Raw genomic sequence first — 70,246 nt, 5'->3', positions numbered from 1 at the left:
GACACATTAATTGCTTATCCAAACTCCAAACAGTTAATGAGTCACTCTGAAGATGAAATAAATATTAATATGAGCCAATTTGAATGGAATTCATGTTCTCTGCCTCTTAAAGCTGAAGGTCTGTATTTATTCCATGTCAGAATTAAGTCTTGATACCTAATAAATGGGAAAACATGAAATATGCCGACTAGGGCACCATGTTTCAAAGGATGATTGCATTTTAGTCTTGTTGGACCAAATCGGTGATCAAAGAGAGAAAGGACTGGTCAATTAGAACCGAGAAAGCAGGTGAAAGAGCTGTCTAGGTCTGGTGCAGCTGGAGTTAAAAATGGAGTGTGTGGGTTTTGAAGTTGGGCAGGGATTCCAGAGCAGATGATTTTAACATAACATTACTAAATGCGTGATCTTCAAACAAACACCTTGGCAGCAAATATCATGACATAAGAAATGTGATATTCCTTGCATTGAGCAAAGGAAGGGGAGAAGGAAGGCATGGAGTTTTCAGGGGTATCCAAATAAATCCACTTTATTCTGGATCAATATGGAATTTTCATGAAGCCAAACCATGAAGTGGAGGGTTCTTCAGCCATTCAATTTTTTAGTAAAATTCAGTGAAAGATACTATTTTGGAGTGTAAAAACTTTCATGTTGAAAACAGGAGTGTGCTGAGAGATCCTGAAGCCTGGGCCAATGGCAATTCACTGTTGAAAATCCAAGTCGAAAACTTTTCAAATGAAATGACCCAGGATGAAGTAGAAAACAGAAGTCCTTACCTTGAATCTTTTATGTGCCTCTTCTAAGTCATTCCTGAAAGTGGTAGGCAAAGAGGATCCCACAGAATTCAAAGGAGCATCAGGGTATATCCCCGAAAGGCAACTGTAGGTGTGAAACGACTTGGGAGTTAGAGAGACATCAGTGAGCCACTTGCGAGTCAAACTGTTAGTGAAGAGCCCTTCTCCAAAGAAATGAGAGCTTCTCTCTGTAGCCATGATATTTTATGAAAAATCCTTTGCTAGGATTTTTCTCCTCTTCTAGCTGAGAAGCCTCAGAAAAGAAATGTAAACAATTAACTATCTGATGTCTGTGGAATGTGGTCTGGACATTGTTTACCAACAGGTGCATCTGTGATTGGTGCATGTTGGTTGTTTCTAATTAATGGCCAGTCACAGGTGCAGCTGGCTCGTACTCTCTGAGAGTCGTGAGCTTTTGTTATTCATTCCATTGCTGTCCGTTCTAGCCTTCTGATGAATCCTTTTCTCTCTATTCTTTTCGTATAGTTTTAGTATATCATTTTAATGTAATATATATCATAACATAGTAAATCAACCTTCTGAAACATGGAGTCAAGATTCGCAGCTCCTCACACAAAGCAGCAACCATGTCTCTGGAGGAAGCTGAGCAGCAGGATATTACGGCTCATGTAGCTGGCAGGTATAAAGCAGATAAAGCAGGGAATTTGTGGAAATGAACCCTGGTATTCACTGGTCTCAGAAGGATGAAGAACCCATTTTATCAGACTCTGGGTCTTAGTAAGAAAGGAAGAGACCTCTATTTATTATATCAGGCCCAGCTGTTCATGGTCAGAGGTCGTATCAGCTGCTCAGCAGAAGGCACAGCTTTAACTCCAGCTCATCACACCTGGAGGCAGCCCTGGAAGTGCTCCTGCACCTCAGCTGGTGCCAGAGCACAGGGACACCCGCACACCCTCCTTAGACCCCTGTGTGCCATAAAACTAAAGGCATCTCCCCGAACCAACCAGCCAAAGCAGCACTGAGCACAGAACATGTCACTGCCAGTGACGCCTGCATGAAAGGATACAGAGAAAAGTACAATTACAAAACATATTGGGGGCTGAGTATAATACAGGAAAAATTCAGATTTTGGTACTTATCTTCATAAATGAGCATATATACTAGCTCTTTTCCCTAACGTGTGCTTAAAGAGCCTGCACTTTCCATAGCAGTGTCTTAAATGCTTCCCTTCACACATTCCCAGCTAGCAGAGCTCTCACACAACCTGTTTTTTCTCTTAAGTGTAAGGAAGGACTTAGTTCAGATGAACTGTGCTGCTTCCTCTGAAAGATACAAAATTATGGAAACAATATCTGCAAAGTCATAGGTTCTTTGAGGCAGGCCACTGGTATGTAAAATAAGGACTGTGTAAATGTAGCATCATGTCCACATCAGATAACACCCAAACTATTTTCTTAGGTTCATGTAAAATACTTTTTGTATCTCCCAGAAATGGCGCAGCCAAATGAGGTTGCGCTTAGAAACAAATGCGTTCCTCACGGTCCAAGCGGCCAAACAAATGACAGCTGCCAGTGACACTTTTCCTACGGTCCCGTTTGCCCCAAGCGCGGATAAAAGCGGCGTCCCAGCTGCTGCGCTCATTCCGGCCCGCGGATCCCAGCCTGGCCCGGAGCGTCAGGAGCAGGGATGGAAGCTCAGCAGCTCGGGCTCGATGCCGTGTGCTGCGCTCGGCGCTCCTGAGAGCTGCTGCAGGGCCGGAGCAGGCCCGGCCCGCGGGGAGCGGCTCCTGCTGCGGCAGCCGGGCGGCCTCAGGGCTGCAGGGGCAGCGGCCGGGCAGGGCTCGGCTCAGCCCCGGGCAGCGCCGCCTTCTCAGCAAAGCTCCGTGCCGGCTGCGGAGAAGGGCGGGGGACCTGCTGGAGAGATCCTGCAATGCCCAAATTCAGAGCCCGCGGCAAAGGCCGCCCGGGGCACAGCGACCTTCCCGTTGTCCTGCGGCCTTTTTGGGAACGATGCCAAAGGGGCCCGGGTCTCTCCTGCCGCCTGCGGGCACCAGCACGTTGCAGGGACCTGTCCGTCACAGCAGGGTTAATCCGGGCTGGAGACTGCTGCAAACAGGCATCACAACATCCCTTCCCAAATTCCTCTGTGCTCAGGGCTGTGCCGGGCAGGAGGAGCCCAACACCTGGGAAAAACTCCTGCACATTCACAGCAGCCTCAGCAGCCGTGGTTGTGCACACATTGCAGAGCGGTGTGCTTGTGAATTCTCAGCCAGCCTGGTAAGCATTTCAAAGGTTTCTGCAACCAGTCAATAGATTGATCGATCAATCAATATTTTTCGAGGATTACAAAAATAAGAAATTAGAGTACGAAGTCAAAACAATTGCGTTACAACAACCTGCCTATATCCCAATTGAATTCTTGCATTATAATTTTTGGGAGACAAACCTCTCCCAATCTAGTACAAAAGTCTTTTCTCTATAGGGAAACACTTTACAAGTAATATTACCACATTTAATAATCCGTGGGTTTTTTGCAGGTTCCACTAAACACAGCCTAAAAATATATATAACAGAAAATAGTTGTAAGCTGAGTTATGAAGTTACAAAATGTAGCAACGGCCTGTTGTGTGTGTACGTAAACATTTGCTCTCCCATCTGACGGCTCATTCTGCAAGTTGCAATAAACAGCTGAATGCTCTCAGCAGCTCCAAATCCTTCCCCTTACCATCCTGAACGGATGGACAAAATTAGCAATAACCAACATGAACAGCTCTTCACTTCTATTAAATCTTAACTCTTGAAAGATCCGTTTTTATTTTGTGTCTTCCAGGGGAAGCAGACGTACCAAACACACGGGAGAACATAATTTTCCACGGTGCTGTTTGGTCTGAAAATTGGCGTGGTCAAGAGCTGCTTTCCTCAGGAACTGGTGGATAATCCCTCTAAGCCTCAAGAGCTGCATAATGAGTAAAGCCTGGACGGACCAACTTGCATTTCACGTGTTAGATGGCAATCCTTAAATACTCTGAGCGGTGTTTAATAAAGCAGTTAGAGGATACTGGAAAAACATCCTCTCCTGACTTGATCTGTGATTTGCAGGTAAGGAAAAATGTCCGTTTTCTAAAGAGAAAAAGAGTGTTTACATTGAGGAATTCCCTAGACCTGCCTGAGAAGGTTGCACTTCAGAGAAGACAAGGAAGCAATCTAGGGATCAAAAGGAAACTTAGTGTAGAGTTGAGAATAAAAACACAGAAACGCATACTGCAAACATTAACCCTTTTGATACACTGAATGGCTACGACTCTGTAACTTTTATTCCAAGTTGTACAAATTTTCATGTATTTTTTTTCACATTTATTTTTAAATAAGGCTGTACAAATAAAGTAGGGAAAAGCACGAAGTACAGTTAATATTGTCCACAGAGTGCTGTTAAATACAGGCAGAATCAAATAGTGTCAAACTATGTCAAGCAATCTCTGAAGTCTGCTAATAAGTTGCTGACCAAAAGGAATGGTAGGAAAACCAGAACAAATGTAAGAAAGACAAGTCTGGCTATCACATCTTTAATAAAAATCCATGCATAAGTGCCTTCTATTATGATAAAAACATTTGTCCTGTTCAGGTCCGTGAAAGGATTCTCACTGATTGCAGTGGGTTGGAAATTGCATGCTTTGTGAAAAGATGACAGAGAGAACATTAAAGTGATCTGGATATCCTTTGTAATCAGTCTCTGTTTCCTCCAGTAAAAATGAGATACATGCTTATAAATCACAATCATTCCTCTGCTCTCTGGAAGTCTTATTTTGGTATTTCACACCACTCTTCAGATTGAATTTGCTGTTCTCCTTTCTATTCTTCTAGCAGTCACATGAGTAGGGACAAAAGTGCTGACAGTTCACCGGAAAGAGTCAGAAAGTGCATTCCACTTGTGTGGTTGTTTTGTTTTTATTGCTACATCACATCCATGTGTGACCCTCTCCTTAAGTGAGTGTCACTATAACCATTCATACCTGCCAAATATCACAGTGATTCAGGAAAGGGATTCATTTGTTTCAGAAGTCAGACTCCCAAAGTCAGTGCCCTTCATGAAGCTGTGTTCCCACCAATGGAGACCTCCTCAACAAAGCCTCTTGGGTTTATCCTGGGAGTCAAGAGCAGAAGTGCCAGCTGAGCAGATCTGCAGCTGCCAACATCTCCTGCAGCCCCTCATGCCTCTGAGCTGAGCTGAATTTTCATATATCTATCTATATCTTTATATATCTTTGTCATCTATCTATCTATCTATCTATCTATCTATCTATCTATCTATTTCAATATATCTATATTTATATCTATCTATCTATATCTATATCTATCTATCTATCTATCTATCTATCTATCTATCTATATCTATATCTATATCTAATCAATATTTATCTGTTTAAAGAAGATGAGTGTACCTTGAGCCTCAGCAGCTCATCTCCTGTACGTTAGACCCCTGCCCTGAACCCCATGTCTGTAGAGGTGTGCATGGGTGTGTGTGTGTGTGGGAGACCTTTTTCCTTCTGGAGCAGCAAATGAGGCACAACATATCCCACAGGGTAGATTAAATTGAACAAGATGCCCACTTGAAGGCACCTGAACCGAGGATGAGATCTCCACCAGCTCTACAGGCAGTTTGGACACCCAGCTCCTATGGAGGAACAGGCACATGGAAACTAAAGTACAGCCCAAAATTATTAAATACCAACAATAATACACCTCCTTTTTAGTGGAGGAAATAAGGACCACAAAGAACATGCAGTCCCACTACAGAAACTTTATGGAGCTGCCTAAGAGTGTTAGAGAGCAATTTTAAGGGGAGATGCCATTTTTTATTTGTCTGTCCAAAAGGACATGTGTGCTCTGCAGGTCTTGGGTGGTATCTGTAGGCTCTTTATGGACATGTTGCATTTAAAACAGTATTAGATGGCTGTGCTGAGACCACAAGAGTAAATTCTAGATACCTGGTTATCAGAGGCTTGGCAAGCCTTCATGTGCAAATCTTGGGGCTACCCAGAAGAGCAAAGACAAAAACTTAGGCAAAAGTGATTCTTGGTTTAGATGGCTTGAAAGAATGAAATGTGAAGAATGTTAAAGCGTTTTTAGTATTACTTTTCCTAGATGGAAACCATAAAATCAGTGATCTAAAATGCCTCTTCCGATCCATGGCTGCACTATCCTATTACCAAGAGCACAAATATTAGCTGAAAGAATAAGTCATGCTGCACGTGGATAATCAAGAGATTTTAGAATGTGGTCTGAACAATAACAAATCTTTGATATGGAACAGCATTGCTGCTGCTGCCTCAGCAACCCCCAGATGAATGAGGAGAATAATTAACTATGCAACGATTAACTATGACTTTTGCTGCCTTTCTAAACAGGATATGATGATACTGGCCACTTGTGTTTACAATTCTGCAATAGCGTTGCTTAATTGTCATTTTATGATTTCTTACCGAATCTGTTATCCAGCTTTTTTCTACTGGCACATTTTCTCCTTTATAGCCATGGCAATTTCAGAGATTTGGTTTGCTCTCAGCAAATTTGCTGCCAGACTGCAAATCAGACCTAGGTTTACTTGCAGTGCTGACCGGATCCTGGGAATACCTCGCCATGGCAGTCTGTGTCATTTACAACACTTCCTGATACTTCAGTGACAAAATCAAGTGATACCGGTTCCATACTGCAAGCTGGAGCAATGTGTTTATCTTTGAAGTCTGTGGGCTGAGACTAAAATAATCAGCATTAATTATTCAGCAACATACAAGAAGTGATGAGTTTTCAATCAGTATAAATCAAATTCCTATAAAATACATTTTAAGTATAACTAAGATGGGCAAGATAAGCTCTTCTTATTGTTATCAAATGCTTCTTTGAATCCTCAAGGGTCAGTGTCTCTTATCTCCATCATTGATGAGATCTTCACGTTAACTGCTGTACAACATCATACAGATAGTTTGTTCAACCCTACTGGCAACAATGTCTGGTGTTTACCACAGATGATGTGTCCCTTTTGTTCTTCTTTGGTGACAATTAAAATTATTGCTTGTAGACTCCTACATCAAACATCAGGGTTGTCAATATTTTAACAGATTAATTTTTCAAAGAACAGCAGTGTTTCTCTTCCTGATTTTACTAAATAAGAAGAGAACATGAGGCTAGCAAAAAATAATTAGATGAGAACTTGTTTATTCAGTTGATACTTCTTACCAAGTACATATATACATGATTTTTAGGTAACGGTGTATTTAACCAAGTGATGTAAAATAACTCCAAATGGATGTAAAATAACTCTCAGGTCATAGCTTTAAAAGATTTGCTCTCTTCCCTTCCTTTAATCTTTCTGTTCCTGAAAGCCATGGGTAGTTGTAAATGATAAAGAAGTTCCAAGGTAGCAATTAGTCCAGTGGATTACTCTATTTAAATTAAAAATCAAAACTATACCTATGCCCTGTTTGCTATGGAAAAGAAAAAGAAAAGAAAAAAAGAAAGAAGAAAAAAAGAAAAAAAAAGAAAAAAAAGAAAATAGAATTCTAGTATTTTAGTCCTGGGCATTATTCAGATTTAATGGAAATATTGCACAGAATGAAATCAAATTTGGATTTGATTTTAAACCAGCCCTGCAACTCTCATCCTTACTAGTTTTAGCAAAGTGTCTTTATAATATGGGTACCTCAGAAAAAAAATTCAAATAAATTTCTATGGAACTGTGCTGCTGTGAAACAAGTACACTTTCTTAAGTTTACCCTTTCTTCACACAGATGTTACAAACATAGAAAATTACAAACATATATGTGTGTATAAATATATATATGTGTGTGTGTGTGTGTGTGTGTGTATCAGCTGAAGGAGAGAATGCACGGTTCTAAATTTGGAGCACCACCTTTGGAAACACAGATGGTACTTAATGCAGTCTAAAAAATTAAACATCCAGGATTAGCAGTGGGCCAACAAGTTTTGATCTGGTATAATTGCTATCATTTGTAATCAGGTTTGCTTCCTGCAGTGGGTTGTGTAGGAATTAGTAAAGCTAAGAAGATTTTTAGAAAGCTGGGAAAGCAGGCCTTAGAAACAGAAAGAGCCAAGACACTTAGAGCTATCTGCAGCTGCAAAGTCTGAAAGTAGCAAATGTTACAATAGTAGAGCAAGTGAGGATATTAAACAAGAGCTTGAGTCTTAGGCTTGGCTAAGATAGACTTTTAGATGGCAGGAAAATATGCTTAGCAAAATACTAGAAAGTTTTAAGCTTACTAATGGAACATTGTGTATTGTTAATAAAAAGAAGACACGCAAGCACTGTGTGAAGCAGGTGTACGTGTACTTTTAGTAATCGGTTAAAACAACTGTCTGTAAGCTTTAGCAACATGCTATTGGCTAAAAAGTTTTTAAGATGCTCTGTAAGAAAGAAATCTCTGGCTGCTGCTGGCTGTACGTGAGCTTTGCCCTCTGCCTATTGTCTCAACCATGTAATGAGGCTGATCCCGCCAATAAGGCTCAAGTCTTGTACCCGAGCAGCCCCGGCCCGTTCATGAAAAGGAAAAACACCGACACAGCTTGAGGCTTAGGAAGGCAAAGAGAGCCTGCAGGGCAGGTGGCTGTGCTGTGACTGCAGCAGCAGGAGGGGTCACCTCGGGGCTCAGGAGGGGCTCCGCTGTCCATCCGCGATGTGCCCGCTCCTCCTGCGTCCTGCGAGTCCTTCCCTGGCAGTGACAGCGGGAGCTGCTCCCTGCCGCCGGCCGGCTCCTCTGCCTGGAGTCCCTCCGAGCTGTGCAGTACAAGCTCCCTCTTGCCTGGAGCCAAATGCGTGCCTGCGCCTTGGGCTGGCTTTGCCAGCTCTCTTTTTCCAAGCGTGTGACTCCCAGGCTTCTGCCCCAGCCCAGGGATGTTTGTTATTTCCATCCCCAGCTACTTTGACACGGTGAACCACTGTGGTTTTACCTAAGAGGTGAATCAGTAAGGTTGTGGTGCTTTCTTGTACACAATGTCCTGTTAGGACCAAAAAGAAGCTGCTCCTGCAGTTTGGCTTGTGGCTGTTCCTGCACCATTTGCTCCACACGGCACGACCAAACAAAGTCTATCCTTTGCTTTACTAAGTTTAGGCTACAGCTTCATGCAAATACATGATAAAAGAGAAGAAATGCCATAAATCCCCTTACATTTTTCCCCTCCCTAGCCAGGGTGCTGCCTGAGGGGGTTCTGGAGATGGACCACAACTCTCAGACAAATACCCTCAGACGGATGTTTCACAGACAAGACAGGTCTCTTACCCACAGCTGGACACACCTGTGAGGAATTGGGTGCCACGGCCAGTCACACACTCGTCAAAGCTTCAGGATCAGTGAAGAAATAGGGACAAACATTGATGTGGTCGCTCATCACGGAAATGAGAAGTGCCCCAAAGCCAATGTCAGTTGAAAAGGGAAATTCATTACAGACTGCTGCAACTGCACTGCTTAGACAGAGCGACCACTGCCTGATACAAGATGGCTGCAGAATGGCACCACTCTGCTGCCCCTATCTCTAAACAGAGAAATATCCATTTCAGTTCCCACAATCGAGTATGTCACGGGTTACTGAGCACTGCCTACAGCTCTCTGTGTGTGTATGTCTGTAAAGAACCAAACATGGACTGAATTATCTGCATATCCACAGAGCAGGAGCTCTGCTCCCAGTGGAGTCCCGGAGTTTTCTCAGCAGGCCTTGGCAGCCAGTGCTGAGCCAACGTGTGGCTCTGCTGCCATCCCAAATCTGCGCTTCCCGTGCCCAGCCTGAGTGCAGGTGGGGCATGTGCTGGCCATGGCCGGAGATTTCCATGGCCCAAATCCTGCAGCATTTCCATCTGCTCATGGCTTGGGGTAGCACAAATCACAAAACCCCCATCGCAGCTGACAAATGGCATTTCTTGCAGATTGCTACAGCTGCACTGCTGATGGACAAATACATGAAAATAAGTTTCAGTGGAAAAATGTCATTTCTTACAAATTGCTACACCCGTGCTGAAAACACAGAAGTATACAAATCTAAATTTAGGTAAAAACCAGGAATTTATGAGATTATTACAACCAGTCTGTGTAAAAATATACAATACCAGCTTCAGATAAGAAACACTTATTTATTGCCACTCTCTGCAACAACTCACTATACACAAAGATTAATTAGGTGTTTAAGGACTTAACTTAATTTATTACATATTACTACAAGCAATACAGACAGCCCATACAGAAATACAAAAATGTGCATTTGCTCTCTAAACAGCCCTACACTAAGAATACAATAGATAGAATTATACAACTACATCACTTCATACATGTTGAAATGCAATTAAATACACAGATATATAACATCTATATAAATACATATAAAAGTATAAAAATCTACAGATGTAAATATAAACATTACATATTACATACAATATATATATATATCAGTAGATATATAAAACAAACTTATCTATAAGTATAAAAATATCATCAATCCAAACATACACCCAACTGTATCAATACAAACATACGGCTATACATCTAGACACATATGTAAATATCATTAAATAGAAAGAAATAGATCAATATACATTAAAAATATAAAAATAGACATATCGACCAATACAAATTCCAATACAACATTTAAAGATACATATACCTATAACTGCATAAACACAAATAGATACCTACACAGCTGTAAACCTAGGAAATTAAACAGATACAACAACATACATGTATACTGAGACACATATATGTACACATAGATGTAATTATAAACATATATGTAAATATATGCATACATATACATGTAATACATCCATAAAAACATAAATATAATAACATACATATAGGAATATTCCCATACAAATAGAAGCCTACATATGTACATATCCCTCTCTATGTGCAAGCCCAGACTCTTTAAATGGAACTCGAAGCAGAGGAATCTCAGCTGCCCCATCTTTGAAGCCGCTCCCTCGGTCTCCTCCTCCAGGCAGAGCAGCTCTCCTGGACAGGGACAGCAGATGGGACATCTGGGAAGCAAAGGGAACACTGAGTCAGTAGGGGCACGTTTCCCTTGGCAGCAGCTGCACTTCCATCAGGGAAGAGGAAATGTCAGAGCCTCCCCAGGAGGGTCAGAAAGAGAAAGCAGCCGAGCGGGCCGGGCTGTGGTGAGCGCAGCCGCGGCGGGACCGTCCCGCAGCCCCGGCAGCCCGGCAGAGCCGGCACAGCTCCCGGGCCCTGCCGGCACAGCTGCCTTGCCCAAGGACAGCCCCTGTGCCAGCCGGGGCAGCTGCGCTGAGCAGCCCCAGCACGGGCAGGGCCCACGGCCACAGCCCACGCCAGCCTCAGCCCCACCCTGCCTCCCCGGCCCTGGGGCCTCACCCGGGCTCTCTCCAGGCTGGCAGCAGCAGGGCCTCGCTCCCTGCTCCTGCTGCTGGCCCTCGGCTTCTCCCTGCTGGCTCCCGGCAGTCTCCGGCGGTCCTCGTGGTCTTCATTGCAGCTGTGGCAAAAGTGGAGGCTCTGGAATTGGTTCCAAGGCCTGGCAGAGCTGCAGTCCCGGAGCCCTCTGTGCTCCCTGCTGGCCCCTCCATCCCCTCAGCCCCGCCATGCTCTCGCCAAACCCCCAGCCCCCTTCAGCTTCTCCAGCCCCTCACAGTCCTCTCACCTCCCTCAGTCCCTTCTGACCCATCCCGTCCCCTTAGACCCGCCACCCCCTCAGCCTGTGCCACTTGCCTGTCACCTCAGTGCCACCATGGCCCTGGGCTGCCCCACAGCCCTCAGCCCCAGCAGCAGCTCAGGGTCACCGTCCCTTCAGCGCCACCGCCCCCTCAGCCCCCTCAGCCCCCTCAGTCTCACCGTCCTTCAGCAGCTCCTCAGGGGACAGTGCCTGGGGCCACCGGCAGCTCCCAGCACTCCAGGGACATCCGGGGCTGGAACTGCTGCTGCGCCCGGCCCGGCCGCCAGCTCGGACCCAGCCCAGGGAGAGGGGACACAGGGGGCACAGGGGGAAAAGCCAGAGGTGAGCGAGGAAGCAGACCAGGGTAAGAGCTTAAAAAGAGGCTCACACACATATCAATCTATGTAGCTAAAACCCCATATAAAATAGAAATATGCATTTAGAAATGTATATATGTACATGTAATTATACACACGTATAAATGAAAACGTGCACACCTACAAAAACACATCTAAAGCTATAACGATAAACATCTAAAATGAAAAAGAAATTAACTGTGCAGATCTCTATCTGTGTAGATACATAAATATAATTACATAAATCTATAAATACAACTACCTAGATAAACAAAGATAACTATATACATCTATAAATATAACTAGAGACAGAGGAATTCAACTTGCCCGATGTTCCAGGCTCTCCCTCTGTCTCTTCCTGCTACACAGGCCAGCCCTCCTGGAGAGGTCGATCACATGGGATCTGGGAAGCAAAGGGAACACTGAGTCAATATTGGCCCTTGTGCACGTGTTCCTTGAGCACCAATTGTCCTTCTAGCAGGCACTGTCAAAGATGGCCTGAAAGGCAAACTCTCACTTGGCAATTTGAAGCCTGCTCTTTAAAGAAAAGGGATTCTTCCAAGGGTTTCAAAACTGAACTGTGTAAAGTATTTAAGTATCCTGATAAAGCCTCAGCAAAGTCTTGAGCTTGAAACACAGACAGTCTCAGTGACAGAGAGACCTCAGTGCCCACTGAAATGGCTGAAGCTGAAGGCTGCTGGGAGCTGAGTCATGAACCAAACTGGGACACCCAGCTTGGTGACACAACTCCACAAGGCCAGCTTTATTCCCTGCTCCCTTGCCACAGCAGAGGACTCAGTGTCAGAGCCTCTGGAGAAGTGTGGAGGGCAGGGCTCGGGGAGGTTGTGCCCGTGCAGGATTTGAGCTAAAGGCACCAGGAAGCACCAGCCCTGCAGACAGGAGCTCAACTCTGCTCATCTCCCTTGCTGCCAGAGGCAGGCTCCGAGCAGCCATCTCACACCTCTCTAAACCAAGGGGGGCTCTGTCCTTACCAGGCTCCTCGGGCTCTGGGGAACTGTTCCTGCAGCTCTCCGTGCCAGATGAGGCTTCCTCTGCTGCAGCTCTGTCTACAGGCTCACCTCCTGAAGACTCAGGGGCAACACTAACATCATCCTGAGCACAAACACAGAAAGAAAGGAACCCAAAGATCACTCACTATTTGGCTGCAATCACATCAGGGATACAAGAACTCTCATTCTCCACTCCCAAAGGACATGGAGCACGGGGGGGGACACTGCCTACATGGTTCACATGACAAGCCTTTTAAACTCGGGATTTGGGTGACCAAGGTGAAACTGAAGCTCTTACAAAATGATCTTTGAGACAAAACATGAACACGGAAAACCACAAGGCACCAAGTGAGGGGATGTGGGGGAGGTGCCCTCACGCTCTGACCCTGGCTTATCTCAGGAGCTGTGAGAAATCAGCCAGCAGAAAGCCAGGGGCTCTCCTGGCTGCCAGCACGGCTGTCAGCAAGGGCAGAGCTCGCTCCCAGCCCTGCCCTGTGCTGCATACCCACACGCAAGGCACACATTTCTGCTGGGACTCTCACACCCCCACACACTGCTCAGACAACCCATCACACCGTGGTGCTTTTCGGAGCCCTCTGCTGCTGCCCCATGTGGAGGATCCAGGCAAGCATTTATGCACCTAGGCTCCTTCCAGGATCACATTTGTGACCAGTGGCAAAAATCTGTAAATCAGGATGGAAGGAAAAAAAACCAGCCCAAAAGAAAGGAAAAGCCAGACAATCAAATACTGTGTCAATTCCACTGAGGAAGTCAATGTCCACAATGCAGCACCTGCAAATGCCCTTTGGGTAGACAGATATTCTCACTAGGACCAGTTCCAGAACATTCATCTCTTCTGCAATAGCCCGTCCATCACAATCCTAAAGATTCTCAAGATGGTTCCAAACCTGCAATGTTTCCTTTTGTTATGGAATAAAATGCTTCTGAAAGCTGCTATGTGTGAGTTTACAGAAGACAAAAGACGTCCCACTTGAGAATATGATAGTGGGAAATCCAAAAAATCCCACTCCCCTCCTTGAGTCTGCCCTGCCTTGATCATAAATGTACTGCAGGCACTGGGTCAGCACATGAACAGACAGAGAGACATTCTTTGGCCAACACGTAGAATAATCTGCACAAGGACAGAGAGCTGCAGCTCCAGCCCAGCCCCACACACGGCTCTGGGAGCGCCCACACGCCCGGCAGGGCTCACACAGCAGCAGCAGCAGCTGCAGCCCAGCCCTGCTTTGCCTTGGCCTTCCCACCCAAAAGAGGCACAGCCCACATCTGCTGCTGGAACAGGCACCTCTGGCATGTCCCTCCCTGCACGGGACACTTGGCCTTCAGTGGCAATTCTCCAAACACTCTTCTCTTCCTTCCCAGCAAACAAAAATCCTGCAAACCATCACCGCAAATGCCCCGGTAGGAAGGATTCTTCCCAGGAAAAGGAGCACTCAAACTTGGCCAACACAGGCTCACAACGCTCATCCTCACTAAGGGGGGGGAGACTGTTTCATTTCCTCTTCTTTTACAAATCTTTCTTTACCAAGAACTATTAAATAACTAAGTAATAACAAAGTAAGTTCAATTAAAGAAGCCTTTGCTTCTCAGCTATGTAACAATGATCAAAAGCTCACAGTCCAGCCCCTTTGCTACCCATCCAATGGAGTTACCTGAGCAGAGGGAGACCTTTCGGGCAGGGATCTCCTGATCTCCCGGATCATTTTCTCTATGGCAAGGCCGAGATCTGCTGGTGGCCATCCCTCTGCCCCAGGTGCGTTGTGTCCTGAGCTGGAGGCCGTCGATGCTGCACAAGCAGCACTGCCAGCTGGAGCGCTGGGTGCAGAAGTGCCCGGGGTGGCTGCAAGAATCCAAACACGTTGGTCAGGCTCCACAATGTGGCTCTGGGACACAGATCTCTACTGCTGCCTTGGATTAACCATCACAGGAAGCATGCAGGAAAAGCAGGCAGAGAATTTTTTGGCAGCCTTCGAGGTGCCGCTTCCTAATAGGCTTGACAATTTCTGACCGAGAATGACAGAGCCTCGTGGAAAAACACTTAAGCGGTCACTTTTCCTGACCTTTTGCAAAAGCAAGGTTTCCTACCTCGTGGGTCGAAGGCCGGGGGCTGCTGCTCCCTGTGCAGCTGCTGGAAGCTGCAGGGCTGGAGCCGGAGCACCTCCCGGTCGAGAGGAGGCAGCTGCCCCCCGTACAGCTCCTGCAAGCGGCTGGGGGGTCCCTCCCGCCCGAGCGGCAGCAGCGGCTCCCCGTGGAGCCCGAACAGTTCGCAGGGCGGGATCCCCAGCACCTCCCGCTGGGCGGGCGGCGGCCGCTCCCCGTACAGCTCCTGGAAGCGGCTCGGCCCCTCCCGCCGGGCCGGCACCGGCCGGTCGCGGTGCAGCAGGTGGAAGCTGCAGGGCGGGCGCCGGGCGAGCAGCGGCCGCTCCCCGGGGCGCTGCTGGAGGCGGCCGGGCCGGGGGCTGCGCAGCTCCCGCCCGTCCGGCAGCGTCCGCTCCCGCTGCAGCAGCAGGAAGCCGCTGGGCGGGCGCCCGGGCGGCAGCGGCGGCCGCTCCCGGGGCAGCGGCTGGAAGCGGCCGCGCCCGTGCCGCCCGTCCGGCAGCGGCCGCGCCCCGGGGAGCTGCCGGGAGCCGCAGGGCGGGCGCCTGCGGCCCTCCCGGCCCGCCGCCGGCCGCCGCCTGTCGGCCGCGCTCCGGCGCCGGAGGCGGAGCAGAAGGTCGGGGCGGTCGCGGCGGAAGCAGGGGCTGCTGAAGTGCAGCCAGCCCCCGGCATCGCCCGGCGCAGCCGCGCCGAGCCAGCCCGGCACCCTGCGGAAGCCGTAGCGGTACAGCTGCCGGACAAAGCTGCTGAACTGCGTGGCCCTGAAGGGGCGCGGCACCGGCCCCGCCCCAGCGCCACCGCCCCCGGGGGCGGGGCCCGGGCTGAGCAGCTCCCGCTCGAAGAGCGAGCGGTCGACGAGCAGTCCCCGGGCGCGGCTGTCCCAGCGCACGGAGCGGACGCGGGGGCTGTTCACCAGGCGCCACAGCTTGGCGGGGAAGGCGCTGGCGCTGAGCCCGGCGGGCAGCGGCAGCTCCGCCATGGCTCCGATCGCCGCCTGTGGCCGCAACGCCCGCGGCGCAACGGCCGCGGCTGCGCCGGCGGCGCGCGGCCGGAGGGGGGCGCTGCGCTCGCGCCCAGCGCGGCCCCGGCGCGGGCCGGACTTGGCGGGGACGAGCGCGGCAGAGCCGGGGCCGCGGGCACAGCGCGGGCGGGGCGGCTCCCGGCGCTGGCCGGGCTCCGCACGGCACGGCACGGCACGGAAGGGCAGCGCCCGGCACGGCATTTCAGGGCAATGGAAGCCCGTGGCAAAGGCACTGGGAGCAGTTGCGGGCTCTGTCCCCACTGTGCATCCCGTGCCTGGGTCACCATCGGTGACAGAGAGGAAGGACATTGCTCTGGCTTGGCTGGGGAAAGGATGAAAAGGGGGCATTAGAAAACATTCATTTGGTCTCCTTTTCAGCAGACTGGCTCTTTTTATCTCACCATGTCTGCCTGTCTTTGGCAGAGTTGGCACATTTCTCGTGATTTAGAGTCAGCTACAGCAGCAGGAAGGGGCAGCAGGTTTGTCAGATTGATTTCAAAGCTAAAGTGCTGCCCCATGGATGGATGCTGCTTTATTCAAGGGATTTCTGGCCTGGAGTTGTAGTGAACTCATGCTGGTGTTTTCCCAAACAGTGTTGCCTTTTTCTTTCCTCAGGAATCACCTCTTCTTCCCCCCATCTGGGGAGAGTTCCAATGCAAATGCCTCCTGCAGCCAGCTCTTGTCACTGTAGACTGACAAAGGAGATTTCACAATGGAGAGAGACTCCCTAGAGCTGCTGTGGAGAGCTGAAGGGGGAAGCTTTGTCCCTCAGCCTTGAAGTCTTGTTGGAGAACTGCTTGTGCTCTGGGGGACGCACAGCTTTTCCAAGCCCTGCAGGTTCATTCCTGAGCTTCCTGACACGCCACAGACTTTGGGGCTGTCATGTTGGAGCACAAATTTCAGTCTGGGAACTTTTGTGACACAGGGAACAGGATTAGCCCTGCAAGGCCAGGCTAGGGCCAAGAGCAGAAGGCCAGCAGCCTGCATTTGCCCCCAGGGAGCCCTCCAGAGCAAGAAGCCACTCCTGGCCAGGGGCTGAGGTGCCCGAAGCTGCCTCCCCGCTGTGCAGCTCTGCAGAGCTCACTCAGCGCCGGGTCCTGGGCAGCTGGGACAGCCCGGCTGCCCTGGAGCACAAGGAGTGTCCCAGAGAGAAGCTGCTGCCCTTTGCTTTGCAACTGTTTCACAGAGTCCTGTCATGAATCCACAGAGTCTGACATGTTTTTCTTTCTTCTCAAAAATGTTACACAGCTTTTTGAGAAAATTGAGTGATGTAGCTTCTGCTGGTGGTGGTGCTTTTGTCTGCAGGTGAGGGCAGGTGATTTGAACCAAGGACGGAGTCCACTGTTGACATCCTAGCTTTGCCAAGTCAAGAAAATCATTCACAATTGAGCTACTGGTGCTGAGCAGTAGGATTTTTTCCTAGTTTTTGGAAAACTACAACCTTAAGAAACCCAACAGATTTTCCTCCGTGAGGATACCAGCAGTAGCATGATACCAGTTTTTTCACCTCTTTTCTGTGTCTTTGGTGCTTTTGAGAGTTCCTCAGTGCCCAGCAGGAATGAAAGGACATGTGATAATGTGATTTAAGAGCTCTGTGTTGTTCCTTGCCACATGAGTGTTCATGACAAGCTGGACAGCCCACTTGTGGCTCTGTCGAGTTAAATTCATCCCAGTTCTGTGCAAACAGCAGCCCTGAAGTGCTGAGGAGAGCAAGGACAGTGGGTGGGTGTGCATGCACACAGCCGGGGCTGACTGCTGTGTGGGCAGAAGGTTTTGGACTGCTGTACATCTTCACTCTCCAGGCTGGAGGAATATATCAAAACTGTATGAAATAAAAATATTTATCAAAACATATCAAAATGTATCACACAACACATATGAATTTATGATAAATGTAATTCATCATCTATATACTACATATTATATATTTTAATATAGATACTATAATAAACAGAAGATATAAAATATAGACTTGGTCTTTTTCTAAGCCATTGCCTGTGGGTCATACAGACCATCTCCTGGTGTTAGTGCATTTGTGTCTTCTGGTACTACTCATTATAGCATCCGTGTCCTTGGGAGTTCCTTCAGGGAACTTCACACAAGGGGTTTCCATCGTTTCAGTGCCTTCAGAACTTGTTCCTTCCCAGTTCTCCAGCCTCCTTCTGGATTTTGGAGCATCTCAGCACTTGTGTCCGTGGCCCTTCCTTCATCCCCAGCCTGCAGCAGTCACAGTCACTGCTGCCTCCCCCTTGCTGCAGCTCATTTGCCCAAGTGCTGCCAAAGGCAGCGGAGCTGGCTCAGGATCCCTGTTGGCTTCTGGGCTCTGGGATGAGCTTCAGGGGGACACTTGGAGCTCTTCCTAAAGAGCTGCCCGTGGGATGGGGGGTGGATTTGTCCTCTCCAGGTGGCTCCTGCTTGGAGTTCTTCTCTCAGTGGAGTCCCGGAGTTTTCTCAGCAGGCCTTGGCAGCCAGTGCTGAGCCAACGTGTGGCTCTGCTGCCATCCCAAACCTGCGCTGCCCGTGCCCAGCCTGAGTGCAGGTGGGGCATGTGCTGGCCATGGCCCAATCCTGCAGCATTTCCATCTGCTCATGGCTTTGGGCAGCACAAATCTACACTTCTTTCAATAGAAACACTGCATGTCTTGCAAATAGTTACACCTGCACTAGTAATGTACAAATATGCAAAAAACCTTAAGTTTAAAAATGAAATTTGTTTTAAATTGCTACACTTGTGCTGCCAATGTATAAACATGCAAATATCAATTTAAGTTTAAAATGTAATTTTTTTGCGAGAATTGTGCTTTGTAAATATATACAAATACCAACTTCAGTTAAAAAAAATATTTTATTGCAACTCTGTACAACTCACTGTACACAAATATGAATTGAAGTATAACAATTAAATTTTTTACCTATTACTACAATTGTACAACCCATATACAAATACAGAAACATCAATATCCCTCTCTAAAGAATTTCAGATCCAGAACTAAATAAATACAATTTTAGAACTATGCAACTCCATATATATTTAAGTAGAAGTAATTACATATATATCCATAAGAATATATAGATGTAGATATGTATTACATATTTCATTACATATATGACATATATAATATACACATATCAAACCTATCTATAAATATACAAATATCAGTGGACCAATAAAAAAATCCATACAACCCCAGCAATAAAACTACACAGCCACACAACTGTACAAGTATGTAAATATAACTTCAGATGTAAACAGATCAACTTACATGCATCAATAGAACAATACACATAGACAGATGTCTATACAAATATCAGTCAATGTATGTAAATATCCCTACACTTGTAACTATCCAAGTCTAATTGTACCCATCCACAAACAGAACTAGATCAGGAGGGATTGCAGCCCCCCATGTTCCCAGGCTCTCCCTCGGTCTCTTCCTCCTGGGCAGAGCAGCTCTCCTGGACAGGGACAGCAGATGGGACATTGGGAAGCAAAGGGAACACTGAGTCAGTATGGGGACGTTTCCCTTGGCAGCAGCTGCACTTCCATCAGGGAAGAGGAAATGTCAGAGCCTCCCCAGGAGGGTCAGAAGGAAAAGCAGCCGAGGGGCCGGGCTGTGGTGAGCTGTTCACTTCTTTCAGGCATCCCAGTTGCTCTGGGGGAACTCCCTCATGTCACGTTATTGAACCACTTCTGCACTTCCCAAGACTGTGGCCCCCAAATCAAGCAGTATTTCTGTCTCCAGCTGCTTGCACCAATGACAGGGAACGTCCTCTGACAGAGCTGGGGCACAAAGTTACCTTCCACAGCTCATCTGACAGGGCCTTGTTCTTCCTGTGCTTCCTGTCTTTCTCCTTATCTTCCACTTGGAAATTTTACAGCATTTCTTTTTCTTTCCCCTTGATCAGTGCTAAAATGCATGTTTCTCTTCCGAGTTTCAGTTTGTTCAGTGATCCTGTCAAGCGTTTTCTCAGAAGCTTTTATAATGGAATTGAGTGTTAATTTCAAAAGTTTTGGTGATTTTCTGTGTGATTTACACAAATCTCCTGCTAGTTAAGACACCACTTGGGAAGGTACAAAGAGGAAAAAGGATGTTTCTGTGTGTCAGTTCAGCAGTGGAACATTCATGGATAGATGGAGTGATTAGCTGCTTTTTACATGTACTCCTAACCTGAAAGCGCAACAGGTAACTTGGGGAGAAATTAAAGTCAGATCTCTTCTCCTACCAGCCTGTATTCAAATGCAAAGTAAATAGAGCAGAGTGAAAATGTTAGTGCTCAGTTCCTGAAGTGCCTCATTAAGGTGTTCTTAGAGTAATGGAGATAAAATCTGGGTTGGCATTCCTAATTCCCAGACATTCATTGTCAGTTTCATTGACTCTGAAAACAGCAGAGGTGTGCCCACCATACCTTATCAATCCATTTGGGGATGTTGTAGGTTCAGGTTTTCTGAGGCTTTAGCTTTATAGATCTCTAGACAAGGCTTCCAGGACTCTAAATGGCTTTCAGAAATTAAACTTTTCTCCTTTTTTCCTCAATCTTTGCACCAGAAACCTTCAGTGAATGGATTCCACTCTAATACAACTCGAAGCTGAATCTCTCAGCGGCCCCGGCGCGGGCCGGACTTGGCGGGGACGAGCGCGGCGGAGCCGGGGCCGCGGGCACAGCGCGGGCGGGGCGGCTCCCGGCGCTGGCCGGGCTCCGCACGGCACGGCCAGCTGCAAACCCCCTCTGCCTCTGGCTGCCATCGTCCTCCTGCCTTTGCTTTGCAGCACGCCCCGAACCAGCAAGGCAAGGAAGATAAAGAAGCTGCTTCCCAGGCAGTCAGCCTCCTGCAGCTCTTGATGCCTGCGGTTATCCCTGCTCAGCTCCAAGACTTCTCGTTTCTCTTCCATGAACTCCATCAGATTCCCCTCAGGCCAATTCTTCAGCCTGCCGAGGTCCCTCTGAATGTCACAAGCATTTGGGCTATCCCCTGCTCCTGCCGGCTCTGTTTTGTTTGCAGGCTTGCTGAGGGTAAACTGCTCCTCCAGGCCGGCCGTGAATGAAGACATCAAAGAGTATCTGCCCCAGGAGCAGCCCCTGGGCGTCAGAGCAGACGCGACTTGCCTCCAGCTCTGCTTTGTGCCACTGATGACAGTCCTCATCCGTTTTTCAGCCTTCCTGTCTGGGCATTTTGGCAGTTTGTGTTTAAGGATGCTGTAGGCTTTGAGTGTCTCAAAGGCTTGGGTAAAGCTGCGGTGGGCATCATCCATTGCTCCACCCATTTCCATCAATCTGCCTGTCCTAGCATGGGCATCAGGTAGGTTAACCATTACTCCCAATCAACTTCTCCATTTGTATGGAACAGTTTCCAGGATTAGTTAATCCTTCACCTTTCCAGGGGATGGAGGCAAGGCTGACTGACCTGTACTTTCCTGTCCTTCTTACTCTCTTTGAGGACATTCAGTGTATTAGAGCAATTCTGGCTGTTTCGAGTTAGGCAATTCCAGCAAAAAGTAAGAAAAATGAAGCTCTTAATACAGTCTATTAAACTCCTCTTTCTGCTACCATTCTATGCCACAAGAAAGATCTTGCTTTCTTTCCAGTGTTAGGCAAAAAAAAAAAAAAAAGAAAAAAAAGAAAAAAAGTCTCATTTACTAGAATGTAAATATGCCTATTTTTCAGGAGACACATAACTTAGATTTTCTTTCAGGATTAGACTGAGATGAAAGGATCTGAGAGCTTCCCGAATTTTTGGATATTTTGATATTTTTGTTGTCTCCAACTGTTTGGAAAACTGTTAGCACATGGTGAAGGTGTAGTGTTTTTGAAAATGCCATTCTGACGTTTTTCATGCTTGCATTGCATATTCACGTACCTGCAGGAACTTTAGCAAACTTGTAGCACAGATTCATTACTTTCAACATCAGGAAATGCCAGAATTTGTTTGATCTTTTGCTTTTTTATGTGGTGTTTCTGATTCCCACATTTTTATATGCATATGTATCTTTTTTTAGGATCATGGTCACAGACTCCGTTTTCCTTCAGATCCCAACATGGTCAGTGCCCAGAACAGCCAATGAACAACTAATCAATATTCTTTTTCATCTCTTTTGTTTAATAATAAACTCAGACACCATTGATCTTTTGGGAATCCAGGACAATACTTGTGTGCAAAGTTTGCAGGGTAGATTTAAGTATCAAGCCCTGTGAATTTTCTCTTCTCTCTTTTCCGTTCCCTTTTTCCTTCATCTCTTGCCTGACCTCAGGGCCCCTTCCCTCCTGTCAGGCCCTCTGTTTGTTGCACTCCAGTGAAGCTCTCAGCTGTGGGTTCCCCAGCGTGGCAGCTCCAGTCTTCAAGCAGCAGAACCCAGCTGAGGCTGGCAGCTCAGGCACCCCCTCGGCCAGCTGGGCTTTCAGCTGCCAGGGCAGCACGGAGGGAAAGGGGCCGAGAGAGAGCTGAGGACGCTGCCAGAGCAGCCCTTGGGCAGTGCAGGGGGAGGGTGGCTTGAGCTGCTGCTGAGCCCACTGCAGGTGCACAGGAGGCTGCTCCGCACGGCCGGGGTGTGCCGTCCATCCACACAGAAAGGCAGGGCCAGCAGGCTCTCATGGGGGGACAGTAGGCTCCATCCATACCAAAACTTCGTCAGGCCTGCTAAAACCTCCCTTTGTCCTTCTGTCTGAACGTTGGCAGTGGTTTAGCTTACAGAACGGAGGTTTCACGAGACAATTGATTATAACTTGTAAACACATTTCCATGGGTTCTTGTTTTGCGTGGGGCTTTTTGGTTTGTTGTGGTGTTTTACTTTAGTTTGGGGGTTTTGCAAGTGTGTGAGGCTGAACTGTGTCCCAAAGTTCTTGTGCATTCATGAAGCTGTAGAGTGCCCTCCATGGGAATCTTCTCGGCTACGTACAAGCCCAGAGACCAGCACGTGGCACCTCAGGCCGAGCACAAAGGAGCACAGGACGATCTACAGAGTGCTCTGTAACAATAGGCGCTTTGAGCTGCTGTCCAGTGTGCAAGAACTACATCCCCTCTTCTCCAGATTCTCTTAAAAATGCACACCGTTCTTGTTTTGTATGATGCAGCTCTCTTAAACCCCTACTACAGTGTATCTGCACAGCATTCACACTGATGTTTGCTAAGACAATTCTGTTGCAGCTGAAAAGATCCAGGTACGCTGCGCCCTGAGCAATAGCAGTAGATAAATGGACATAGAGAGACTTGAGGAGCAGAAGCAGCATTAAATCCATGACAATATGTAGGTGTGGAAATAGAGAAATCCACCCATCGTTGTGCAGCCCACGCATCTCCACTGGGTTCTGTAGAATGGCAGCAAATAATGCACAGGTATCGAGACCATGACTGACCCAAGAAGAGCAGGGAACAAGTTGGAAATGAGTAGGGGAAAAGAGTTTTGTAGAAGGAAATCATGCTGTATAGGCATTTGTGTTCTTTCCACAGCATGTAGAACTTAGAGCATGAATATACATCAGATTTAAATATTCCTGTAAAGCCTTAGAAACATTCCTTTACATGTGGTTATTTACACAAACATACCTGTGAACAAATAAAAAAAATCCACAACTACATGTATCATTAAGCTGGATCCTCTGTAGATTCTCACATTAACGCTTGCAAAATTACATGATACTTCCAAACATCTAAAGACTTTTGTCCTCCGTTTGCTTCTTTAAAGCTCACAAAATGTAATGAAATTCTCTTTAAAACTGCAGAGAATGCTGCATGGCTAAGCAAGCCATTATTTGCGTGCTCACAACCATCTCTTCCTTGTCTGTCAGAGTCACTGACACATTAATTGCTTATCCAAACTCCAAACAGTTAATGAGTCACTCTGAAGATGAAATAAATATTAATATGAGCCAATTTGAATGGAATTCATGTTCTCTGCCTCTTAAAGCTGAAGGTCTGTATTTATTCCATGTCAGAATTAAGTCTTGATACCTAATAAATGGGAAAACATGAAATATGCCGACTAGGGCACCATGTTTCAAAGGATGATTGCATTTTAGTCTTGTTGGACCACATCGGTGATCAAAGAGAGAAAGGACTGGTCAATTAGAACCGAGAAAGCAGGTGAAAGAGCTGTCTAGGTCTGGTGCAGCTGGAGTTAAAAATGGAGTGTGTGGGTTTTGAAGTTGGGCAGGGATTCCAGAGCAGATGATTTTAACATAACATTACTAAATGCGTGATCTTCAAACAAACACCTTGGCAGCAAATATCATGACATAAGAAATGTGATATTCCTTGCATTGAGCAAAGGAAGGGGAGAAGGAAGGCATGGAGTTTTCAGGGGTATCCAAATAAATCCACTTTATTCTGGATCAATATGGAATTTTCATGAAGCCAAACCATGAAGTGGAGGGTTCTTCAGCCATTCAATTTTTTAGTAAAATTCAGTGAAAGATACTATTTTGGAGTGTAAAAACTTCCATGTTGAAAACAGGAGTGTGCTGAGAGATCCTGAAGCCTGGGCCAATGGCAATTCACTGTTGAAAATCCAAGTCGAAAACTTTTCAAATGAAATGACCCAGGATGAAGTAGAAAACAGAAGTCCTTACCTTGAATCTTTTATGTGCCTCTTCTAACTCATTCCTGAAAGTGGTAGGCAAAGAGGATCCCACAGAAATCAAAGGAGCATCAGGGTATATCCCCGAAAGGCAACTGTAGGTGTGAAACGACTTGGGAGTTAGAGAGACATCAGTGAGCCACTTGTGAGTCAAACTGTTAGTGAAGAGCCCTTCTCCAAAGAAATGAGAGCTTCTCTCTGTAGCCATGATATTTTATGAAAAATCCTTTGCTAGGATTTTTCTCCTCTTCTAGCTGAGAAGCCTCAGAAAAGAAATGTAAACAATTAACTATCTGATGTCTGTGGAATGTGGTCTGGACATTGTTTACCAACAGGTGCATCTGTGATTGGTGCATGTTGGTTGTTTCTAATTAATGGCCAGTCACAGGTGCAGCTGGCTCGTACTCTCTGAGAGTCGTGAGCTTTTGTTATTCATTCCATTGCTGTCCGTTCTAGCCTTCTGATGAATCCTTTTCTCTCTATTCTTTTCGTATAGTTTTAGTATATCATTTTAATGTAATATATATCATAACATAGTAAATCAACCTTCTGAAACATGGAGTCAAGATTCGCAGCTCCTCACACAAAGCAGCAACCATGTCTCTGGAGGAAGCTGAGCAGCAGGATATTACGGCTCATGTAGCTGGCAGGTATAAAGCAGATAAAGCAGGGAATTTGTGGAAATGAACCCTGGTATTCACTGGTCTCAGAAGGATGAAGAACCCATTTTATCAGACTCTGGGTCTTAGTAAGAAAGGAAGAGACCTCTATTTATTATATCAGGCCCAGCTGTTCATGGTCAGAGGTCGTATCAGCTGCTCAGCAGAAGGCACAGCTTTAACTCCAGCTCATCACACCTGGAGGCAGCCCTGGAAGTGCTCCTGCACTTCAGCTGGTGCCAGAGCACAGGGACACCCGCACACCCTCCTTAGACCCCTGTGTGCTATAAAACTAAAGGCATCTCCCCGAACCAACCAGCCAAAGCAGCACTGAGCACAGAACATGTCACTGCCAGTGACGCCTGCATGAAAGGATACAGAGAAAAGTACAATTACAAAACATATTGGGGGCTGAGTATAATACAGGAAAAATTCAGATTTTGGTACTTATCTTCATAAATGAGCATATATACTAGCTCTTTTCCCTAACGTGTGCTTAAAGAGCCTGCACTTTCCATAGCAGTGTCTTAAATGCTTCCCTTCACACATTCCCAGCTAGCAGAGCTCTCACACAACCTGTTTTTTCTCTTAAGTGTAAGGAAGGACTTAGTTCAGATGAACTGTGCTGCTTCCTCTGAAAGATACAAAATTATGGAAACAATATCTGCAAAGTCATAGGTTCTTTGAGGCAGGCCACTGGTATGTAAAATAAGGACTGTGTAAATGTAGCATCATGTCCACATCAGATAACACCCAAACTATTTTCTTAGGTTCATGTAAAATACTTTTTGTATCTCCCAGAAATGGCGCAGCCAAATGAGGTTGCGCTTAGAAACAAATGCGTTCCTCACGGTCCAAGCGGCCAAACAAATGACAGCTGCCAGTGACACTTTTCCTACGGTCCCGTTTGCCCCAAGCGCGGATAAAAGCGGCGTCCCAGCTGCTGCGCTCATTCCGGCCCGCGGATCCCAGCCTGGCCCGGAGCGTCAGGAGCAGGGATGGAAGCTCAGCAGCTCGGGCTCGATGCCGTGTGCTGCGCTCGGCGCTCCTGAGAGCTGCTGCAGGGCCGGAGCAGGCCCGGCCCGCGGGGAGCGGCTCCTGCTGCAGCAGCCGGGCGGCCTCGGGGCTGCAGGGGCAGCGGCCGGGCAGGGCTCGGCTCAGCCCCGGGCAGCGCCGCCTTCTCAGCAAAGCTCCGTGCCGGCTGCGGAGAAGGGCGGGGGACCTGCTGGAGAGATCCTGCAATGCCCAAATTCAGAGCCCGCGGCAAAGGCCGCCCGGGGCACAGTGACCTTCCCGTTGTCCTGCGGCCTTTTTGGGAACGATGCCAAAGGGGCCCGGGTCTCTCCTGCCGCCTGCGGGCACCAGCACGTTGCAGGGACCTGTCCGTCACAGCAGGGTTAATCCGGGCTGGAGACTGCTGCAAACAGGCATCACAACATCCCTTCCCAAATTCCTCTGTGCTCAGGGCTGTGCCGGGCAGGAGGAGCCCAACACCTGGGAAAAACTCCTGCACATTCACAGCAGCCTCAGCAGCCGTGGTTGTGCACACATTGCAGAGCGGTGTGCTTGTGAATTCTCAGCCAGCCTGGTAAGCATTTCAAAGGTTTCTGCAACCAGTCAATAGATTGATCGATCAATCAATATTTTTCGAGGATTACAAAAATAAGAAATTAGAGTACGAAGTCAAAACAATTGCGTTACAACAACCTGCCTATATCCCAATTGAATTCTTGCATTATAATTTTTGGGAGACAAACCTCTCCCAATCTAGTACAAAAGTCTTTTCTCTATAGGGAAACACTTTACAAGTAATATTACCACATTTAATAATCCGTGGGTTTTTTGCAGGTTCCACTAAACACAGCCTAAAAATATATATAACAGAAAATAGTTGTAAGCTGAGTTATGAAGTTACAAAATGTAGCAACGGCCTGTTGTGTGTGTACGTAAACATTTGCTCTCCCATCTGACGGCTCATTCTGCAAGTTGCAATAAACAGCTGAATGCTCTCAGCAGCTCCAAATCCTTCCCCTTACCATCCTGAACGGATGGACAAAATTAGCAATAACCAACATGAACAGCTCTTCACTTCTATTAAAACTTAACTCTTGAAAGATCCGTTTTTATTTTGTGTCTTCCAGGGGAAGCAGACGTACCAAACACATGGGAGAACATAATTTTCCACGGTGCTGTTTGGTCTGGAAATTGGCGTGGTCAAGAGCTGCTTTCCTCAGGAACTGGTGGATAATCCCTCTAAGCCTCAAGAGCTGCATAATGAGTAAAGCCTGGACGGACCAACTTGCATTTCACGTGTTAGATGGCAATCCTTAAATACTCTGAGCGGTGTTTAATAAAGCAGTTAGAGGATACTGGAAAAACATCCTCTCCTGACTTGATCTGTGATTTGCAGGTAAGGAAAAATGTCCGTTTTCTAAAGAGAAAAAGAGTGTTTACATTGAGGAATTCCCTAGACCTGCCTGAGAAGGTTGCACTTCAGAGAAGACAAGGAAGCAATCTAGGGATCAAAAGGAAACTTAGTGTAGAGTTGAGAATAAAAACACAGAAACCCATACTGCAAACATTAACCCTTTTGATACACTGAATGGCTACGACTCTGTAACTTTTATTCCAAGTTGTACAAATTTTCATGTATTTTTTTTCACATTTATTTTTAAATAAGGCTGTACAAATAAAGTAGGGAAAAGCACGAAGTACAGTTAATATTGTCCACAGAGTGCTGTTAAATACAGGCAGAATCAAATAGTGTCAAACTATGTCAAGCAATCTCTGAAGTCTGCTAATAAGTTGCTGACCAAAAGGAATGGTAGGAAAACCAGAACAAATGTAAGAAAGACAAGTCTGGCTATCACATCTTTAATAAAAATCCATGCATAAGTGCCTTCTATTATGATAAAAACATTTGTCCTGTTCAGGTCCGTGAAAGGATTCTCACTGATTGCAGTGGGTTGGAAATTGCATGCTTTGTGAAAAGATGACAGAGAGAACATTAAAGTGATCTGGATATCCTTTGTAATCAGTCTCTGTTTCCTCCAGTAAAAATGAGATACATGCTTATAAATCACAATCATTCCTCTGCTCTCTGGAAGTCTTATTTTGGTATTTCACACCACTCTTCAGATTGAATTTGCTGTTCTCCTTTCTATTCTTCTAGCAGTCACATGAGTAGGGACAAAAGTGCTGACAGTTCACCGGAAAGAGTCAGAAAGTGCATTCCACTTGTGTGGTTGTTTTGTTTTTATTGCTACATCACATCCATGTGTGACCCTCTCCTTAAGTGAGTGTCACTATAACCATTCATACCTGCCAAATATCACAGTGATTCAGGAAAGGGATTCATTTGTTTCAGAAGTCAGACTCCCAAAGTCAGTGCCCTTCATGAAGCTGTGTTCCCACCAATGGAGACCTCCTCAACAAAGCCTCTTGGGTTTATCCTGGGAGTCAAGAGCAGAAGTGCCAGCTGAGCAGATCTGCAGCTGCCAACATCTCCTGCAGCCCCTCATGCCTCTGAGCTGAGCTGAATTTTCATATATCTATCTATATCTTTATATATCTTTGTCATCTATCTATCTATCTATCTATCTATCTATCTATCTATCTATTTCGATATATCTATATTTATATCTATCTATCTATATCTATATCTATCTATCTATCTATCTATCTATCTATATCTATATCTATATCTAATCAATATTTATCTGTTTAAAGAAGATGAGTGTACCTTGAGCCTCAGCAGCTCATCTCCTGTACGTGAGACCCCTGCCCTGAACCCCATGTCTGTAGAGGTGTGCATGGGTGTGTGTGTGTGTGGGAGACCTTTTTCCTTCTGGAGCAGCAAATGAGGCACAACATATCCCACAGGGTAGATTAAATTGAACAAGATGCCCACTTGAAGGCACCTGAACCGAGGATGAGATCTCCACCAGCTCTACAGGCAGTTTGGACACCCAGCTCCTATGGAGGAACAGGCACATGGAAACTAAAGTACAGCCCAAAATTATTAAATACCAACAATAATACACCTCCTTTTTAGTGGAGGAAATAAGGACCACAAAGAACATGCAGTCCCACTACAGAAACTTTATGGAGCTGCCTAAGAGTGTTAGAGAGCAATTTTAAGGGGAGATGCCATTTTTTATTTGTCTGTCCAAAAGGACATGTGTGCTCTGCAGGTCTTGGGTGGTATCTGTAGGCTCTTTATGGACATGTTGCATTTAAAACAGTATTAGATGGCTGTGCTGAGACCACAAGAGTAAATTCTAGATACCTGGTTATCAGAGGCTTGGCAAGCCTTCATGTGCAAATCTTGGGGCTACCCAGAAGAGCAAAGACAAAAACTTAGGCAAAAGTGATTCTTGGTTTAGATGGCTTGAAAGAATGAAATGTGAAGAATGTTAAAGCGTTTTTAGTATTACTTTTCCTAGATGGAAACCATAAAATCAGTGATCTAAAATGCCTCTTCCGATCCATGGCTGCACTATCCTATTACCAAGAGCACAAATATTAGCTGAAAGAATAAGTCATGCTGCACGTGGATAATCAAGAGATTTTAGAATGTGGTCTGAACAATAACAAATCTTTGATATGGAACAGCATTGCTGCTGCTGCCTCAGCAACCCCCAGATGAATGAGGAGAATAATTAACTATGCAATGATTAACTATGACTTTTGCTGCCTTTCTAAACAGGATATGATGATACTGGCCACTTGTGTTTACAATTCTGCAATAGCGTTGCTTAATTGTCATTTTATGATTTCTTACCGAATCTGTTATCCAGCTTTTTTCTACTGGCACATTTTCTCCTTTATAGCCATGGCAATTTCAGAGATTTGGTTTGCTCTCAGCAAATTTGCTGCCAGACTGCAAATCAGACCTAGGTTTACTTGCAGTGCTGACCGGATCCTGGGAATACCTCGCCATGGCAGTCTGTGTCATTTACAACACTTCCTGATACTTCAGTGACAAAATCAAGTGATACCGGTTCCATACTGCAAGCTGGAGCAATGTGTTTATCTTTGAAGTCTGTGGGCTGAGACTAAAATAATCAGCATTAATTATTCAGCAACATACAAGAAGTGATGAGTTTTCAATCAGTATAAATCAAATTCCTATAAAATACATTTTAAGTATAACTAAGATGGGCAAGATAAGCTCTTCTTATTGTTATCAAATGCTTCTTTGAATCCTCAAGGGTCAGTGTCTCTTATCTCCATCATTGATGAGATCTTCACGTTAACTGCTGTACAACATCATACAGATAGTTTGTTCAACCCTACTGGCAACAATGTCTGGTGTTTACCACAGATGATGTGTCCCTTTTGTTCTTCTTTGGTGACAATTAAAATTATTGCTTGTAGACTCCTACATCAAACATCAGGGTTGTCAATATTTTAACAGATTAATTTTTCAAAGAACAGCAGTGTTTCTCTTCCTGATTTTACTAAATAAGAAGAGAACATGAGGCTAGCAAAAAATAATTAGATGAGAACTTGTTTATTCAGTTGATACTTCTTACCAAGTACATATATACATGATTTTTAGGTAACGGTGTATTTAACCAAGTGATGTAAAATAACTCCAAATGGATGTAAAATAACTCTCAGGTCATAGCTTTAAAAGATTTGCTCTCTTCCCTTCCTTTAATCTTTCTGTTCCTGAAAGCCATGGGTAGTTGTAAATGATAAAGAAGTTCCAAGGTAGCAATTAGTCCAGTGGATTACTCTATTTAAATTAAAAATCAAAACTATACCTATGCCCTGTTTGCTATGGAAAAGAAAAAGAAAAGAAAAAAAGAAAGAAGAAAAAAAGAAAAAAAAAGAAAAAAAAGAAAATAGAATTCTAGTATTTTAGTCCTGGGCATTATTCAGATTTAATGGAAATATTGCACAGAATGAAATCAAATTTGGATTTGATTTTAAACCAGCCCTGCAACTCTCATCCTTACTAGTTTTAGCAAAGTGTCTTTATAATATGGGTACCTCAGAAAAAAAATTCAAATAAATTTCTATGGAACTGTGCTGCTGTGAAAAAAGTACACTTTCTTAAGTTTACCCTTTCTTCACACAGATGTTACAAACATAGAAAATTACAAACATATATGTGTGTATAAATATATATATGTGTGTGTGTGTGTGTGTGTGTGTATCAGCTGAAGGAGAGAATGCACGGTTCTAAATTTGGAGCACCACCTTTGGAAACACAGATGGTACTTAATGCAGTCTAAAAAATTAAACATCCAGGATTAGCAGTGGGCCAACAAGTTTTGATCTGGTATAATTGCTATCATTTGTAATCAGGTTTGCTTCCTGCAGTGGGTTGTGTAGGAATTAGTAAAGCTAAGAAGATTTTTAGAAAGCTGGGAAAGCAGGCCTTAGAAACAGAAAGAGCCAAGACACTTAGAGCTATCTGCAGCTGCAAAGTCTGAAAGTAGCAAATGTTACAATAGTAGAGCAAGTGAGGATATTAAACAAGAGCTTGAGTCTTAGGCTTGGCTAAGATAGACTTTTAGATGGCAGGAAAATATGCTTAGCAAAATACTAGAAAGTTTTAAGCTTACTAATGGAACATTGTGTATTGTTAATAAAAAGAAGACACGCAAGCACTGTGTGAAGCAGGTGTACGTGTACTTTTAGTAATCGGTTAAAACAACTGTCTGTAAGCTTTAGCAACATGCTATTGGCTAAAAAGTTTTTAAGATGCTCTGTAAGAAAGAAATCTCTGGCTGCTGCTGGCTGTACGTGAGCTTTGCCCTCTGCCTATTGTCTCAACCATGTAATGAGGCTGATCCCGCCAATAATGCTCAAGTCTTGTACCCGAGCAGCCCCGGCCCGTTCATGAAAAGGAAAAACACCGACACAGCTTGAGGCTTAGGAAGGCAAAGAGAGCCTGCAGGGCAGGTGGCTGTGCTGTGACTGCAGCAGCAGGAGGGGTCACCTCGGGGCTCAGGAGGGGCTCCGCTGTCCATCCGCGATGTGCCCGCTCCTCCTGCGTCCTGCGAGTCCTTCCCTGGCAGTGACAGCGGGAGCTGCTCCCTGCCGCCGGCCGGCTCCTCTGCCTGGAGTCCCTCCGAGCTGTGCAGTACAAGCTCCCTCTTGCCTGGAGCCAAATGCGTGCCTGCGCCTTGGGCTGGCTTTGCCAGCTCTCTTTTTCCAAGCGTGTGACTCCCAGGCTTCTGCCCCAGCCCAGGGATGTTTGTTATTTCCATCCCCAGCTAGTTTGACACGGTGAATCACTGTGGTTTTACCTAAGAGGTGAATTGTAAGAGCCTAAATGAGAGATGCGGGACTCCAGGCGGCTCTTCCAAAACGCAGTTTATCACATGCAAGACGTTAGAGCAGTCCAGGGTCGTGGGCGACAGAGCCTGTGCCTAGAGCTGTCAGCTGCATCTGCAGGCAGGCCTGGAGACCCTTCCTTCAGGTTACAAATGCATTATATACTTTTCTTTGCTGAGCATCTTAATACAGTAGAACCAATCTATACCTTAACTTTTATCTATAGCCTATCATAACTACTACAATTACCATATTCATGTTAGTATTCTCCAATCACTAAATGTGTTTACAGTTTAAGCCAGAAGTTGTTTTTCAGTTTTCTTGCAGTGGAAAATTCTGACACCTTTTTTCTACTTGCAACATTTGCTGACTTGTTTGCCTGTGCTATCTTTCTGCTTAGTAAAAACATCTTCTTGTTTGAGGTGGGCTTATCCTTTGTTCTAAGTCATAAAAACCCCTTCTAACTAACATATCCTTTGCCTCCTTGGTTATCCAGTAAGACTGGCTCAGCAATTCTTTTCTTCTATATCAAAACTTGCTTCCATCTCTATTCCTTCCTCAGCTTCTACATTCAAAAATCTTTCTGCTAAGCATACGTATCTGTGAGACTTTCTTGTCAAATTTTCATCCTTCCCAACATCGAATCAATAAGATTGTGGTGCTTTCTTGTACACAATGTCCTGTTAGGACCAAGAAGAAGCTGCTCCTGCAGTTTGGCTTGTGGCTGTTCCTGCACCATTTGCTCCACACGGCATGACCAAACGAAGTCTATCCTTTGCTTTACTAAGTTTAGGCTACAGCTTCATGCAAATACATGATAAAAGAGAAGAAATGCCATAAATCCCCTTACATTTTTCCCCTCCCTAGCCAGGGTGCTGCCTGAGGGGGTTCTGGAGATGGACCACATCTCTCAGACAAATACCCTCAGACGGATGTTTCACAGACAAGACAGGTCTCTTACCCACAGCTGGACACACCTGTGAGAAATTGGGTGCCACGGCCTGTCACACACTTGTCAAAGCTTCAGGATCAGTGAAGAAATAGGGACAAACATTGATGTGGTCGCTCATCACGGAAACGAGAAGTGCCCCAAAGCCAATGTCAGTTGAAAAGGGAAATTCATTACAGACTGCTGCAACTGCACTGCTTAGACAGAGCGACCACTGCCTGATACAAGATGGCTGCAGAATGGCACCACTCTGCTGCCCCTATCTCTAAACAGAGAAATATCCATTTCAGTTCCCACAATCGAGTATGTCACGGGTTACTGAGTGCTGCCTACAGCTCTCTGTGTGTGTCTGTCTGTAAAGAACCAAACATGGACTGAATTATCTGCATATCCACAGAGCAGGAGCTCTGCTCCCAGTGGAGTCCCGGAGTTTTCTCAGCAGGCCTTGGCAGCCAGTGCTGAGCCAACGTGTGGCTCTGCTGCCATCCCCAATCTGCGCTTCCCGTGCCCAGCCTGAGTGCAGGTGGGGCATGTGCTGGCCATGGCCGGAGATTTCCATGGCCCAAATCCTGCAGCATTTCCATCTGCTCATGGCTTGGGGTAGCACAAATCACAAAACCCCCATCGCAGCTGACAAATGGCATTTCTTGCACATTGCCACACTGCTGATGGACAAACACACGATGTAGCTGCTGCTCTCTGTGAAGAGAGCTGCGGCTACAACTCACGAGAATCAATTTCCATTGAAAAACATCATTTATTTCAAATTGCTGCACCCGTGCTGACAATACAGAACTACACAAATCTCCATTTGGATTAAGAACAAGAATTTATTAGATTACTACAACCAGTCTATGTAAAAATATAAAAATACCAACTTCAGTTAACAAAACCTAATTTATTGCCAGCCTCTACAACTCACTAGATACAAAGATCAATTTAACAACCTAATTTATTACATATTACTACAAGTGTACAGCCCATATAGAAATACAAAAATATGCATTCCCTTGTAGGGGTGCATTAGTTTTAAGTTGGTTTATTCCTGTACCCCCCATTCCTGTTTATGGTTTTGCCCGGGCTCTCTCTCTCCCCCTCTCCTTGATTGTCCCGTCAGTTACGAGTTATCTCTCCTAATCCCTCCCTGGCTGCCTGTCTGTTATTCAGTGTCCATACCCTTCCATCCAGAGCCTTCTGTCTTGGACACTGAGTGATTGGACCAGAGGTCAGGGTTCAACCCTCAGTTTATTCCCACTGGAGATCCGAGATGTTTGTTACGCGTTATTCCCTCCTCTCAAAAATTTAGATTGGTCATTGTATTCTGTTTATAAGGCCCTGCCGGGCAAGCATTTTTGTCCGCGCCCGACGCGCTTTCAATAAACCCTCCCGTTTTCCCTGTCGGCGCGGTCCGGTCTTTCTCCTGTGGGTCGCAGCCCAGCTCCTCTTCCAACGGCTCTGGGGGTTCTCGCCCTTCTGAAGGCATTCAGCCTTAAGCACTCTCCCTAGGAAGTCTCCCAGGGGGAGAGTGCCCTTCCCCCCTCAGTGCTGCCGGCGGCGCGGCCGGAGCGTGCCGGGGAGTCAGAGTCTTACAGGCTAGCTGTCGCCGCTGCATTCCCTCCCCAAGGAACCTTGTACCAAGAACCTTATCGATACAACTGTACAACTATATGACTCCATACATGTTTAAATAGTACTAAACACACACACACAGAAATATTTATATATATAAAAAATATATATTGTTATATATATAAATACCTATATAACAATCTACATATGTAAACAGAAATTAAATATTACATAATATACACTATATATATGAACAGATATATAACAGGAAGAAAAGGGACCCCAGCTGCCCCATCTTCAAAGCCTCTCCTGCGGCCTCTTCCTCCCGGGCAGAGCAGCTCTCCTGCACAGGGACAGCAGATGGGACATCTGGGAAGCAAAGGGAACACTCAGTCAGTAGGGGCACGTTTCCCTTGGCAGCAGCTGCACTTCCATCAGGGAAGAGGAAATGTCAGAGCCTCCCCAGGAGGGTCAGAAAGAGAAAGCAGCCGAGCGGGCCGGGCTGTGGTGAGCGCAGCCGCGGCGGGACCGTCCCGCAGCCCCGGCAGCCCGGCAGAGCCGGCACAGCTCCCGGGCCCTGCCGGCACAGCTGCCTTGCCCAAGGACAGCCCCTGTGCCAGCCGGGGCAGCTGCGCTGAGCAGCCCCAGCACAGGCAGGGCCCACGGCCACAGCCCACGCCAGCCTCAGCCCCACCCTGCCTCCCCGGCCCTGGGGCCTCACCCGGGCTCTCTCCAGGCTGGCAGCAGCAGGGCCTCGCTCCCTGCTCCTGCTGCTGGCCCTCGGCTTCTCCCTGCTGGCTCCCGGCAGTCTCCGGCGGTCCTCGTGGTCTTCATTGCAGCTGTGGCAAAAGTGGAGGTTCTGGAATTGGTTCCAAGGCCTGGCAGAGCTGCAGTCCCGGAGCCCTCTGTGCTCCCTGCTGGCCCCTCCATCCCCTCAGCCCCGCCATGCTCTCGCCAAACCCCCAGCCCCCTTCAGCTTCTCCAGCCCCTCACAGTCCTCTCACCTCCCTCAGTCCCTTCTGACCCATCCCGTCCCCTTAGACCCGCCACCCCCTCAGCCTGTGCCACTTGCCTGTCACCTCAGTGCCACCATGGCCCTGGGCTGCCCCACAGCCCTCAGCCCCAGCAGCAGCTCAGGGTCACCGTTCCTTCAGCGCCACCGCCCCCTCAGCCCCCTCAGCCCCCTCAGTCTCACCGTCCTTCAGCAGCTCCTCAGGGGACAGTGCCTGGGGCCACCGGCAGCTCCCAGCGCTCCAGGGACATCCGGGGCTGGAACTGCTGCTGCGCCCGGCCCGGCCGCCAGCTCGGACCCAGCCCAGGGAGAGGGGACACAGGGGGCACAGGGGGAAAAGCCAGAGGTGAAAAAGGCAGCCGAGGGGGAAAGAGGTAAAAATACTGCCTAGACCTACACTAACATCAATCTATCCATCTAAAAATCCATATAACTCTAACTACATATCGATGCAGATTTATAAATATAAAAATATTCAAAATATATTATTACTCTCTATGTATATAAATGTAAATTTTAAAATCTATAAATGTAACTACATGCACATAAATATAATTCTATCACATCAAAAACTATATATAGATTTAACTGTATAGATGTATATATATATATATATATATATGTCCTCTATAAACCTACAAATATAACTATGTGGATATATAAATAGGATTGTATAAATCAATAAATGTAACTACATGGATATATAAATAGAACTATGGAAATCTATAAATCTATGTATAAATGGAGGGATTCCACCTGCCCGATGGTCACAGGCTCTCCCTCCGATCCTTTTTCTCACGCAGGGCAGCCCTCCTGGCAAGGTAGATTAGGTGGAAATCTGAGAAGCAAAGGGAACACTGGGTCAATATTGGCCTCTGTGCATCTTTCCTCTTGGAAGTCACTGTCCTTGTGTCAAAGACTGTAAAAGATGGCCCGAAAGGCAGAGTCTCACTTGGCAATTTGAAGCCTGCTCTTTAAAGAGTCAGAATCCATCCAAGCGTTCAAAATTTCTGAAGTTTTGAAGAATCCCAATTAAGTCAAAACCCTTGCAGTGCAAAGGGCACCCATGAGAGCTGGAAACACAGGCAGCCCCAGCTGCCACGAAGAAGCCCAGCCTTGTTCTTTCTCTGTGCTGACAGAGAGACCTCAGTCCCCACTGAAATGGCTGAAGCTCAGGGCTGCTGGAAGCTGAGCTATGAATCAGCACCGTTCCCTGCCGTCTGCAACCTGCCCTCTGCAGTGAGCAACAGCTCCTCCAAAACAACCACCAGCTCTGGGATGAACAGCTGGGAGGGAAAGAACTTCCTAGCAGGCCTGCAGGCTGCAGCAGCTTTGCTCAAGCATGCAGATCCAAAGTGCTCTATCTCTCCTTTAGTTCTCACTAATTTGGGGTAATTTCAGGTTTTCCTTGAGCTACTGGATTTGTGACTGATGATTTGCTTGGCCTCAGAGCTTCTGCTGCTTGTATTTTTAATGTATCTCACTACACCTACCAGCAGACTGGTACAACATTGATTTAATGCTTGGAGACAAACAGCTCAGACTTCTACACTGACCTTTTCTTGTGGTTTTTTTCTCTCCCTTCAAGAGTCACTCAGTGTTGCCTCCAGAGCACTGACACCCTACAGCAAATTTATCCACGGACTTCAGCACAAAACTGGGACACCCGAGTTGGTGACACAACTCCACAAGGTCAGCTTTATTCCCTCCTCCCTTGCCACAGCAGAGGACTCAGTGTCAGAGCCTCTGGAGAAGCGTGGAGGGCAGGGCTCGGGGAGATTGTGCCAGTGCAGGATTTGAACTAAAGGCACCAGGAAGCACCAGCCCTGCAGACAGGAGCTCAACTCTGCTCATCTCCCTTGCTGCCAGAGGCAGGCTCGGAGCAGCCATCTCACACCTCTCTAAACCAAGGGGGACTCTGTCCTTACCAAGCTCTTCGGGCTCCTGGGAATTGTTCCCGCACCTCCTGGTGCCAGGCAAAGCTCCTTCTGCTTCAGCTCTGTCCACAGGCTGCCCTCCTGAAGACTCAGGGGCAACATTAATATTCCCCTTGAAAGAGAAACAGAAAGGAAGAAACCCTTCTCACCAGTTACACCAAACACCTGGTCCAACAACTCCATGGCTCACACTCTTAATCCCTTGTTCCTAACAAGAACTCTGGGCCCCAAAGCCCTTCAAGAGTCAAAACAATTTCACTTCTCAAACACAGTCCAAAAGCTGTCAAAGCTGACAGTGTTGAACGTGGGGGTGACACTGAACACATGGAATGGCTGCTAAGGAAGGAGTCCTGGCACAGAGATTTGCTCCACAACCCTGAGCAAAGCAGTCTCATCCAGGCTGCAGCTTGGCAGGGACTGCGTGGGAACACACATCTCTTCCCACAGAGCTGCCCAAGAGCAAGGTGACTGAGCTCTGCAACATGGACAGCAAGACTGGCCAGTTTGCCCAGCTGAGGATTTCCCAGATGGAGACTGGGCTGCAGGCACCAGGTTACCCAGAGGACAAGAAAGCTGCAGCTCCAGCCCAGCCCCACACACGGCTCTGGGAGCGCCCACACGCCCGGCAGGGCTCACACAGCAGCAGCAGCAGCTGCAGCCCAGCCCTGCTTTGCCTTGGCCTTCCCACCCAAAAGAGGCACAGCCTCTGGCATGTCCCTCCCTGCACGGGACACTTGGCAATTCTCCAAACACTCTTCTCTTCTTTCCCACCAAACAAAGCCTCTTAGAACCTACAAAGCTTCCACTTCCTCACCACAAACACCCCTGCACGAGGGATTCTTCCCAGGAAAACAGGCACCCAAACCTGGCCAACACAGGCTCACACCTCTTCATCCTTATTCAGGGGGAGACTTTTTCATTCCCTCTTCTTTAGGAAGTCTTGTTTCACCAAGCAAATCTTTTCCTGTCCATTCACTGAGCTGAACTCAAGAAGCCTTTGCTTCTCAGCCATGCAACAACATTCACAAGCTCTCAGCTCCCAGCCCTTTTCTTCCCTGTCCAATGCAGTTACCTGAGCAGAGGGAGAAAACATCTCCTCCAGCGTCTCAAGCACCATGTCCAGATCTGGTGGTGGCAATTCCTCTTCCCCAGGAGTATTCCACAGCCAGCTGGGGGCTGTCCATGGTGCAAAACCAGCACTGCCAGCTGGAGCGCTGGGGCCTGAAGTGCCTGGGGTGGCTGCAAGAATCCAAACACATTGGTCAGGCTCCACAATGTGGCTTTGGGACACAGAGCTCTAGTGCTGCCTTGGATCAAACATCACAGGAAGCACAGAGCAACCTCAGTTCCAGAAATGTATTCAGACTTGCCAGGGGATTGGGGGAGTGAGTTCTCCTCTTAAAAAATATTTATCCTAATTCACATGTACACAGATTAAAGCATGGATTGTAAAAGGGATATAGACACACACACACATTTTATAATCACAGCCTTTTGCATCTTCCCAGCAGCTTTGGGATTTGGCTACATTTGGTTTCTCATCACAAAAGACCACAGAAAGTGGATTCACCCAGGAAGAGCCCAGATCTTCAGACACACATGCTGAAATTAAACTGTGAGTTTTTTCTAAAACCAGCCTTGTGGGTGAGGCTGTATTCTGCAGCTCCAACTCTTCTGGGGCAGGCAGAGCTCATTTCAGTGGTTTGGCTTGATTTTCAGGGCAGACAGTCTTAAAGCTCTGCAATATCCTCTCACCATCCTAGTCTGGCTTCATTCAAAGAAAGAGGGGAGTGCACCTAACACTGATGACTTGTTAGGCAATATCTTTTGCCTTGCCCTTGTACCCCTACAGAAGGGCTGTCTGGAAAATGCCCAGAACACCCTCCAAATCTGCAGCAAGGACAGGAAAAGCTGGCAGAAAATCCTTCTGTTTTCAAGATCCCTCTTCCTAGGCGACTTGACACTTTCTACCCGATTCTCGCTTGAGATCTACCCATGATAGAGCACTGCAGGAAAACTCTTTAAAGGGTCACTAACCAGGACCTGCTTGGAAAGCAAGGGTAGAAACTCTTTCCCTACCTGATGAACTGCAGGCTGGCAAATACTGCTCTGAAGATGTGCAGCTGCTTCCCTCTGGAGAGGCCATGGAAGGGCTGTGATGGTCTATGGGACGCAGAGAAACCATGAGCTCAGGGCGGCATCTGCGGTCTATGGGAACCAGCGGAATGATGAGCTGACGCTTGAGATGAAATTTGCTGGTGCCTGGTTCCTCTGATGAAACCCCAAGAAGTCCAGATGAGGCAAAGACTTTCTTGGGAGATGTCAGGAAAAAGTCAGACTCCTGAGCACCTGCGCTTAGCCTGGAAGGGCCTGGAGGCAGCTGTAAACCCTCAGGTGAGGCAGCAGTGAGGTCCTGGTATGAGAGCACTGTGTAGCAGTGAGGGAAGAAGAAAGGAAGCAAAGAGAAGGCCGGGTCACTATTGGTCTTTGGGTGTGTTTCCTTTGGCAGCAACTGTACTTCTATCAGGAAAGACAAAAGCTCCCATCCTCCCAAACAGGGTGAGAAAGAAAAAAATCCCCACATGTTCTGGGGCTATTCAACTAACAATTCCTTGTCTAATTAGCTCTGCCCTATTCGTTCAACTGTCTGGGAAAACTGTCCCACTGCTGCTCCTTGGCAGAAGGCAACTGCCAGAAACCCAACTGCCCGGTGCTTTCTCCTCTGCTCTACAGGGACAGGAGGCTCCCTCCAGCTGCGCTTGACCGGGACAGGGCTCTGGGCCAGGCAAGGAGCAGCGCCAGCCACGGCGCACGGCTGGGCCAGCTGCAGCCGAGCGGGCCGGGCTGTGGTGAGCGCAGCCGCGGCGGGACCGTCCCGCAGCCCCGGCAGCCCGGCAGAGCCGGCACAGCGCCCGGGCCCTGCCGGCACAGCTGCCTTGCCCAAGGACAGCCCCTGTGCCAGGCGGGGCAGCTGCGCTGAGCAGCCCCAGCACGGGCAGGGCCCACGGCCACAGCCCACGCCAGCCTCCGCGCCCACAGCTCCCACTCTTTCTCACCGGCTCTGGGCGGCTGCCCGGCAGGGAAGGACGCCAGCGGCCGCTCCGTGCGGAGCTGCTGGAAGCGGCTGGGCTGGCGGCTGCGCACCTCCAGCCCCGCTGCCAGCCGCTGCCTGTTGGCCCTGGTCAGGCGCTTGATATGGAGCAGGAGGTCGGGGCGGTCGCGGCGAAAGTTGGGGTTCCTGAAGTGGAGCCAGCCCCCGGCATCGCCGGGCTCAGATGAGCCAACCCGGCTCGGCACCTTGTGGAAGCCGTAGAGGTTGAGCTGCCGCACGAAACTACCGAAGTGCGTGGCTTGGAAGGAGTCCGGCGTGGGCCCCACCCCCTCGCCGCCCCCGTGGGCGTCGCCCGGGCTGAGCAGCTCCCGCTCGAAGAGGGAGCGGTCGACGAGCAGCCCCTGGGCGCGGCTGTCCCAGCGCACGGAGCGGACGCGGGGGCTGTTCACCAGGCGCCACAGCTTGGCGGGGAAGGCGCTGGCGCTGAGCCCGGCGGGCAGCGGCAGCTCCGCCATGGCTCCGATCGCCGCCTGTGGCCGCAACGCCCGCGGCGCAACGGCCGCGGCTGCGCCGGCGGCGCGCGGCCGGAGGGGGGCGCTGCGCTCGCGCCCAGCGCGGCCCCGGCGCGGGCCGGACTTGGCGGGGACGAGCGCGGCAGAGCCGGGGCCGCGGGCACAGCGCGGGCGGGGCGGCTCCCGGCGCTGGCCGGGCTCCGCACGGCACGGCACGGAAGGGCAGCGCCTGGCACGGCATTTCAGGGCAATGGAAGCCCGTGGCGAAGGCACTGGGAGCAGTTGCGAGCTCTGTCCCCACTGCGCATCCCGTGCCTGGGTCACCATCGGTGACAGAGAGGAAGGACATTGCTCTGGCTTGGCTGGGGAAAGGATGAGAAGGGGGCATTAGAAAACATTCATTTGGTCTCCTTTTCAGCAGACTGGCTCTTTTTATCTCACCGTGTCTGCCAGTCTTTGGCAGAGTTGGCACATTTCTCATGATTTCGAGTCAGCTACAGCAGCAGGCATGGGCAGCAGGTTTGTCAGCATTGTCATCCAAGCTAAAGTGCTGGCCTATGGATGGATGCTGCTTTACCCAAGGAATTATAATGCCTGGGCAAGAAGACAATGTTGCCCCATCACCGTCCCTGGTTTGCCCCCTCCTACTTTGCTTCTTTTTGGTGCTGAGGCAATGAGGAAATGCTTGAGCTATGCTAAAAGCTGTAGCTGTGCCAAAAAATGCATTTCCTTTGTAACAGGGATTGGGAATGAAGCGCTTTCTAGAAATCAGCACATTTAGCAGAGCAAGCTAACTGCAAATGGTAACCACTTGGTGTTTGAGCAGACAATCATGTAGACTGTGCAGAAATGAGAGGTGAGAAGTTCAAGCCCGAGGAAGCCTTCTGAGCCTTCATCCAAAACGACCAGCAGGAGAGTGATGACCACCTCGTGCAGAAACTGCAAGTGTGCCACGAGGGCTTTCAAATCATATAATTAGAAAATATGCTACAAGATGAAGGTTAGGAAAGTTTAATGTGCCCATGAATTAAAAAAAAAAAAAAAAAAAAGTATAAAACTAGTACTGTGTGAAGAACAGGCGAGTGAGTTTGTGGTGGAGCTATCCCCCTCCCTACTGGTGATGAACAAACCAATACCTACCCTATGGGCCCCACACTATGGAGCACTGTTTTATTACCTACTTTTTGGGCACCAATTAATGGCCTAGAGTTGTGGGGGACTCATGCTGGTGTCTTCCCAGATGGTGTTGCACGTTTCTTTCCTCAGGAATCCCCTCTTCTTCCCCCCATCTGGGGAGAGTTCCAATGCAAATGCCTCCTGCAGCCAGCTCTTGTCACTGTAGACTGACAAAGGAGACCTTGCAATGGAGAGAGACTCCCTAGAGCTGCTGTGGAGAGCTGAAGGGGGAAGCTTTGTCCCTCAGCCTTGAAGTCTTGTTGGGGAGCTGCCTGTGCTCTGGGGGACGCACACCAATGATGTTTATCCAAGCCCTGCAGGTTCATTCCTGAGCTTCCTGACACATCACAGAGACTTTGGGGCTGTCATGTTGGGACACAAATTTCAGTCTGGGAACTTCTTGAAATGCTTCAATTCTTTTTTTTTTTTTTTTCCTGCAGAAATATTGTCATAATCTTTTGCTTCCAGAGAATCTTTTCCATGTCTTTAGGAAAATTCCCTCTGCTAGGCTCCCAGATCAGGCCAATTCCCAGGGTTCCTTCCCAAACTGAGGTGTAGGCCATGCTCTCCACTCTCCAGCTGGAACAAAAGAAATCAAAATGTTTGCTGTTGTGGGAAAGGCACTTCTCTTTCCTGCCTACTTTCCCTTTGGGACAGGTTGGTGTGTGCTCATTAGGTAAAGGCAGGTTTAAACTCTGGAGGAGTTGTGTTCCAAACTGCTCCCTCCTCAAGCTCTTCTGTGGGCATCCTTGGACAAAAGGCCTCTTGGTGGGAGCTCCCAGTGTCAGGTTAAGGAAGGAGGTTGATATTTCAGGGCTGTGACTGCTGAAAGCAGCTGGTTTCCAGAGGTGTCCAGAGCTGGGAGTGGCTCCTTTTCTCACCCACCTGCAGAAAAGGAAGTTGCCAAGTGAGAATTTCCTTTGCAGAGATGGCCATCAGGGATTTTTCCAAGAGATGGGCTGGCAGAGAGGCAGGTCTGGTCCTAAACTGGCTGTGTGTTTGTTTTGATGGTGGGGAGGGTCAGAGATGCAGACACAGACACCAGCTGGAGGAATAGTGTCATTTACTGTAATGCAAAATGCAAGAAAGTCAGAAGAGGAGAAGCCAAGCAATGCACCCCAGCATTATTACAAAAGGTTGCCTCTAGTGATTAAGAAAGATAGATCAGCAGATACCCCAATGCTTTCCCCTTCATCCAGAGCCGCACATCAGCTGGGGGAAGCTGTCCCAGCCAAGCCCTGGAGAGCCACGGCCGGGAACTGGGAAATCCTGCGGAGCCTCCACCTTTGCCAGCCACGAGGCTTCCGACTGCGCTGTGAGAGCAGCCCGGCTTTGACAGTGCTGGACAGGCAACGTGACAGCTTCTGCTGGGGGACATCTGATTTCATTCTCCTCTTGGTTTTCTCCCCGAGCCTGCCCAGGGCTCAAGGAGGAGCCAGGGCCAGGTGTGGCCTTGTCCATTTTCCTACTGCAGAAAGGTGCAGACGTGTTTCACCAGTGCATTGATCCTTTTGATAGCAATACTTGGTTAAGGAGCAGATACACAGCACATTTGGTTGGAAGGGTCACCTAGAAGGCAGCTTTGGCTCAGGTTCTGTTGTTGAGGCTTCAGCCAGGGTCTGAAGTTTGGCCTTCAGTCCTTCAGTATTTTGTGGTGCAAATCAATGCTGTGCAGAGCTGGAAACAAACAAGTCTGTCTTTAGCACATTTGAGACAGGGAACAGGATTAGCCCTGCAAGGCCAGGCTAGGGCCAAGAGCAGAAGGCCAGCAGCCTGCATTTGCCCCCAGGGAGCCCTCCAGAGCAAGAAGCCACTCCTGGCCAGGGGCTGAGGTGCCCGAAGCTGCCTCCCCGCTGTGCAGCTCTGCAGAGCTCACTCAGCGCCGGGTCCTGGGCAGCTGGGACAGCCCGGCTGCCCTGGAGCACAAGGAGTGTCCCAGAGAGAAGCTGCTGCCCTTTGCTTTGCAACTGTTTCACAGAGTCCTGTCATGAATCCACAGTGTCTGATACATTTTCCTTTTGTCTCCCAAATTTAACACAGCTTTTTGAGAAAATTGACTGATGTAGCTTCTGCTGGTGGTGGTGCTTTTGTCTGCAGGTGAGGGCAGGTGATTTGAGCCAAGGACAGAGTCCACTGTTACCATCCCAGCTTTGCCAAGTCAAGGAAACCACTCACAATTGGCCTACTGGTGCTGAGCAGTTTTCCTAGTTTTTGGAAAGCTACATCCTTAAGAAACCCAACAGATTTTCCTCCATGAGGATACCAGCAGTAGCATGATGCCAATTTTTTTCACCTCTTCTCTGTGTCTTTGGTGCTTTTGAGAGTTCCTCAGTGCCCAGCAGGAATGAAAGGACATGTGATAATGTGATTTAGAGCTCTGTTGTTCCTTGCCACATGAGTGTTCATGACAAGCTGGACAGCCCACTCGTGGCTCTGTTGAGTTAAATTCATCCCAGTTCTGTGCAAACAGCAGCCCTGAAGTGCTGAGGAGAGCAAGGACAGTGGGTGGGTGTGCATGCACACAGCCGGGGCTGACTGCTGTGTGGGCAGAAGGTTTTGGACTGCAGTACATCTTCACTCTTCAGGCTGGAGGAATATATCAAATCTATACAAAATAAAACTATTTATCAAAATATATCAAAATGTATCACACAACACATATGAATTGATTATATATGTAATTTGTCATCTGTAGACTACATACTATGTATTTTAATATAGATACTATAATAAATAGAAGATATAAAATATAGACTTGATCTTTTTCTAACCCATTGCCTGTGGGTCATACAGACCATCTCTTCCTAAAGAGCTGCCCGTGGGATGGGGGGTGGATTTGTCCTCCCTAGGTGGCTCCTGCTTGGAGTTTTGCTCTCAGTGGAGTCCCGGAGTTTTCTCAGCAGGCCTTGGCAGCCAGTGCTGAGCCAACGTGTGGCTCTGCTGCCATCCCAAATCTGCGCTGCCCGTGCCCAGCCTGAGTGCAGGTGGGGCATGTGCTGGGCATGGCCGGTGACTTCCATGGCCCAATCCTGCAGCATTTCCATCTGCTCATGGCTTGGGGTAGCACAAATCTACACTTCCTTCAATTGAATCATTGCATTTATCGCAGATAGCTACACCTGCACTAGTAATGTAGATATATGCAAAAAACCCTTTAGTTTAAAAATTATTTTTTTTCTAATTGCTACACTTGTGCTGCCAATGTATAAACATGCAAATATCAATTTAAGTTTAAAATCTAATTTTCTTGAGACTTGTGCTTTGTAAATATATACAAATATCAACTTGTGATTTGTAAATATATACAAATATCAACTTCAGTTTAAAAAAATAGTTCATTGCAACTCTACAACTCACTATACACAAATATGAATTGAAGTTTAACAATTACATTTTTTACATATTACTACAACTGTACACCCCATATACAAATACATCAATATCCCTCTCTAAAGAATCTTAGATTCAGAACTAAATAAATACAATTTTAGAACTATACAACTCCATATATATTTAAGTAGAAGTAAATACATACATATCCATAAGAATATATAGATGTAAATATGTACTACATATTTTATTCCATATGTGACATATAATACACACATAACAAACATAAATGTACTAATATCAATGGACGATTCAAAAAAATCCATACAACTCCAGCAATAGACCTACCTACACAAATGTACAAGTATGTAAATATAACTACAGATGTAAACAGATCAATATACATGCATCAATATAACAATATACAATATAACAATATACATACATAGACACCTATACAAATATCAGTCAATGTATGTAAATATCCCTACACTTGTAACTATCCAAGTCTAACTCTACCCATCCATAAACAGAACTAGATCAGGAGGGATTGCAGCCCCCCATGTTCCCAGGCTCTCCCTGGGTCTCTTCCTCCCGTGCAGAGCAGCTCTCCTGGACAGGGACAGCAGATGGGACATTGGGAAGAAAAGGGAACACTGAGTCAGTATGGGGACGTTTCCCTTGGCAGCAGCTGCACTTCCATCAGGGAAGAGGAAATGTCAGAGCCTCCCCAGGAGGGTCAGAAGGAAAAGCAGCTGAGGGGCCGGGCTGTGGTGAGCTGTTCACTTCTTTCAGGCATCCCAGTTGCTCTGGGGGAAACTCCCTCATGTCACGTTATTGAACCACCTCTGCACTTCCCAAGACTGTGGCCCCCAAATCAAGCAGTATTTCTGTCTCCAGCTGCTTGCACCAATGACAGGGAACGTCCTCTGACAGAGCTGGGGCACAAAGTTACCTTCCACAGCTCATCTGACAGGGCCTTGTTCTTCCTGTGCTTCCTGGCTTTCTCCTTATCTTCCACTTGGAAATTTTACAGCATTTCTTTTTCTTTCCCCTTGATCAGTGCTAAAATGAATGTTTCTCTCCCAAGCTTGAGTTTGTTCAGTGATGCTGTCAAGTGTTTTCTCACAATCATTTATCATGGAATTGAGTGTTAATTTCAGCAATTGTGGTGATTTTCTGTGTGATTTCTGCAAGTCTCCTGTTCATTATGGCACCACTTGGGAAGGTAGAAAGAGAAAAAGGATGTTTCTCTATGTCAGTCCACTGGTGGAATATTCATGGGTAGAGAGAGTGATTAGCTGCATTTTACATGTACTCCTAAGCTGAAAGTGCAACTCCAGCTTAGGAGTACATTTTACATGTACTCCTAAGCTGAAATCAAAGCCAGATCTCTCCTTCTACCAGCCTGTATTCAAATGTAAAGTAAATAGAGCAAGGTGAGAATGTTAGTGCTCCATTAGTGCATCCATAGATTCCTGCTATGCCTGGGAACCTGATGCTCGGAGTCTTCCGCATTTAGGGGAACTGCATTTAAGCGAACTGCATTTCAGCAAAGAGAGTCCCTGTTCACAGGCGCCAAAGGGAAGAGGGTCCCACGGAGAGTCGGCCGAGGAACACACTCACAGCCCTTGTGGCTACATGCTGTTCTGCTCTGTTAAGCAACTTTGGCACATTTATCCTTCCCTAGACACTGTCTCACGCCACTAATGCTTAATGCTCCTTGGTTCAGTAGCTGCATTCACACATGCATGTTAATTACTGATTGGCTGTCACACCATAAGCATCTTTAGCTAAGGTGTGCCAAATTAGCAGTTCCCACTTGTGTGTGCTTGGCATTTGGCTTCATCTGGGCACAATGCTCCTTCTTGCTTGGTGTATCTGTTTGAGGACAGCACATGGTCTGTCTTGTTCCGGGGACAGTACATGGTCTTCAGAGTAACTCTGTAAACTGCAGGCCAGGTTCTCCAATTCCCACAGGAGAATGTCATGGCCTTGTCCAGCCATGAATCCTGCTGCAGTCTAGTGGACCCATTTTCTGCATGCCCAGAGGCTTTTTCTTGTCATTAAAAAAAACAAACCAAACCAAACCAAACCAAAACAAAACAAAACCCCAACAACAACAGCAACAACAACAAAAAAAAACCACAAAAAACAAACAACAAAAAACACCCCAAACAAACAAACAAAAAACCCAACCCTAAGAATCACCTCAAGTAATAATAAAACAAAAACTACTAAGATTAGGAATTCCTTTTGCAATGTCATCAGATAGAGATTCTCATTTCATAGCTGAAACAGAGAATATCAAAGGGGCAACCAGACCTGAAGAGCTGCCTTTGCTGTCTTTTACTGTTCCTTGGACTGTGACTTAGCCACAGCAGGGGACCACCCACTACAGACTTCGGTCAATATCTCTTTTTAAAGACCTTTATCCAGATTTGAGGGCAGACTAACTGCATTCATTGCAGGGCCGTTGGGTTCTTGTCTTGGGGCCAAACGCCGGTTTGGGTAGAGGTTTCCTCAATCCTCAGGCCTGCGATATTATCCTTTTTTCTTTCTTTCCTTTCTTCTTTTTCTTTCCCCCCCTTTGTTTTTCCCCTTTAAATAAACACCCTATTTTTGATCAAATCTCCAAAGCTGTGGTTTTTACGACATTCGGCAAGTTTTTAGACCTCTTGCCATCTCCTCAGAGCAAAGCACAAAATTACCCCACCAAGACAACTGCATGTAGTAATGGTAGGGGATGCATACAGCGTAATTGTGCAGAAGAAAGGCATGTGAAACTGTTGGTGGCCCCTGGAAACAGAAAAGGTGCTGACAGAGGAGCAGAGGTGGCAGCTGGAAAGCTCTCTCCAGCTGTAGACAAAGAGGCATAAGTGGTTAAGCTGAAAAAAGACAAGAAGGATTTTGGGTTTGAGAACAACTGAAGGGTTAGGTAAAGTCAGGAATGGTATTTGGCCTGAACCCAGTACCCTGACTGAAATGATATGCTGAGGAGGTTGGAGTCTCTTGAGTTTTGTTGTATCTTTGACCCCTACCCTTGAGGCGTTCCAGACTATTAGGACTCTTAAGTCATTTCAGATGACTTTGCTGAGGAAGGCTGCTCTGCTGTCATTTTCTGAAACACAGTGAAATGCTCCCTCTCTGGGTGCCTGTTCCCTTCTCTGCCCCACAAGACAGCCAAAGTGAGCCCATTGCCAGCAGGAGGGGCGTGCACGTGGGGGATATCCTGGGGAGAGATGGCCAGCATGGAGCACTGCTATTGTGATGCCAAAATTCTGGTGGGGAGAAAGCTTCTTGTGGCTCATGTGCAAGCTGAGCTTCCTCTCCCCTTTCAAATCCTTTCAGAGTCTAGTGCTCTGTCAACAGTGCTTCATTTCCATGATGGAATTCTGAAGTCCTTTCCAAGAAGATTTGCCTGAAAGAGAACAGGTCTGGTTTGCAGGGCATTGCTCTGTAGGCCTTAGGAAGTCACTTGGTCTGCCCTCACCCACCTCCTGCCCAAAAAACACATGAAAGACCAAAGCTTTGCCAGCTGTGACAGTGCCCCAATGAGAAGGCAGTTAGGGGCAAAATAATGAGAATTATTTTGCTGCTGGCACATCAGGTACCAGTGGGTGAAAAAAGCCATCTGTCAATAGTTCAGCTGACAATTAGGGAGGGGAAGGTGCAAAGAAAGGAAGAGGTAGAAACATCAAAGGAATGGGAGGACTATGTACAGACGTTGAAGGTAGCAAGAAGAAAAAATCAAAAGTAATTGGATAAAATACTGAAAAAATGAAGCAAAGCTTCTCCTGGTGCTGGATGGTGCATTGAGGGATAGTGTAGGCAGATTTGGGTGCCCATCCCAAAGCCATCACCTGTTTTCCCTCTGCCCTGATGGGTCCAGGCAGGCTGTTGATCTGCATGGCCACTCCCAATCCAGAGTCCTCTGCTCTTCATGAGAAGCTCCCCATAAGTTGTCTGGGTGTCATCCCTTGTGGCTTCTCTTCTCCTGAGGCTTGGTGTTGGTCGTTGTTTGTCTGATGTGTGGCTGTGTGCTCAGTTCTTGCCCCTGCCCTCTAGGACAAGCTCCCACGACTCGCCCTTTTTTGTTTGATTTATAATTAAATGTATAACAATCATAGTAAAAATAATAATTTTGTCTTAACTAAAAACAACACAACACTTAATAGACTTTAACTAAACTTGACAATTTAAATTAACAGGTGGGTTCATATTGCAGAGCACAGCTAAACAATAAGAGAATTTGATTTCCATTCCCCCTTGCTTCTAAAGCCCTGAGACCCAGGTTGCTCCCTGCCACTCCATTCCCCCTCACTCACCCACAAAACAAGAGAACAGAAAATCAAAAGGACTTGTGGTGGCACCTTCCCCTGTGCCCTTCACCAAACACACAAGTCAAAAGAAAAGCTTTGATGGAGGACTAGTGTCGGAACCCAGAGCATCTCTCTGGATGCCCTGGATGTCTCAGAGCCCTGGCAGGGGCTCGGAGACCCTGGCAGGAAGCCAAAGACACCTGAATGTGAGAAAATGAGAGAAATTCAGGCCTGAATGGTGAGGGGAAGATACGCACTTGATAAAACTTGAATTATAATGCACTGTACAGGGGGGTTTTATATGTTGTACAGGGGGGTTTTGAAATTCTGTACATGGGGGTCAGGGGTACTAAGATGGAGGAATTTGGGCATGTCCTGTCCTTCTTCTTTCTTCTCCTTGGCATCCACGTTCAGGATGATGTTGGCATGTGTGGATTGGTTCATAGGGAAAGTGCACTTGCCAACAAGGGCGAAAAGTATTGGAAATTAAAGGTAAATATCTTCTACGTAGTTTTTACTAGAAAAGAGACAACCGCCCCATGGGCGGGAGAGAGTGCCCTTGGCTGTCTTGCTGATCAGACCTCGGCTGGACAGACAGAAAAACTTTGTAGATAACGAACAATAAACTCAACTGAAGACCGAAAAGCAAGAGTCCAGACTCCTTCTTCGAGAGTGCGGCCTGCCCAGAACCACCTTTTCCCGTGCTGGGGCAGAGACCACTGGCAGCCGACCCCGGCAGACTGGCCTGTGGGGGAGCTTCTGGCAGGGCCAGGAACAGGTCTCCTGTGGGGGCAACAGAGTCGGTCCTCTGGCTGTTTTATAAGCCATTGTAAGTTTGATCTCTAAAACATGAATTCCAACAAAAATGGGGAATGGCTAATACAGTAGGAAGGCAAGAGTAGGGCTGAGGGCTGTCAGAAAGTGGGTTAGGGTAGACTCCAGGTTGGCATGGCCAGTGCTGTCCTGGCAAGAGGACAGAAAAGGAGGGGAGATGGCAGATGACTGGTGGCTCACCTGTGCTCTTGAGCAGGTTCCATCTCCCATCCTCTCCTTCTCAGGGATAGTGGGTTCAGGGAAGTGAGGGGTACAACAGGAAAACTGGGAAAGGAAGTTTGTTAAATATTGTGCAACTAAATTTGAATTTAAATGTCATCAAATATACTGTCCGATACCACCGAACATCACACAGTAAATGATTTTCAATAATTTTCAATAATCACTGTACATTGAAATGAAAAACAGGACTCCATGGGAGAGGTTAAAGTCTAGGGAACATTGTTCCAGGGCATAGCCCCAGGAAGTCCCCTAGCAGTGCCCACAGTGGCTCACACAGATCCAAACTGAACAAGTTTTCACTCCCTCATGTTGGCCTCAGTTCCCATGGCAGAACTTGCCTTCCCACTGGACACTCACCTGTGCCTGATACTGTGGAGAAGCCTGGCTCCCTCCCCCTCTGCCCACAGCAACACAGACACTCCCAACCTTTCCCAAGAGCTGCAACACAACCACAGGCACAGCAGCATCCCCAGCAGTGACACCACTGCTCGGCTCCATTCTGTCCTGCTCTGCTCCTCTAGTCACAGCTGCAAGCCTGTATCTCCACAAGAGGTTGTGGCCTGGAGGCGATGAAGGAAGATGACCTTTGCTCACAAACAAACCATGTCACAAACCCCATCCATGGGTCTTCCCACATTGGAGAAACACCTGACCATTCAGAAGAAATTTAGAGCCTATTCACAAGGTGAGAACAAAGAGAAGTTCCAACACAGTGAAGATTTTATTTATTATAGTATTTATTCACTCTAAACAAACTACAAACTACAAGCTATAAGCTACAAACTAGAAACTACAAACAACAACAAAGGCCTCTTCCAGGGCTAGTATCTCCTGCCAGACATAAACTGCTGTGTGGCCATGATCAGAGGCATCAGGGTGGAGGTCGGCTTGGCTGATGTAACAAACGGATGCTGCCCAAAGAGAAAAAGAAGCAATGAACTTCTACTTTCCCCACAGGCTGAAACAGGCTTTCTCTGGCTACCAGAAAGATACAGAAAGGAGGGCATTCTGTGCAATGCTGTCTCCACATCCAGGACGTGCAGCCGCTTTGCCTTTTACCTGCAGAAGTTCCTGGGCAGACCAGCGCCTGTCCTCGTCCCTCTCCAGGCAGCAGTGCAGGAAGTCTCGCAGCCACGCCGACTGCTGCCTGGGCTTCTGCAGCTTCGGGGGGGCCCCGGTGCTTATCAGCTGTTGAACCTAGAGAAGAAGGAAATGCCACACTCTACCTGTCTCCTTCGCACCCCAAACTGCTCACACAGACCCCACTGGACAAGCTCCACTCTCCAGTGGCACTTTACTCCCTAGCCCTACTAAAACAACCCAAAGCCAGAGGCAGCCATAGCCAGTCCAGTATGCAAAGGCTCTTGCCTTGACCCCTGATTTCACTGGCTGCTGGAATTAGCAGCAGCTCCATCAGCAACAGCACACTTTGCTTCTCTGAGCACTGACACCACCTCTTCAGGCATTTTAAAAGAAGGACTTCCTTCTCATTCTACTATTTCCAAGGATTATTCCACAAAATGCAGCTCAGCACTGCTCCCTGCTCCCTGAGGCAAAGCTTCTGCCAAGCAAAAGGCATCACGATTTTTTGGTGTTGTTCATGCATAAAAATGGCAAGGGGATGATCTGGCCAAGAAGCACAAGAGACTGTGCAGCCTGGAACCTATCATTTTCAGGTGTTGGCAAGCTTCCCAGGCAGAAGGATGGGAGCAGATTTTGTCAGGGTGACAGCAGTATCTGAGAGCAGCTGCAGCGTACCGTGCGGGAGGTTTTCATCAGGTACGGAGGTGCTCCTTCCACCATCTCGATCCCCACAATTCCAAAGGACCAGATGTCCACTTTGGGGCCATAGGGCTTCCTGGTGAAAATTTCTGGCGCCATCCAGTAAGTAGTCCCAACAGCTGATCTCCGTTTGCTCTGCTCAGCAGTGAGCTGAGCAGCAAGGCCAAAATCAGCTGAGGAGGAAAAACCACTCTGATCAAGCCAGCGTGAATTAGGAAAGCAAACAAAAGAAATCCCCACTGTACCAACGTCCAAGAAGGCAGTGTGGAACCCAGCTGTAAAGGGGCCATACAGCCATTCCTCAGCCTGCAGCCGAGGAAATAAGGAATTGGCCACTTAGCAAAAGTCCCCAGTTTCAGGCAGTGGCTTTTAGTCCCTGAAGCTATTAGACTGAGACTGCCTTGCTTGGGAAGGGACACACACAACCCAAAGCCACTCCTGGGCCCTTCTTCCCAGCAACACCTCTCTGCACCTTGTGGCTGTGCTCTGTGCTTGCAGCAGGGCAGCCTGCACTGCCACAGGCCCCTCTGCAGGGAACTGGCAGCCACCCAAAGGCAGCCCCACACCGCAGCCCGCCACGGCTGAGCCTGGCCAGCAACACCCACCCAACTTGACAGATCCATCCAAGCCCAGGAGAATGTTGTGGCTTTTGATATCGCGGTGGATCACTTGATTGGAGTGCAGGAAATCCAGGCCTTGCAGGCACTGAGAGAGGAAAAAGAAACACGAGCCTAAGTGGATTTCATCCCACAAGCAGGGAAGTGGCACATCTGAAACACTGACTTCCTGGGGGATGGTGAGCCATGGCAGGACAGGCTGCTGGCAAGGGCAAGAGCCTGCTGCTCCACCACGAGGACAGCAGTGCCTTTCTAAGTGAGGGTGTGTTTGCTTCTGAGAGAGAAGGGGCAGTTGTTCCTCTGGCCAGTGCCCGGCAAACACAGGCTGAAGGAGCCCTGCTGCAGTGGCTGTGCTCTCTCCAGCCAGACAGCAGTGGATGCTTTTGCAAACACCACTTTGGGTGCAAGGCTCTCCTTTGAGGCTGAGCTCTGGGAGAGTCCTGTGAGTATCTCTTTGTCTTTGCCCCTTCCTTCACTTTGCGCCACCACCACATCTGCCCTTACAGGGAAGGAATGCAGCACACACAGGCACCAGGGAAGTGTTTAGAGAGGCAAACACAAACACGCTAGAAGAAGGGCAGGGACACTGGCAGGCACTTCAGATGCTCTTGCTACTGCCAAGGACATAAGAGAAAGGCTTGGAAGATGAAATCTCTCCTCTCCTTATCACCCATTTGGAAGGACCATCCCGCCCAAGCCATGGGAAGCACAAGCGCCATCCCTTACCTCCCGAGAGACAGCTGCTATCTCTCCTTCTGCCATGTGAGTCTCCCTGATGACATCATGTAAAGAACCTCCGTCCATGTATTCCATCACAAGCCAGAGTTCCTCGTCCACCAGGTAGCTGAAAGGAGGAAACAACAGCATGGAGATGAAGGCATGCACTTACATGACCTGGTGGATTCTTGTTTCTGTGTCTCTCTCAGAGGAACACAGGAGGAAGTGAGTAGTCATTCACTATGCTCTACAGGGCTTGAACTCTGAGCAGTCTAAAAGACAGCTCGGTATCCACACCAACGCAACAGGCCAAGGGAAATACAATAGACAGTGCTTTGTTAGCACTTCAAACCCAGGGGATAAATCAAACCCCAAACCCAATAAAACAATGTGGAGAGAGGACAGGAACTTGGAGGCTGTTGGCTCAGTAAGACAGGGCCCAGTCCTGTCTTTGAAAGCGCCCTTCACACTAGGTATGCCAGGAAAGATTAATGCAGCCCCAATGCACTCTCCTTCGAAGATGCTGTAAATCAGCCCAGAAACAGGAATTAACAGCTCCATCCTCTTTTGCCAGCGCCCAAAGGAGTGGTTGAACCTCTGGCTTGCAGGATGTGAATGACCTTTCATGGCAGGACAGCAGAACCACTCACCTGTCTACATAGTTCACAAGGTTGGCATTCTTAGTGCCACGCATGACCTGGATTTCATTCAGGCACAGCTCACTGCTGCTCTCTTGCAGGAGACTAATTTTCTTGATGGCCACCTAAAACAACATGGAAAACCATGAACCAAAGAAGTGTGTGGCACACGTCCACAAGGCGAAGATGGAGACAGTGATTATGGGATGACCGTAGCCCAGCTGGGCTGGGCCAAACTGCCCTGTGACTGGACATCAGACTGCTTGCTTGGGCACCTCCCTGGACAGAGAGACAGATACCCTTTGCCTTGTAAACAGGGTCTAAGCTCTCCACCTCAAACCTCTAACAACACTCACTGTGCCCACCGGCTTCCCCCAGGGCCTTACTTTATCATTCCCATTGTCATTGACACACCTCTTGCAAGCAGGAAGCCATTTTGTGCCAGTAAAAATGGAGCAAAAGTGCTGGGAAACCTTGGGCACTTCTAGGGGGCTTGATCATTCCTCCAGCAACCACTGGCATTCTCCATTGCACAACTACAAAGCAAACTCTTACAGACAGGACAGATACAATGCTGTCCTAAAATCATCCTGAGGGTTATTCCCCCTAAGAAATACAACCCTACTTATTTCACAGAAAAAATGCCATGATGATGAAACCATCATTAAGGACAAAATAGACAATTATAGCACTTCCTCACTTCAGGAATTTGCATTTCATTCCACTAAAATACTTTACTTCACACCACTGATATTTGCAATTACTGCCTGACTGTAAAAACAAATAACCCAAGCCTGGATCCTTTAGGGATGTACACCAGGCTCTGAGCAGGGCTTAGGCCCTTGACAGACTCCTTGCAGACCTCTCTCTCTAAGTACAGATCCCAAGGGCAGCACTGCAGGTGGCTACAGAACTACCAGCACGATTCCCATGTATTGGCTAACAGCCAGAAATGAGAATTCAGGAACCCTGCAGCCCCAAAGAGCAGTGCCATGCTCTGAGACACCACCTGGACACTTAGACCCAGCCAGCGTGTCCTCCTCTGAACGATACCGCTTGGCCTCCTTGCATCCCCTGGGGCAGCTGGGAAGGACAAAATCTGTCCCCACTGTATTTGGCAGGCAGACATTGCTCTGCACTCCATTTGCCCTTGCAGCAAAGCTCTGCTGGCAACCCAAAGCTCAGCCACAGCTCACAGCATAGGGGAGGGCACTCGAGAGCTGCAGAAGCTGCGGCGCTGCTTGACGCTTACCTCTTCTCCTGTGGCAGACTCCACTGCCATGCACACAGTGCCGAAACCCCTAGAAACAAAACAGCAGCAGAGAAAGATATCCTTTAGTCCCTGCAAGTGCAAAACACTGCAGTCCAACGGGAAAAAAGTCCTTGGGCAAACAGTAAGTGGAACACGACAGATTCTTCTCTGGGTCTTTTCTCCTTTTTCTTTTCTCTATCTGTCCATGTGTCTGATTCTTCCAGGAATTTACCAGTTGGGTCTTCTCACATCTCCCCTTGGAGCCTGTCTGCCAAACTCAAGCATCACCACTCAGGCCTTCTGAGAAGCCTGAAGCCCTGTAACAGCCATTGGAGGAAATCCTCTAGACACAGATTCCTTTTCCAGCTTGCAAGGAAAATAGTGTCCAGCCACAGCCAGAGCAGGCAAAGGCTTCCCTTGCTGCACACACAAATGGAGAAGTCCTCAAAACACAGGATCCTTAGACAGCTGTGCTCTGGGTCCAGAGCCGTTGGCAGCTGCTTCTCTTCAGTGCACCTGACACTGGAAGGACTCTACTGTTCTGGTGACTTCTTGTACATTTGGCTTCTGTTCTGGGGTGATGTTATGATGCTTGCACCCCCAGTCACATGTTCTGTTTATGCTGGATGTTATTTTCTGTGCCTCCAAGATTGGATCAGACAGTAGGTGTCAGGAGAAGAGGGAGCACAGAGTTTTGTTATCAACTGCACTCTGCCCCGCAGTCTGCTGGAACACGGAACTCCAGTGTTGTTGTCTGGGCACAGTTGGGGTAGAGCACCACACTCCTTTTGCTTTTTAGTTAGTTAGTTAGTTTAGCTAGCTAAGGCAGTCTGAGTTTTCCCTTTACTGTTTTTCTTTCTCTTTTCTTGGAGCCATTAGAATTTGCTCCAGACTGGGACCTGGCAAAACATCGAGAGCTCACACTTTGTAGCCCACCAGGGCCTACTCTGCAGCCTTTCCCAGCACTGGAGGGACAGATAACACAGTGACAAACCCCAGGAGAGACTTTCTGAACTTGCCATCTCTTCAGAGCAGCAAATGAGTTTTGACATCCAGTATTGTTCATTTTGTGTGCTGGGGAGTGCTTTGCCTGTTAAATAAACAACTTCTTTCCTCTTATCTCCAAGGAAATTGTTCCCACACTGGCTGGGGGCAGTGGCCATGTGGGTTTCCTTTTGGGAGGGGCCCTGTCGGGAGGTTTCCTCCCAAAATTGCCCTAAACCAGGACACATGGTACAGAGAAAATGTTGCAAATCAATCCCATCTACAGTCAGCAGAGCTGGCTTTCAAGGGGAACAGCTTGGTGGATTCTTTGCAGCAAAGGCCTAAACCCCACAGGATCCATGAGGGGTCTGCCATCAGGCAAATGATGCCTTCTACTCTAGAGTGCACTGGCACTGGGCATTCCCCTGAAGCTTTGTCTTTTGCCACCTCAGTCACAAAAGAGAGGTGCTGCTTTCATTTCTGCTTTTGGCTTCTAGACTAGGTGGTGGTCATCCTGACCACTGAATCTTGTTTTCAGCAAAATACAGGAAAGAAATGTTACCGAGAGCTGCTTCCTGATAGCTAACTTGACCTTTGAGGCAATGGGGTTTCTCCTCCTTTCATTCCCACGTATTTTGTATTATTTTGAGACACTCAAAAATTATTTCTCCTACAAAAAGTGGCAAACAGGTGCAAACACACTTGAGGGACAGGAGATCTGCCAGGTGCTGCTCTTTGCTGCAGGAAAGACATTGCCAGCATCCAGGTGTCTCTGCTGTGCCTTTAGACCACAGCTATAAATGCTGGCCAGCACTGAGAGATCACCAGGCATCATCTTAACGCAGTGTCTGAGCAGCTTTGGAGATTGTCACTCCAGGGAGATGTGACACCAGCAAAACGCACAGCCCCTCGCTTTGAAGAAGGAACTGTGGCTGCACTCACCCTTTGCCAAGAGTTTCCACTTCTGTGTATTTCGCCTCAGGATCTCCCTTGCTCACCAGCATCTCTGTAAAAAGCCCAAGGAAAGATGCTCACTTCAAAAGAGATCACACCCTGCAGCAGATCACAAAGGCAGCCCCACTCTCTGGGACACTGGGCCCTCTCAACTCAGTCAGTCGGGAAACAACAACACCACCGCACCAGCACCACCTCAAAAACAGCAGCAGCAAGACAAGCAGCCCTGCAGCGCAGATGGCCTGCACTAAACTAAAAGTCTAAACTGCAATCTAAGCACATGGAGAAACAGTCAGAGGAGACAGGGATCAGAAAACTCTAACCAAGAGAAATGATTGTTTTCTAGAAACATTAAGGGCAGCAGGAAAAACAAAACCTTCCTGTTCTTGGCAATGAACACTCCGTGACATTCAACACAAGCTTTCATCCTTGCAAACATCAAAGGCATCTTGGGTTCTGGCATCAATTTTTATCATCAGCTGCTCTCTCCAGAACAGGAAGAATAGTGTGCTTCCAGCAGAGCCCAGATGTCCAGCTTTAAGCAGGACTTTGCCTAAACAATGCCCTTCAGCCTTTCAGGAGCAGCAGCTCATGTTATAAGCTACTGTGATGGCCTCAGGAATGAGGCCCCTCAGCCTTTAGGACAGGCTGAGTGCTGAAGATGACCTTGGCCGTGCCCACAGCAGCTGGGCCCCGCAGGAGCTCCTTGAGGCCTACTCATTCGCGAGGTCACAGCCTCCTGCTCAGCCAGAAGCAAGCTCTGCTTGGCCTTTTGCCTACAGGGAAGCTCAGGCAAAGCCAAACCAGGCCGAGCTGCTCTCAGAGGCAGGAGCAACACCCCGCTGATCCCTCACCACCTCAGGGCACAACAACAGGTCCTGTGTGGAGGCCTCAGGACCTGGCACTCAGCTGAGCAGGAGCAGGAGGTGGGACAGCTCATGCCGACACACGCACACACAAGGCACCGCTCCGGCACACAAGGATCACAAAGGACCTACTCAGCACGGCCAGGCACTTGTCCTCTGTGCTCTCTCGCTGCTGCTCTCTGCCGCCAGAGGAGCTAGTCGTGCTCCAGGTGCACGAGCTGCTCGTGCTTGAGCTTCCAGCCTGGGCACTGGAGCCTTCTTCCCAGCCTTCAGCTGCAGCTCCTGCAGCTGCCAGGACAGAGGAGGTGGAGCTCTGGGACAAGAAATGAATTTGGGTCACAAATGTGCCTGGCAGAGATGCCCCTCCCATCTCATTTCAAATGCACACCCCTAGGAAGATGCTGCTGGCCACACCCAGGGCTCTTCACCTCCCAGCTTGTGCAGCTTGCTTCAACAGCTCAAGGCACAAAATCCCAAGGCTGCTTTTACATGACGGACAAAATGACACCAAAGACACTGCTACTCAAAGGGGGCACTTACTGGTGTTGTTTGCTCCAGCCCTGGGCTGACAGCAGGGCCAGGTTCATTGGCACCTTCCTCCTCTTCAGCCTCTTCCTCGGGTACAGAGGCAGCCAGAGCAGGTGCTGACGCTGCCCTTGTGCTCTGTGGACAGTCAGCAGCACGAGGGACAGGAAAGAACCTGTCATTCACAACCTTACCTATATTCAGCTACAGGCCCTGCTGCAGCTCAGCTCTTCCTTTAGCTACTGACAGCTGCTCTGTGGGGAGGGCCAGGTCCCTCCTGGGGACAGTGCCACCTCATATCCTGCAAGCTTTTGAACTGCATCTTTGCACTGCTCTCCTCACAGGGGACAGGGAGCCTGCACAGCCACTGGCCACCACGGGCCTCACTTGTACCCCAGGAGCATCCAAAGACATCCTAATGCTACCTCTTGTCTCTTGCTAAGACAAATTCACAGCCCCTTTCAGAACAGTAGGAAGGTGCCTACTGCCTACTGTTCAGATGTCTGAACAATCCAAGTTCCACTCCCCTTTTCCAAGCCTAACTGACTGGGGGAAGGGCTGGAAAAGATTCCAGCCCTCAGCATCTTCAGCCAGGCATGGGAAGTGCTGTCTGATCAGAAACTTGCAGCTATGCTTTGCTCCAGCCACAGCACTACCCAGAGCTGCCACTTACTGATGCTGGATGCTCAGGCCCTGCAGTGGCAGCAGGTGCAGTTTGGGGAGCATCTTCCTCCCCTTTGGCCTCTTCTGCAGGAAGACACATAGCCAGAGGAGCCTCCGAGGTTGGTGTTGGGCTCTGCAGACAGACAGCAGCATGAGGGACACATGACCTTCTTTATATTCAGCTCTAGACCCAGATGCACTAAGGAGAAATCATCTGTAGGGAAATGGGATTCTAAGTTGCTCCAACTCAAGTAAAATGGGACAATTAGATGGGACTGCACTCTCTTGTGCACGAGATATTCTCTCATGGCTTAAAGCACCAAGCAACTCCACTTTCAGCAGCTTAAAAGCTCTGAAAAGGAACTGCAGAAAACAGCCCAGGCTCCTCCTGCTGCTGCTGCTCTTGCTGCAAAGAGTCTGGACTGTACTTTCATTCATGCAACCAGGCTGGCACTGGTCTGCAACAGGCCCAGCTCACAGCTTGCTCCACAATTGTCAAATGCTCCCAAGGCCAGAGGCTCCTTTCCCACTCACCCAAAGACCGGATTCTCTCCAGGCATGGGTGATGTGACCTGCAACACACAAGGGAAAAACAACCAGATGCTGAAAGAAAACTGCCTGTGCTGGGCAAGCCCACCAAAAAGTCAACCCAAAGACAGAGCATTCTGCTTTCACTACATCACTCCAGCTGCAACCCCTGTGTCACACAGCAAGCACGTCAAAAGCACAAAATACTGCCTGATGTCTACCTTTTGTCCTCTTTGGCCACTCAACCCATAGAAACCTGGGACTGAGAAAGTCCCATTGCTTCTGCCCCACCCCACCCAGCAGGAGCTACAGCTCCTCCTTTTCCTGTGCTTCAGTTTTCTCAAGAGATTGCATGTAGCAATTGCCATGAGCTCACTGAAAACCTTTCCCCAGAAAAGCTTCACCCAAGTGCCCTTTAGCCATGGTGGCAGTTCTATCGTGACACAGCAAGGGAACAGCTCCTGTGTTCAGGAGCATACAAGAACTCCTCTGAAATGTCTATCTCAGAGGCCTTTTCCGAGCTGATTCTGTAATTTCTTTACAGAACAAATGGCTCTTTTAATGTGCAGGAAGTGTCAAGTTCCACAGGCACATGCTGGGATGAGGGAATGCATATAGGAAGGCTTGAACTGAGGGACTTCCCCTCAGTCCTGGAGAGCAGTGCACAGCTTTTACAAGGACTCCTGACAAGCTCTCCCACTCTTCCTATCTTGGAAGTTGTCTTCCTTGAGCCAGCAAACTGAGGGGACTCCAGACTCCATTGCCACAGGCTGTGCCACGGGAGAAGCGGAACCCCTGCAGGCCACATTACAAATGCTGCCCACTCCCCGCTGGCTAGAGACACCCCCTTCTTGGCTGGAGCTGTTGACAGTGGCTTTACCCAACCAAAGGCCTCCTGGTGGCACTTTGGTTTCCATATGCTGCAATATCTACTTACGTGCCAGGTGGGTGAGAAAGTACCCAGAATAAGCCACGGAAAAAGCTGTGCAAACTGCAGCACACACTCCCTCCATGGCTTGAGCAGCGCTGCTCAAGTCTGCAGCAGACAACGCCTGTGGGGAAAAGCAAAAATACTGAGAGTCCTGCTGGCAGAGACCTCGTCGATCAGCAGGTTCCGCCCGCAGTGAGCGTGCCACAGAGGTGCTCTGCACACTGAGCCCTTCCGGGCCTCGGCACAGCAACTTTGCCTTGACAACGCCGGGATGCGGCCGCTGACATCACAATAGCGGCCGCCCTAGGCTGGATTGTGAATTCATGCACAGAACCAGACCTTCTCTACACCTAATGCCAAAAAAAGCCTGCAAAGTTCTCCTCTGTTACAAAGCAACACACAAAGCCCTCCTAGTCCATCACCTGTTGCTCAGGGCATCTAAGAGTAGAAACACACTGAGCCCCTGGAGCCCACACTGAGAAGCTGAGCACTGAGAAGGGACCAGGATGTGAGGAACCACATTAGTGGTCTTTGGCCGCTATTGCTGATGAGCAAAAGCCAGAAGGCTTATTCCTTTGTTCTAGAAATCAGAAAACAAGGAGAAGAAGCACTGCTTTAATTACATTTAGAGGTTTCTCCTAGGTACAGAGACATGGTCATGGATCTTTCTATACATAAATATATATATATATGTATGTATGTATATTATATTATTGAATACTATATATTCAAAACATTTTACATCATAGCCATGGGTGTGATTTCAGCAGGGAAATGCCATGACAGAAAATGCAAGGAGGATTGTTCTGTCTGACTCACTCTAGCAGGGAGGCCTTGGGACCAAAGCACCACCCCATTTTTTCCCCCATTTTTGTCCTTCCACAGTATTTGTTAGGAGATGGGGCTGAGATGGGTGGCATGGAAATGACAGCTCTGACACACAGCTGAAACCATCAGGGCCAGGGTGGCATGTGGGACTGTTTTTCTGCTCCAGCAGAACAAGGCAAGCCACAGTGGTGACACTGATCCCAAGTGAGTCCAGCCAAGCCAAGTGGAGCCCAGCAGGGTGGTAGGAAGAGGCAGCGAAGTGGCAGATCCCATTCCCACACACATGCCCAGCGTGGCAGACTGATGGCAGCGGCAGTGCCAAACAGAGCTCTGCAGGGACAGAGAGACACCCATCACCATCACCACTGCCACCATCCCTGCTGCAGAGAGGGAGCGGGAAACTGCCACTGCAGGTGCACAGCTGCTCCAGGCAGCACCAGCAGCCCCCATCTACCATCAGAACCATTCTGTAAGCCCTCGCCATCCTGTCTTTGTTTCAGCAGCCCCATGTGACACTTCACCTTTGTTGCATAAGCCAGTACCCCTTTTGCACAATTTTCTTCTTATTGTTGTGCACTGCTTTTTATTTCCTCACTACACTGTAACTCTAATAGTTTTAACCTCTCATCGATTGTTTTCTCCATTGTCCCTTTCCATTGTCATGGAGAAGGGGAGAGAGGAGAGGCTTTACAAGGACCACCTCAAGAAGAGGACATAGAATGGAGGGAATGCCTTAGAAAGTATAAACAAGCCTCATGCAGCCGCTTTTGGAAGGAATAGATGTCCAAGTTTCTTAAGATCCAGTTGCAAATCTGTGGAGTCTTGACAGCCAAGAAGCACAGGAACCTGGACACCTTGCTGTGAGGGACTAGAAGAGAGTGCTGGCTCAACACTTTTCAGGGGCTTGTATGTAGGGAAAGGGGCAGATCAAGCCTTGCTCTGGTGAGGCGATGCCCCACTTGGCACGCCCCACACCCCCAGGCCTGTATCCCAGCCCAGCAGTGGCCGCTGATCCCTGGTACACCAGAGGCAATGCTCCACACCTGTGTCTGGAGCCCCTAACCCAGCTCCTAAATGGCCAAGTGAGTGGGAGCCCCATGTGGGGGAAGGCCCCAGGAGAGCCAAAGGCTATTTACCTTGGGATATGTGGCCACCACATGTCTTGACCCTACCTCCTCTTGGAATTTCTATCAGCTGAACACCACTGGAACCTGGAGTGATAGCTATGTTGGTTCTTTTCTGTCATTCTCTCTTTCTCTTTCTTCTCCCTTTTCCCTCCTCTCAGAGTTTTGAATAATTTAAAATCTAACAGGTTTAATAATCTAAATGTAAATTAACTTGCAGAGATTATAAATTGAATGGGCTAAGTTAATCCTTCATGGAATGTTTTATGTTGATTGAATCCTGCTCTAAATTATTTTTGCCTTTAAAGTTCTCTGATTTTCAAACGTTGCCAGTCAAGGGGTTTTATGTTATTCCGAACTCTTGAGAACATCTCGTCGGTATTTCTCCTGCTTTTCTAACTTAGAGTACATGAACAAGTTGAAGTCCTTTTAAAGTATCTCACAGAGCAACATTTTTGGATGCTTGCATTTTAATTGGCACAGCAAGCCAGGTACTCTTGAGGTGACTTGGGCCTTTTATACAGCATTAACTGTTCATGACATAACAAAGGAGAAATAAATTTTCAGTCAAAGCTGCTCTTTTCTGGCAGAAAAGTAATAGAATCCCACGCAGAAACTGATCTGAACTGCTCTCCACTGCCGCACTTGCTAAAAGCTTATATAGAAAGCTTGTCCAGCCCTAAAGAGAGATGGGGATGGAGAGGAACTAGCACCATCCACAGTTACTTGTGGAGAAACATGAAATTTGGTAGAAGAAAATTAAAAACTCCCAGTAAAGGACCATGCGTGGTATCCATATGCATGGAGGTTTGACTCAGAGCTGTATGGTGCCCATCAGCTGCAAAGTGCCTCAGAGCCTGAAACAATAGCCAGCCTGAGGCCAGAGCAGGAATTGAATGGCAGGATGAAGCCAGCCCCCACACCATGAGAAATCAGTTAAACATGTTCCTCCAAAGCCAGAGAGGTTTAGAGTTGCAATTTAACAGTGCTGGGGAAGGTCTGGAAGCAGTGTTTTCCAGACTCCAGGAACAGCAGGGCCTCCCTGACTGCAAGGTCAGCCCTGCAGCCCTTGGGAGGGCTTTAATGCCTCAAAGTCCAACCCCGCCCCTCACTCTAAACTCCGCCAGCCCCTATAAAATACAGAGGTAGGATGCCCCGAAGATGATGTCACCTTCCTCTGCTCCCTGGAGGAGAGGTTCGGCTCTGCAAAGCCAATCTTCTTCCCTCCTCATCCCAAGCCCTGCTCACTGATAAAGAAGGAATTCCCTTATCAGGATGCAGTGTCTGGCAGTGATACCTCATTCTGCAACAGAAGTGGTTGAACGACACGGGAAAATAAGCAATGATTGCAATGAAAGGGAAATGGAGAATGTTTTGCGAATTTGGATTTGGGGGAATGAAATAGAACTTTTGGAGAAGGAAGCACATGGTGAAAATTCCTAGTCTTTTGCCCGGGGAACAACCTGTGATGTGACAAGTTTGGACCCCTTGCAGGGGAGAGAACCCCAAGCAATGCATGAGAAAGAGCTGAAGCCCGTTGACCTTCGTCTGTGTTGTTGTAAGTTATTTCAACATTTAAGGATCAAAACTGAGAAAACAAAATCTTGGCACCACCTCCAAAAAGTTATGGTTGTTGATAGAAGGTGGTGGATTGAAATATCCCAAGAGGCTCTCTGGAAAGAAAATGGGGATTAAATGGGGATTCGGTTTCCCCGGATTCTTAAGGAAGCTTTGCAAACTGCTCCTGCCCTGCCTCCTTCTGGCAGCCCTGGCTATTGAGCCTTGTCTGCCACCAGAGGCTGGAGGCCGAAATGCTGCTGCTAGAGCATCTGTAACCCTTAGGAGAAAATGCTTTTATCATCATGCAAGTTTGTTGTTTTGGTCTCACTAATAAGCCTGAATGTTCAAGAATGTCCTCACTACTCAGGAGACTGGGTGTACATCCAGACCCAGAAAGGAGAGCCACTTAACCAGAAGTGGAAAGGACTTTTGATCCCATGGCTGTGAGATTTACAGCTGGACACTCCTAAATTATGTGATTAAAGTTAGCTCTGGACACATGGAATTGTATTGGACAGTACAGTAAATGTAACTCTGCTGCAGATAAAGCTGCAATGGAACATTTCTAAAGTGAAAAACATTGAATGGTTTCTCTTTCTGCCCATTTCCAGAGCAGTGTCCCTGGTATGGCAGCATGGCTGTTTGTTCCTGAATTAGTCAACCATCCTAGCAGGACCTTGTAGCTAATGACTACAATAGCAAGTATGGCTTTGAGTGCCACAGAGGTAAGAGAGCAAGAAAGAAAACAGAGCCATGTCTGTAGGAGTGTGCACCCTAATGGCAGAGTGGCAAAACTAGCCTTTGTCCCCGAAAAAAGGAAAGAAGGCCAAAAGTTTCTCTCAAGGATTAGGTGAAAAGCCACCTCATGGGACCTCAGGGACTTCACCAAATACTTGAGGACATCTAATTGGATAGAAGCCAAAAAGTCCTGCTTGATCCATCAGGGAGAAAAAGAAGAGAAAAGAGCTAAGTGCTTTTGTGAGGTGTTTTTACCAGGAGCAGACCTCTGCACCTGGCTCGAGTTTTTCTCTTTGTTATTATGCCTTTTATTAAACCTTTTTGTTTCTAACACTGCTGCAGAAGTCATCCTGCTAATTTTATGCCCCCAAAGTAATACATAAGCTGTCCTTGGCTGTATTATATTTCTTTTGAGGGCTTATGAGACCTGGCTAAGAAAAAGAAACATAATAGAGCAGAGCTGGGCAGCCGCTGGGGGTACTACAGTGCACTCACAGCCACCTGCCAACGCAGCTAGCCAAAACTAAAACAAGCAAACAGAAGCAAAACCAAACAGACCAACCCTCAAATAATTTTTAAAAATTATAAAAAAAAAAAAAAAAAAAAAAAAACAACCAAAAACCCAAACAATACAGGTGCTTGGCCTAATGGCCTGGTTACTAATAACATAAGAAAACAACTATTAAAGATGACACCTGGGACACCAGCTGGCCAGAGCCAATTCCCAGCTATCCTATAACTTGCCTTTCTGTGCAAACACAGAGGTTTCAGTTGCCCACCTTTCAGAGAGAGGAGCCTGCCAGACCAGGTTGAACACTCAGCAATGTCTACTTGAATGATCTAAAGCTTTCAATCCAGAAGCCCAAGCTTATGAAGTGCAATTCTTCCTTTAATTTCCTAGATTCAAAACTGATTCTTCAGACCTACGCATGAGGCAGTTCTCCAGATCTATTGAGGACATGGAATGGTTTGGAAACCAAACTAAGGAACAAGGCACAAACCCAGTCTTTATAGGACCAGGGAGAAAATGCTAAGAGGAAAAAGAGCAATTGTGGTTTTATTCCATCATTATTAGCTATAACTTGCAATTGCTGTGGGGTAGTTCAGAGTTTATTCAGGTTGACAACTTGAGTCAAAAGTTTATTTCATTCCTGAAGCTGCAGACTTGAAATGCTTCGAGTTCTTACATCCCAGGGGAATCCCGTATGCAAAATACTTGAAAATACATTTTTTATCAGAAAGAAAAAGAGATTTAAGCATTGTTGCAAGTGTTTTATATATTCATAGAAATCTCAAACTACTAGGTTAATTCCTGAGACTATTTTTACCTTTTGCACTTGTGCTTATTGTTGTCTGATTCCATATTCTCTTACTGCTTGTAACCCACACTAATCCTATCTCACTGCATGCAATAATAAAGCAAAGAATTACCTAAGGGATGAAAAGAACGCATTCCTCACTGTCTTGCATAAGGATGAAAACAGAACATTTCAGGGACTTCAACAACTCATTTCTCTGAATAGGAGCAAAGAAATAAAAGGCAGCAAGCTTTAACCACTCCACAAATCCCAGCTCAAGTAAGAAGCTCACAAAGGGCACTAAGGCAGGGAGACATGTGGACACGTGCACACCATCACCTCATCTGCAAAAATGGACCTGTTTCACAGCACCAGCCAGTTCATAGAGCCAAACTCCTTCCCCAGCCCCATGGGAAAGCAGTGTCAAGGCACAGGAACTGGGAAGTGTCCCAGGGTGCAGAGATAATGCTGGCGGCATTTGTGCCAGCAGTACTGGCTCAGACACACTGAAGTTCAGCTGATGCTGTGCAGCAGTCTCTTCACACTGCTAAGTTTTATGGGGCTGGCTGTATTTTTCACAACAGCCACTTCGGTACAGGACGGGTGTAGTGAAAAGTTCTGGAGTTCTGTTTCCACTCTCGTAAATTCCTATTTCTCTTCTTCTTTAAGACACCCACAACTTGAGAGACCTCAGGAGGCAACATTGAATTGCAAGCAGTTCCCAAAGTGAGCTTGTAAAATATGCTCTAGGTTTACATTATGTACTATGGGGATTTCAAAACTCTCTCTTTCAAAAACTGTTATTTTTCCAGTTAAAAATGCCTGTCAATTAAAAAGCTTAAACTTGGCCAGTTTTAACTACAGAGGAGAATACTCCCTGTCCCAGACCACCATCCAAACACACCCTTGCTTGGATACAGCTCTTGGACCTTTTGGGTAGCTTGACTACAGAATTCAAACATCCAACAACAGGGGTACAAATACAAACCCTTATGCAACCATCTGGAAGCAACTAGGAAGTTGTTGGGTTGTTCTCATTCTGGAGGAAGAATTTACACAGCAGTAATAGAAATCACCTTTCTCCAGAAGCAGCTCTCACAGCTAGCACACTTAAGACTGCAGCACAAGCAGTTCCTAGGTGTGGAAGCTAATTGTTACATGCCACAAATAGCATGTGGAACTGCTGCAGGAAAACACCACAGACACATTTTCTTCTCTTTTTCCTTCAGTTCCAAAGAGAGTCATAAAATCTGGCTGGCTCCCTGGGGAGCTGTGTTAACACTAAAAACACTGACCAGCAGAAATGATTGCAATCACACCACTACAATCTTCCATGGAGGAGGGCAAGTGTATGCTCAAATTTGCCCCGAATTCTCATCATGTCCATCTACTCTGGATACCCTTACTTGGGATTTTTGTTTCTCAGCCATCACAGAACTGAGAACTGAGAAAAAGAGAAAAAAACAAGAACAGTCCTTGGGTAAGGGCAATACTGGACTGTCAGGAACTAAAAATAGTTGATAGCATCTGTATCAGGCATTGTTTTTTTACTCTCTACCAGTGTCCATTTCAGGTATCCTGATAGCATGATTTAGGATTTTGCAGCTAAATACAATGGGCTGCAATTGGAGAGGCCTACAAAAAATAAAACCTTATCAGACTGGTTTCTCCCCTAGGTGACAGGTGCAAAGTAGAAAATGGAAGGGCCTAGAGATAATTTTAGAAACATGCAGTATTTGCATCAGGTTCCAAGGGCATAGAGATATTGGAGCAGCAAGAAAATGCTCCCAGAAATGTTTTTCTAGCCTGAAGAGACCAGCCAGCCACAGGAACAGGAGAGAGCCACTTCTTTTAGAAATGTGTACATTACTGAATGCAAGATCCATTGGGCCTTTCAGCTTCTGTTTGCAACAAAAAGTAAGATATTAACTTGTGTTTATGACGACTGTAATTGGATGTCAATGTTGTTGAGACACTCTCAGAGCAAAATACAAAGAAACTACATTCCATGTCAGTAAACCCAGCATTTAGAGTAGCAACTAAATAGTCCTATCTCAGAGTTAAATGTTCAATTCTTCATAAATGCAGTACCAAAACCAGTTAAATCCCACCTACACCCCAGACATCCACCTATACCTGCTTGTGTAAATAGTATTTTCCACTCCACTCCCTGGCCCTTCTCTCACCACAGTCCTCAAGCCCTCAACCAGGCACAAGCCAACTTCTCACCTGGCTGTTAGTAATTACCAAGCACCTGTTGGTAATTACCTGAGCACCTGCCCCACCCACAGCAGCTGTGCAGGGCCCTGACTGCTGGGAGAACAGGCTTGAAATGCAGACCCCAACCCCCAACCCAAAAAAAAAAAAAAAAAAATTACAACCTTTCTGAACAATTTCAGACTAGTAAAAGATCAGGACATAGAGAGACTTGTTTATTCCCTTCAGGCCAATCAAGAAAAATTTTATATCCTTCTCTGTGAAGGGAAGTCATGGCTTTTTTTTGAAGCAGAAGCATGTTTTATCAGCCCACTTTCCTTCCTCGTTTGTCCCTGCTCCCCAGGAGGCCACTCACTAGGCATATCTAGAAATACCTGTGTCTGAAAACACATCTCATGAGTGCATGACTTGCACTGCAGCAGTTTAAGGCATCGCTCTTATTGCACAAAGATCACAAACCTCTTCTAGAAGAACTGCAGAGTTCTTACTATGGAGCAGTAAGAACCCTGCCATCACATCTGCTGCTAAAGCAACAATTCCAGCTTTGCAGTGGCTTAAGCGGCCTGAGACAGAAGTGTTGCTCCATCAATGCATAAACCACAACAAAGCAGTGGTGACAAGCCTTTGTTCCAAGTTTGACTGAAGCTT

At 47.5% G+C, this 70,246-nt stretch overlaps 3 protein-coding genes and 1 long non-coding RNA gene across 6 annotated transcripts; 1 reads left to right on the top strand and 3 right to left on the bottom strand.

The window, feature by feature from the left end:
• Positions 1 to 38,613: 38,613 nt before the first annotated feature.
• LOC135291221 (heat shock factor protein 5-like) lies at positions 38,614 to 41,495 on the bottom strand. Its single transcript, XM_064405251.1, has 2 exons — positions 40,985 to 41,495; positions 38,614 to 39,167 (listed from the first exon to the last, which is right to left on the bottom strand). Exons 1-2 carry the CDS (start codon positions 41,493 to 41,495, stop codon positions 38,845 to 38,847), a joined length of 834 nt encoding a protein of 277 aa, XP_064261321.1. The 3' UTR covers positions 38,614 to 38,844.
• Positions 39,458 to 54,686, bottom strand: LOC135290533 (serine/threonine-protein kinase PAK 3-like). Of its 3 annotated transcripts, XR_010353298.1 has the most exons (5): positions 54,502 to 54,686; positions 53,764 to 53,863; positions 52,436 to 53,331; positions 51,335 to 51,418; positions 39,458 to 40,355 (listed from the first exon to the last, which is right to left on the bottom strand). XR_010353298.1 is itself a non-coding variant. In XM_064404461.1 (3 exons), the coding sequence occupies exons 1-3, from the start codon at positions 54,640 to 54,642 to the stop codon at positions 53,096 to 53,098; spliced, it is 477 nt and encodes a 158-aa protein (XP_064260531.1). In that variant the 5' UTR covers positions 54,643 to 54,686; the 3' UTR covers positions 52,096 to 53,095. The 3 variants fall into 3 exon arrangements, 1 of the variants encoding a protein (XP_064260531.1); XR_010353299.1 differs by lacking the exons at positions 39,458 to 40,355; positions 51,335 to 51,418 and adding an exon at positions 52,096 to 52,287; XM_064404461.1 differs by lacking the exons at positions 39,458 to 40,355; positions 51,335 to 51,418 and having other exon boundaries at positions 52,096 to 53,331.
• Positions 54,687 to 55,138: 452 nt separating this feature from the next.
• On the bottom strand, positions 55,139 to 59,361 carry LOC135290534 (serine/threonine-protein kinase PAK 3-like). The gene is made up of 4 exons (XM_064404462.1): positions 59,319 to 59,361; positions 58,309 to 58,372; positions 56,383 to 56,431; positions 55,139 to 55,255 (listed from the first exon to the last, which is right to left on the bottom strand). Exons 2-4 carry the CDS (start codon positions 58,368 to 58,370, stop codon positions 55,139 to 55,141), a joined length of 228 nt encoding a protein of 75 aa, XP_064260532.1. The 5' UTR covers positions 58,371 to 58,372; positions 59,319 to 59,361.
• Positions 59,362 to 62,136: 2,775 nt separating this feature from the next.
• On the top strand, positions 62,137 to 66,419 carry LOC135291162 (uncharacterized). The gene is made up of 2 exons (XR_010354031.1): positions 62,137 to 62,475; positions 65,957 to 66,419. It is a non-coding gene; the product is annotated as an uncharacterized LOC135291162 (long non-coding RNA).
• Positions 66,420 to 70,246: the final 3,827 nt, after the last annotated feature.

Source organism: Passer domesticus, chromosome Z (genome assembly GCF_036417665.1).
Source record: "Passer domesticus isolate bPasDom1 chromosome Z, bPasDom1.hap1, whole genome shotgun sequence".
Classification (NCBI taxonomy): domain Eukaryota; kingdom Metazoa; phylum Chordata; class Aves; order Passeriformes; family Passeridae; genus Passer; species Passer domesticus.
The sequence above is the reverse complement of the archived record's forward strand: the minus strand, read 5'-3'. Positions and strand labels throughout refer to the sequence as shown.

Coding starts and splice junctions, on each gene's coding strand:
- LOC135291221 (XM_064405251.1), bottom strand. CDS start 41,495: ATGGCGGAGCTGCCGCTGCCCGCCGGGCTCAGCGCCAGCGCCTTCCCC. Junction 39,168..40,984: donor CGGGCAGCCGCCCAGAGCCG/GTGAGAAAGAGT, acceptor GGATTCTTGCAG/CCACCCCAGGCACTTCAGGC.
- LOC135290533 (XM_064404461.1), bottom strand. CDS start 54,642: ATGCTGTTGTTTCCTCCTTTCAGCTACCTGGTGGACGAGGAACTCTGG. Junction 53,864..54,501: donor TAGCAGCTGTCTCTCGGGAG/GTAAGGGATGGC, acceptor TTCCTCTCTCAG/TGCCTGCAAGGCCTGGATTT. Junction 53,332..53,763: donor GGATGGATCTGTCAAGTTGG/GTGGGTGTTGCT, acceptor TTTCCTCCTCAG/CTGATTTTGGCCTTGCTGCT.
- LOC135290534 (XM_064404462.1), bottom strand. CDS start 58,370: ATGCTGGTGAGCAAGGGAGATCCTGAGGCGAAATACACAGAAGTGGAA. Junction 56,432..58,308: donor GTGGAAACTCTTGGCAAAGG/GTGAGTGCAGCC, acceptor TTTTGTTTCTAG/GGGTTTCGGCACTGTGTGCA. Junction 55,256..56,382: donor AGTCTGCCACAGGAGAAGAG/GTAAGCGTCAAG, acceptor ATGTTGTTTTAG/GTGGCCATCAAGAAAATTAG.